Source organism: Tasmannia lanceolata, unplaced genomic scaffold, assembly GCF_043159265.1.
Source record: "Tasmannia lanceolata isolate RefF3 unplaced genomic scaffold, GAP_Taslan_0.1 ptg000037l, whole genome shotgun sequence".
In the NCBI taxonomy this organism is placed as follows: Eukaryota; Viridiplantae; Streptophyta; class Magnoliopsida; order Canellales; family Winteraceae; genus Tasmannia; species Tasmannia lanceolata.
Genome location: NW_027518714.1, coordinates 22,936,853 through 23,001,062, shown reverse-complemented (window position 1 = coordinate 23,001,062; position 64,210 = coordinate 22,936,853). Strand labels below are relative to the sequence as shown.

The 64,210-nt window shown below is 39.4% G+C and overlaps 2 protein-coding genes and 1 long non-coding RNA gene across 11 annotated transcripts; 1 reads left to right on the top strand and 2 right to left on the bottom strand.

Moving 5' to 3' along the window:
- Positions 1 to 4,967: 4,967 nt before the first annotated feature.
- Positions 4,968 to 18,140, top strand: LOC143861761 (uncharacterized). Of its 8 annotated transcripts, none has more exons than XR_013240015.1 (11): positions 4,968 to 5,238; positions 9,130 to 9,168; positions 13,161 to 13,680; positions 13,781 to 13,966; positions 14,048 to 14,140; positions 14,222 to 14,323; positions 14,410 to 14,751; positions 14,834 to 14,908; positions 15,009 to 15,233; positions 15,318 to 15,443; positions 17,879 to 18,014. XR_013240015.1 is itself a non-coding variant. In XM_077372674.1 (11 exons), the coding sequence occupies exons 4-11, from the start codon at positions 13,183 to 13,185 to the stop codon at positions 18,005 to 18,007; spliced, it is 1,650 nt and encodes a 549-aa protein (XP_077228789.1). In that variant the 5' UTR covers positions 4,968 to 5,238; positions 8,526 to 8,702; positions 9,130 to 9,168; positions 13,161 to 13,182; the 3' UTR covers positions 18,008 to 18,140. The 8 variants fall into 8 exon arrangements, 6 of the variants coding, with proteins under 6 accessions (XP_077228789.1, XP_077228788.1, XP_077228791.1 ...); XM_077372674.1 differs by lacking the exon at positions 15,318 to 15,443 and adding an exon at positions 8,526 to 8,702 and having other exon boundaries at positions 17,879 to 18,140; XM_077372673.1 differs by lacking the exon at positions 15,318 to 15,443 and having other exon boundaries at positions 17,879 to 18,140.
- An 8,598-nt stretch (positions 18,141 to 26,738) lies between these two features.
- Positions 26,739 to 27,566, bottom strand: LOC143861765 (uncharacterized). The gene is made up of 2 exons (XR_013240017.1): positions 27,397 to 27,566; positions 26,739 to 26,999 (listed from the first exon to the last, which is right to left on the bottom strand). It is a non-coding gene; the product is annotated as an uncharacterized LOC143861765 (long non-coding RNA).
- Positions 27,567 to 32,524: 4,958 nt separating this feature from the next.
- LOC143861757 (disease resistance protein At4g27190-like) lies at positions 32,525 to 53,258 on the bottom strand. 2 transcript variants are annotated; one of them, XM_077372656.1, is made up of 3 exons: positions 53,111 to 53,258; positions 33,424 to 36,435; positions 32,525 to 32,870 (listed from the first exon to the last, which is right to left on the bottom strand). In XM_077372656.1, the coding sequence occupies exon 2, from the start codon at positions 36,428 to 36,430 to the stop codon at positions 33,464 to 33,466; it is 2,967 nt and encodes a 988-aa protein (XP_077228771.1). In that variant the 5' UTR covers positions 36,431 to 36,435; positions 53,111 to 53,258; the 3' UTR covers positions 32,525 to 32,870; positions 33,424 to 33,463. The 2 variants fall into 2 exon arrangements, with proteins under 2 accessions (XP_077228771.1, XP_077228770.1); XM_077372655.1 differs by having other exon boundaries at positions 33,440 to 36,435.
- Positions 53,259 to 64,210: the final 10,952 nt, after the last annotated feature.

Below are 64,210 nucleotides of genomic sequence, written 5' to 3'. Positions count from 1 at the left end.
TAGGTAGGGGGTTTTGTAGCAGAAGGGGTTTATCAACTCTCTGGAAGGGGTTAGTAACTCTCAAAAGTAGGGTTAACAATTTTCGAATGAGCTTATCAAGTGCTTGAAAATTGGCCGAGGGTACTGGAGTTTTGGAAGGGGGTTTTCAAGTCTCTAGGATTGGGGTTATCTAGTATAAAAATATAGGGTTACTAATTTCTGAATGAGGTGATCAAGTCCCTGAAAATTAGCCAAGGGTACTGGAGTTTTGGAAGGGGGTTTTCAAGTCTCTGGGATTGGGTATCTAGTATCAAAAATGGGGTTACCAATGTCCGAATGGGCTTATCAAGTCCTTGAAAATTGGCCGAGGGTACTGGAGTTTTGGAATGGGGTTTTCAAGTCTCTAGGATTGGGGTTATCAAGTATCAAAATTGGGGTTACCAATTTCCAAATGGGCTTATCAAGTCCTTGAAAATTGGCATAGGGTACTCGAGTTTTGGAAGGGGGTTTTCAAGTACTTGGGATTGGGGTTATCTAGTATCAAAATGGGGTTAGCAATTTATGAATGGGCTTATCAAGTCCCTTAAAATTGGCCGAGGGTACTGGAGTTTTGAAAGGGGGTTTTCAAGTCTCTTGGGTTTGGGTTATCCAGTATCAAAATGGGGTTACCAAATTCCGGATGGGCTTATCAAGTCTCTTATGAACAAGTTTTTACTTCCTGTTTTTTTTCACTCGTTCATTTTCACCATTTTTTTTCTTTCTACCCTATGATTCAACTTCCTCATCCTCCATTGAAAGGGAGAAGGAGAAATGCATAACCCTAAAACAAATGAAAAACAAAACCTAGATTTAGAGGGATAGATGGGAATGAACTCACGTTTCAAGTTTTCGAGCTTTCCCGCCTCCAATGGTGGCTAAATGATGAAGAAGATGACCGGTAAGGTAAAAAAAACAAAGTTGAAAATGAAAAAAGGAAAAAAAAGAGGAAAAGAAAAGAGAAGAGGGAAAAGTGGAAAAGCAAAACGTGTTGCTTAAAAAAAGGGCATTTTCGTCCAGCTTTTAATGACAATACCTCTTTTGTCCCTCATTGATAATTTCTGAAAAGCATGGGTCGTGTTGATAATTCCGCCTAATTTTTGTCCCCTATTGGTAATTGTTCCAAATCATATTTATAACCTATTTATGAAGTTGTAGTTGTACAAGCTAATAAAAAATTATAAAGAATAATTTTGGTTGGAAAGATACCCGAACAAGTGGGTAGCATAAAGCTTCTCATATTATGAAGCCTCTATCTAATTGATCTTCTTGGCGGCCACCACTACAACAATTTACCCATAAATAACGGGGAGATGAAATTACACCCCTAACTATTGATAAATACACCCCTTTCTCTCTTTTAAACGTCTTTCATTAAGGAGGAGTGTATAAGCTTGTGAAACTAAAGTTATTGTCATAGCAATAATTAGTCGTAATTTTTGAAGAACGAAGGTCCCAATCAATGGTCAGATTGGGGTGCAGAAAAACATGAAGCGCTTAAACACATATTAAAGAATGTCTTTAATATCATGCTTGATTAACAGTCTTGAATCATCCAATTATCATGGGACCCAGGTCAATATAGTAAGGATGAGTCCTGGATCACAATCTGATCTCATCGGATGATTATAACCGTTGCTTCTTTATACTTTACCCTCCATTTGATGGCAAAAAATTAAAAGGTTAGAATTATCCAGTGGTCTATTGCTATATTGATGGGTTAAAATTATACTTCACGGTCCTCCCTAAACAGCTGTTAAAGGTTATTACAGTAAACCCGGACGGGTGTGGCTCTTCGGCTAAAGTCACAAGTTTGCTCCCCGGAGACGAGTGTTCGAATCCCACCCGGGCTTACCCGATGCGGGTGGTCTGCGGGTGCCTGTGCAGATCCGTAGGGAATAGTTCTACCCCCGAAGGGGGTGGGGACACCCTTCGTCATAAAAAACAAAAAAAAAAAAAAAAGAAGGTTATTACAGTTCACAAAAGTTCTCATAAGCCAATTTTAAAAGAAAAGATAAGCTGAGTTTGTGCTATTATTAAACATGGTTGTGCCGATATCAGTTGCTTTTGCTTTTTGGTAGACCCGGCAAGAAGTGACCCTGACCCGCCCGTATTTTCCGGGGTCCGGGTCTGACCCGTTTTAACATGACCCGCGGGTCCACCGACCCGTAAAAACTGGGCCAGTCCGGGTGGACCGTGGACCCGTGGGCCCCTGCGGGTGCCTGTAAAATAGAGGTTTTACGCGTTTTAAAATATAGTAGCTGATTTCTTTCTCCGAAAGTTTCTTCGTAATTTCTCGGGCCTCATCAGAAATGATGTCACATCACCTTTATTTTTATTTTATGTTTCCACGTGTCACATCATGCTGCATGATCGATGATTACGAAGATGTCTTCAACTTCTCGACCCTTTTCGAGATATTTTCAAGCTAGGGTTCCATGTGATTTTTTTGGCCTAAGATTCTCATTCCATCCCCTCAATGGTCACATCATATGCTCACGACTCACGAGGCTATCCAAGAATCTCATTGATCTCAGGAATGTTTTTATCCTTCTTTATTAAAAATCTAGCTGTTAAAGGAGACCTTAATGTGGGCTCTAGTTAACGGTAGTGAATGCACCAGTGCGACACCCAAAAAAACACAACAAAAATATCTTTAAAAAAAAAAAAAGGGTGACCCGAGGGTCGACCCGGCCTGTACGGGTGGGGTCTTGGTCCATGATTAGTGACCCGTAAATTTTATGGGTCATTTTTGATACGGCCCGTTTGACCCGGACCCGTACAGGTCAAGTCAAACCCGGCCCGGCCTACCTGTTTGCCAAGTCTATGTGTTGGGGGTATTTTAACCTTTGATACTGACCGTTGATATTTAGAACCATCTGATTCTTTAGCATATTTCTACGTGTTGAATCGAGAGAGGTGGAAAGAGGAATGGGACTGGCAGTTCCAGAGCATTCTTCAGAAGAACTACTTACACATATGAGAGGATTTCCCACAATACTAAAAAGAAGAAGAGAAATGTACGAAAATTTTATTTACATGGTTCTCTAAACTTTTCTTGGTAAAAAAATGTTCTTTCCTTTTATTAGAGGAAAATGATTTGATTATGGTTAAATTGAAGATCCCTCTTAGTTAAAATTGAATAGGCTTAGTTCAAGTTATCTTTTTTCATGTGAAAAACAATAAGAAAATTTTAGAAATATTTTTCCTTTCTAAACTTTTTCAAAAAATTCCGGCAATCCAAAATGAGCCTGACAGTGGATTGCAGGAAATTTCTGAGATAGTTTCAAAAGGAAAAATATTTCTAAAATTTCCTACAAGCCAAAAAATATAAGATGAACAAACCCTATTCAATTGGCACAGGGTCTACCCTCCAATAGCAATGGCCTCTATAACATCACCATCCCTGAAATTATTTCTACCTGCCTAAGAGATCGCACACAATGTCCTGTCACTCTTCGGCATTGTTATTACTGACTGCAGTGCCCATTGTACAAGATCCTATATTTCCCGGCTGCCAAATTGTCTCCACTTGAGACGACACACAGTTCATGACTTGTCACATCGCCTCTCAAGATCATACATGCATGATCTACGTCTCAAGTGATATACACAATGTCACGTCATCGTGACATCACACCAATGAACAAGGAACTATGCCCATAAAAGGGAACCCTACACTCCACATTCGGGGCTTCTGGCTTCTCCCATAAGTAGAGCATAACACACGAACTCCACACCCAGGTGCACGTATCCACCCGAGCTGCTTACCGCTCGCTCACCTATCTCTCTCCCTCTCTTTTGTGTTTAGCTCTTATTCTGGTGCTTCCGTCTGACTTGAGTGTTGAAGGGTCCATCGGAGTTCCTACTCTACGTGGTCCTTAACCTTTAGTCTGTGAGTATAGGCCACAGGTCGAAGCAACCTCGCTTTTGTCGAGATCAAATAGAAGTCAAGACCCAGTGTATCAGGACCATTCATTTGCTTGACCGAATTTGAGCAACATCAGATTGGCCCCCACCGCGGGGCCTCTACATTGTATTTACGGTAAGAAATGGTTGAATACTAGCCTCAAAGATTAACACACTAGGTGCTAGAGGAGTCCATGGACGGTCCACTCGTCCTCCTTCGCTTGCTCCTTTCTTGATGATTTAACATTATCATGGCCTGTACCATGCGAACGCTTGACAAGGGCAACCAAGCTACCTGAAGCGGCGTACACTTGGTATGCCTCTCTCATCACCAGCTCCATCGGCTCTTTTCAAATGTTGGGTGTGTCATTTGTCGATCATTTCATCTCCAGCTCAGAGTTTCAGGTGACCTCATCCTCTCTAGCGACCCTCTGACAGGAAAAGGGCAAACCCTTGAAAAGTTATGTTACTTGAGTGGTCCCTACAAGCAAGTCAATAAGCACATCAACCAGGAAGATCGCACATTAGGAAATGGGACCAGATCTTCTCCTAACCAACGAACGAAATGTAGAAACAATCCGTCTCGATCATAGCATCCACCCGCACCAGAGGCGTGAGGCCTCCAGCCGACCAAAAAGTTACACCCTATTGACCACGACTAGAGAAAGCATCATCACTACAAGAAAAAAGACATTCAGCGACGTTCTTTTAGCGACGTTCACAAAAAACGCCACTAATATTATATATATACCGATGTTTGTAAAACTACCGACGGTGAAGGATTGTTCCCGCGGGGAGTAACTTATCCCGCCCAAAACATGCGTAGTATTTCTTTACCGACGTTTAAGGAACGTCAATAAAAGTAATTATTTACCGATGTTTTATATGTTAAACGTCGGTAATTAATTGGATACATGCTTTCCTTTTTTTATGACGTTCACGACCGTCTCTGATTATTAGAATTACCGGCTTTTTTTCCCAAACGTCGGTGACGTGATAAAAGATAAACTCGCGCCCTAGCTTTTCCCACCCCGCTCTTTCTAAAACATTCTCTCCCTTGTCTCGGCAAGAAATCCTCTAGAAAAACCAATTTTCGCCCTTCTAAATCGAAACCCTTTCGTGCAAAAAAAAGCCTAATCTCCGTGGAGAAAAAACCATAATCTCCATCCTCTCCAAATCATCTTCATAGAATATATGGTCCTAACCCTTGATCTGAAACGGGTAGGGCATATCATATAGCAGCCACAAACAATAAGAGGAAAATTGACAATCATCTCAAAGTAGCTCTCCAGCTCTATCCAATCGCCTGTTAGGGTAAGTACGTTCTCTACATTTTTTTTTTTCAACCTCTCCCTGTTTTTGGGCTTTTTTCATAGATCATTTACTTTCTGCTTATTGGGTTTCTGTGCATTTGTTTTCCCTATTCTTCTTTTTGAAACCCACATCGGCAATCATCTGAAAGGTGCGCTTCGGTTTATCCATTTTGTTAGCACATAACCCATGTAAATTTTTTTTTCATTGATTTTTATTTCCCAGTTTCTGGTATTTGTAGACTCCGGAGAGTTTGCGTTGAAGCCCTAAGAATTTGTATAAAGGATTTACTCCTTTTATCTTCCCATTTTTTCATATTTTATATTTATTTATGATTTGAGTTTGTGTGATAGCAGGAAGTGCATCTGGAGGTTCTTGATTTCTTCCTATTTTATATTTCTCCTTGCCCTAGGGCTTTGCTTTTGTTTGATTTTTTTCCATCTAGGCTTTTATTTATTATTGTTATTGTTCTGTTGTTATTACATGCCTTGGAGTTCCAACAGTGAGTATTTTTTTTAATTCCCCAAATTGTTGTCCAGATCTTGTGAAAGATCCATACTCAATCTGCCCTATTTTGTGTCCCATCAGGTGTTTTTTTCTTTGGTTAAGAAAGCTTTCAAATAGACCTGAAATTCATGCCATTCAATTGCCATGGAAGCTGTCAATGAAGACCACTTTTATTCAAGTTGTAAACACCCTATTTACCCACCTAAACACCCGTTGAGTGTGTGCTCTTTGCCATGTTTCATCAGCCAATCAAATACTCTAATTAGTGAGCCCATGATTAAATAGTTGCTAGTCACATTTTGAATTTGTATTAATGTTTCACCCTCACCCTCATCTCCACCTGGAGACACCAATTTATCATGAATTTTTCATGGTAGCCAGGCATGTTGTAGGACCTATTTTGACTAAATGGATCATATATTTTAGTTGCTCTGTATATTTAGTTATGTGATACAAGTGGAAATATGGTTGATTAGCCTTGCGTGCTCGTGCGGGTTAGCCATGGATGCAGAGCGCTGTGGCAGACCCCAAGAGTGGGCATATGACTGCAGAAGTTTATGTTAATGCATAAGTGGTCGGTTTACTTATTGACTATTGTGTATTTATTTTTGGGTGGTCGGGGGTGGGGGGGGGGGGGGAGGGAGCTTGTAGAATGATGACCAATAGTTAGAGTTGATCACTGACAAAGGCATTCTAAATGCCAAGAGAGGACATATGACTAGAAGTTTATGTTGATGCTGATTGGGTAGGTTTATGTTTTGTCTATGGATTGATGCGTAACTTGTATGCAGATGATAACAGAAAGGAGATGGAAGATGAACCAGCAGACGCTCCCTTGAGTGTACGGTTTTTCCAAAATGCACGGAAAAAAAATCAAGAAGGCTCAAGGCCTCTTTTGCACAATCCTGAAAATTCCAATTCGTTAATAAAAAAAAGTTCGCTTTAGTACACAAAAATGGTCCGTCAGCTCGGTCTTGTAACTTACCATGGGTCCTTTGGAAATCTCTCCTTCCTCATGTTGATCCACACAAGGTCTCCGTTAAATTCCACGTGCCTCCTATATTTGTCGGCCAATTCTTTGTATTTTTTATTTCTCTCTTCTAACTTCTTTCGAACCTGCTCATGCGATTATTTTGATATATTCAGCAATATCACTAGAATCTCCATTGAAACGATCTGAGATAGGGAAAGGAACCAAATCCAATGTGCTGTTTGGATTCAGACCATATACTACTTCAAATGGACTCATACCGATTGATCGATTCTTTGACTTATCGTAGGCGAACTCAGCTCAAGCCAAAACATCACTCAAATTTCTCTGATTTTCACCTACTAATGATCTCAACAAATTTTCCAATGATCTGCTGACAACTTTAGTTTGCCCATCTGTTTGTGGATGATGGAAGCTGCTAAATTGAAACTTAGTGCCCATCTTTTCCAAGGAGTACACCAAAATGACCAATAAATATTGAATCTCGATCAGAAGTAATTGTCTTGGGAATACCGTGTAACTTCATAATCTTGCGAAAACATAGTTCGGCTACATGACTAGCATCCATAGTCTTGCTAAAAGCCACAAAATGAGCCATTTTAGAAAAATGATCAACAATCACAAGAATAGAATCATTACCATACTTGTCCTCGGAAGTCATAACACAAAATTTATGGGATCATCCTCCCATGGAGGATCGGGGTTCAGGTAAAGGCGTGGAATGAACTTGTTTTGCACAGATTGAAATATGAGTACTCCTGTGTAGATTTCTAGCTCTGTAATGCATTTAGGGTTATTGTTTCCTCTATGAATCTTTTTTTAGGATTTTTTTCCTTATTCTTGTTCTGTAAAGATTGCTAATTATTTCTTTGCATCATCTTCAATGCATGCAAAAGTTGTTGGAATAAGAGAGATTTTCTGGAGTTGTGCTGCAATTTTGTGGTTTTTCTACCTATGCAATTACTTATTTCAAGAGATCGGCAATGTCCTCATGAAATCTCATCTCTAAATCGGGACATCTGTTAGAATAAGATTCAGATGGTATTTTCAACAAGAATCTGTTAGTAATTGCAGAGGCTCATTTCATCAAGGATCTATAATTGCAGAGGCTCATTCTCAGAATTCTGGCTTCATTTCAGCTAGGATCTGTAAGTGCATGGCTGCCACTTGGAAGTAAATTGTGATCCTACAGCTGAGTTTCATTTCAATTAACAAGTAGTTGAGTTCTCTCTGTCAACTATTGAACTTGTGTTTGAACTAGTCTATTGGTTCATGATCGAACACCTGTTTGAACATTTGATGGCCACTATGTGTTTGATTGAATGCCTGTGTGAGAATATGTTGGGCCACTCCTATAGAAGAATTCCGAGATGCTAGAATAAACACATCTCTACACATTCTATAAAGTAGAGAGCGGCTGAACCATTTTCTATAGAGATGAAGGGCTCCAAAGAAAGGTTGAAACGGGATTGAATAATGGGATTCAAGGGGTTTATAGAAGATGGGTAATAAATGGGAAGTAACTGGGTAACATATGAGGAGTGTCCAAATGGATTCATATGCAATTTCATCTTTATTTTATTTATTTGTTTTGAGCTACAGAAGTTTTACAAATAATCAATAACTATTTTTTCAATTCCTTTATTTCTTCGATTTTACAGCATTTTCCCAAATTTCTCTGCATTTTATTTTCTTCGCAGCAATTATCTCTACTTTGGTCGATTTACCATCAACAAAATTAACTACAAAGCCGATTTGTCAAAACGACTAAACTGATGTGACCACTGATCAGGCTGATGCGTCAGGGAATGATCTGCATCAAACTCCTCTTCTTGAGTAGAACTCCACCTCAAGTTCACATCAGTTTCACCCTGGGAATAACACCTTCAGGATAAAAACAAAAAGACAACCCCGTTCCAGATTTGTGGCTATCATTCCTTGGAATTCAACCTTCCTTGGTCATTGTAAGGTTAGAAATGCATCTGTCATGAATCTCTTTCAGGACATCATTTTGAACAACACTTGGTTCTTGAGACATAGTCATTAATTTGCAATGCTATTGCAATATAAGATTCTAGATAGCAAGTCAGTCAAAACTCTTTTAACGCTCCTAAGTTATGATCACATCATTCGAGTACTCTGATAAGTTTTGTGATAAGTAGTGGGTTTTTTTTATTTCACAGCCAATGGTTTTGTGATTTTGGGTGTGAATCAGATCTACAAGTAGGATTGAGTTTTTGCAGTTTTTTTTAAATGGCGAGAATATATGTGGTTCCTTTCATCCATAAATGCTTACATTAATACATGGCACACATGTTTGGTTATTAAGAGTCATTGATGTACTGGCTGACTGCATAGCATGGGCCTGGAGTAACAAATCTTCTTAAAAAATTCAGGAAATAAGCAATGGACAAAAGTTGGATGCAACTGCCTAGGTATGGCCCTCAAAAGTGACATTACCTTTTCATAGTTAGATTTAATTTTTCCATTACTTGAAGATACAGATCTCACATTTTTTCAACTATGTTTTAATTAGGAATGAACCAGCGTATACGCTTGGCGTTGTGGAGTTTATTAAATTTGCACTTGCTAATACAGTTTATGGGAATAAGTTCAAATGCCCATGTGTTAATTGTGCCAACATTCAATTGGTTGGTGTTAAAGATTGTTTTGATCATCTGATTATCGATGGGATCATGAAGGGCTACACCAGATGGGTTTTCCATGGGGAAGCTGGGTCATCGGTGGTTGATATGACTAGTAGTGATCGCCAAATGAACGAAGAACCAATGATACAAGACGAAATGCATGATTTGTTAGAAGACATAAGGCCAAGGTTGAACCATAATCAGGACAACTTACCAACAGGTAATGGGGAAAGGCCGAATCAAACAAGTAGAGAGGGGCCTGATGCAAATGCAAAGAAATTTTACAAATTAGTAGAGGATGCCGAGCTAGAACTATACCCAGGGTGCAAGCTCTCAAAATTGTCATTCGTTGTTCAAATTTTTCATATAAAGTGTCTCAATGGATGGAGTAACAAATCTTTCACCATGTTACTTGAGTTGTTGAAAGAGGCATTTCCCACGGGAGCATCGGTGCCAGAGTCATTTTATGAAACGAAGAAGATCATTAGTGATTTAGGCCTCCACTACGATAAAATAGATGCATGCCCCAATGATTGTATGTTGTTTTGGAAAGACGACGCGAAAGAGACTGTATGTCGTATATGTGGGGCTTCCAGGTGGAAGACATATGCATTGCATCCAGACGATGCAATAACTCAGACATCGAGAAAAGACCCAAAAATTCCTGCTAAGATTCTGCGTTACTTCCCCATAACACCGAGATTGCAGAGACTATATATGTCGAAGAAAACGGCTGCTTTCATGACATGGCATGATGATAAACGAACAAATGATGGTATATTCAGGCACCCTGCAGACTCCCCAGCGTGGCAGGATTTAGACAGTAGATATCTAAACTTTTCGTCAGATCCTCGTAATGTTAGACTTGGGTTAGCAAGTGACGGGTTCAATCCCTTTAGGACGATGAGTATTGCTCACAGCACGTGGCCTGTTGTTCTTATTCCATATAACTTGCCACCATGGTTGTGCATGAAACAACCGTACATGATGCTCTCATTGCTTATTCCCGGACCATCTGGACCTGGAAATGACTTAGACGTCTATTTACAACCTTTGATTGAAGAGTTGAAAGAACTATGGGATATTGGTTTTCAGACATTTGATGCTTCGAGGAATGAGACGTTTCAGATGCATGCAGCTGTGTTGTGGACGATTAGTGACTTTCCTGCATATGCTAACCTGTCAGGATGGAGCACCAAAGGCGAACTTGCTTGCCCATGTTGTTGTAAGGACACATGTTCTAAGTGGTTGGACTATGGAAGGAAGCAATCTTACATGGGTCACCGACGATTCTTACCCGCAAAGCATAAATTCCGTTTTGATAAAATGAGTTTTGATGGCACCGAGGAAAGGAGGCCAGCTCCAAGGTCGCTAACAGGGCGTCAGGCCCTAGAACAATTAGAAAATGTTAATGTCATCCTTGGTAAGAAGAAGGATACAAAGGGAAAGAAGGCAAATACCAGTGGGAAGGAGGCCAATATCAATGGGAAGGAGGAGGTTACTGGTGGGAAGAAGAGGAAACGTTGGAAGAAACCAAATGAATCCGCAGAAATGTGTATTTCTGCTGAGAAGACCAACGAAAAGCCTCGTAAGGAACATAATTGGAAGAAAAAAAGTATATTCTTCACTCTCCCTTACTGGGAATCGCTCCTGCTGCGCCATAATCTAGATGTGATGCACATTGAGAAGAATGTATGCGACAATGTAATTGGCACGTTACTGAATATTGAAGGAAAAAGTAAGGACGGTGTGAAAGCGCGGCTAGATTTACGAAAAATGAAATTAAGGAGAACGCTTCACCCAATTACTAAAACAAACAACAAAACATACCTTCCCCCAGCATGCTTCACAATGTCTCCAAAGGAAAATGATATTTTCTGCAGCATATTGAAGTACGTCAAAGTTCCAGATGGCTATTCATCTAACATATCACGACGTGTGAATCTTAAACAACGCAAGATTTCAGGTTTGAAGAGCCATGATTGTCATGTGTTGATGCAACAATTACTACCATTGGCTATACGAAGAACATTGCCTAAGAATGTTAGCTCAGTTTTGATTGAGCTTTGCAGCTTCTTCAGGGAGTTATGTTCAAAAGTGCTTAAAGCGGGTGACCTCATAAAACTGAAAAAAAGGATCGCATTAACTCTTTGCCATATGGAGAAGATCTTTCCGCCGGCCTTCTTTGATATTATGGTTCATTTACCTATTCATTTAGCGGACGAAGCACGATTAGGTGGACCAGTACAGTACCGATGGATGTACCCCATCGAGAGGTATACATGCATTTTTTTATTCATGGTTTATTAGTTTAAGTGTTTTACATATCCGTGTTTGTGAATTTATTTTAAGAAGTGATGGTTTGTAGGTACCTTCTCACATTAAAATCATATGTACGCAATAGAAATTACGTCGAGGGATCTATAGCAGAGGGTTATCTAGCAGAAGAATGTTTGAATTTTTGTTCAAGGTATCTAGAAGGGGTCGAATCAAAGATGAACCGAGATAAAAGGAATGACGAGGACGTTCGGACCGAAATAGAAGAAGGTTTCTCAAATTTTTTAGTTTCAGGACGCCCTATAGGGAAGGTTAGTACTTTAACTCTGGAAGAAAGGGCGATCGAACAGGCACATCGATATGTACTCTTCAATTGCGAGGCTGTCGGCCCATTTCTTAAGTAAGTCTATTCGATTTGTCAACCTGTAATCACTGTTCCCATAGAACATTCTCTTATATTTTTCAATTCAAATGCAGTACACACATTACCGAAGTTAGGAGAAACAATCCCCGTGCTCGGCCAATGGATATAGAACACAATCACAAAAATGGATTTTCAGATTGGTTTAAAGCTCATGTAAGTATCTGATGGACCTTAAGAAGATCTTATATTGATTTTTTATTAAAATTTTATTTAAAAGTTTACTAAATGAGACTATGAATAGGTTGAAACGTTGCGTGAGTCCCGAAGTGAACAAATATCAGAAAAACTGCGATGGTTGAGTGGTCGACCAAATTGCATTGTTAAGAGTTACAAAGGGTATGTTATAAATGGAATTCGGTTCCATACGAAAGATCGCGAACAACAAAGAAAAACCCAGAATAGTGGAGTGGTTGTCACGGCACGAACGTCAAGTTTTGCAAATGCAAGGGATATGAATCCCGATGTGAATGATATCACTTACCACGGTGTCTTGAAGGATGTTATCGAACTTGACTATTTCGGACAACTAAAGGCAGTGCTATTCAAGTGTGACTGGTTTGATGCAACACCGGGAAGAGGAGTAAAAATAGATGAGTTTGGTTTTAGAGTTGTAAATATGGCACGTCGTAGCTATGAAGATGAGCCTTTCGTCTTCGCAGCTCAAGTAGAGCAGGTCTTCTATGTTCAAGAGCACCCGAATAATAAAGACTGGCACGTGATTGTTAAGACAAAGCCTAGGGACGTTTTTGACGTGATTGGGGACCTTCCAGAGGCGTATATACAGTGTGAGGTAGTGGAAGAACAAAATGTGGAGGATGTTCAAAGTTGGGAAAGGACAGATATAATTGGGACTGAGATCGATGAATCGTTGGAACAGTTGATCCGATCTAACCAAGAAGATCAAGTAAATGATACGGAGTTAGACGACAACAGTGAAGATGAGAATACCTTCGAGGATGATGATGATGGAGGCGATAATGTATATTGTAAATTTTGTACTTAATGTATATGTTAGTTTTTCATGTAATGCTTATTTTCTTTAAATCACTGATGTAAACTTTCCTTTTGGGTACTACAGGTGACATAATTTTGTCTGAGCCATGAGAAAAAGAAATAATATGCCGAACACCCATGAGTCGCAGCCTTCCGCTCACAGGCAAGAGCCCCATCATTATCATATGAGAGAGCCACAACCCTCTTCCCAGAGGCAGCCAGACACCTCCGCTCTCCCTCACGACTCCCATGCACCTTGGCCGGCATGGGAGTCACAAGAGACTCTCCCACCTTCATATGTACAGGAGACGGTACTACCCTCGGATACGCAAGAGACGCTCCCTCCTTCGCCGTCTCAGGATCCCTCCGTTCCATCCTCATCGAAGCGTGTTCGAGGCCCGACATATTGCAAATCCGTGTGGGCTTCTGATGAGATGATAAATGTCGGATTTAATGCACTTGGACAGCCGTGTACACAAAACACATGTAAAATGATGAATTTATTTGGCAGCATCGCGAGAATGGCTGATAAATTGCCCATTGATTGTACAGACTGGAGGAAGATGCTACAGCAAAACAAAGAAGATGCATGGGTTATTGCGAAGGTAAGACCATTTGAATTCTTCACAGAAACACACACACACACACACACATATAAATTTAAGATATCATACGGCCGTCGTACTATTCTTACATGTAATGTAGGAAAAATGCGACATTGATGATGAGCGTAAAAAATGGGCTATTGAACGAATCGGTAGGCAGTGGAGGGAATGGAAGAGTGAACTAAAGACCAAATACTTTGATCTGAATCTCCCATGTACTGATCGTAGAGTGATTGAGTCGCAATACATGTCTCTTTGTCGACACTGGAATACGAAAGAATCAAAGGTATGATTTTAAAAATTCATGTCTCATTTTTTCAATTTGAAAAAATATATAAAAATAACTTAACTATCTGTAATGGTGTAGGACCTATGCGCACAAAATAAACTCAATCGATCTAAACTTAAAGTCAAACACAGGGGTGGAACAAAGGCCATTCCAGTATATTGGGAGGAGGAGGTGGGGTTGTGACTGAGTTTTTTAATTTACTTTACTTTTGATTATGACAAGCTATCAATGATATTCTTCATTTGAGGACAGATTAAAAATAATGATGGGAATGCTGTAAGTCGAGGTGACATGTTCATTCGTCTTCACCGCAAGAAAGACGGGACTTATGATGCTGTAGAGCAAAATATTATAGTACGTTTCATAACATTGATGCTTGTTTAAAAAATGTTATAGAACCGTGTAAAAGATTTTATTCTATCACATATTGTTTTTTTCAGGATCAGATAAAAGAGATTGAGTCTCAGCATCCCGATATCAGCCCCGCAGTTGCCCCAAATGACAGCCTCGGCCTTATACTTGGTGTGGAGAGACGTGGTAGGGTACGCATGATGGGTGCCGGGGTTACCCCTACTTCCGTATTTGGCTCTACGCGCAACATTGGGATGTCGCAGGAGAGGGCTGCATCACTTCAAAGGGCGAACGAAGAACTTACAAATGAGGTGGGATGTTTGAGAGAGAAGCAGGCCCAAATGGAACAAACAATGCAACAAAATCAGGCCCATTTGGAACGCCAATTGGCGGCACTCGTAGCACAGTTCCAAGGCGTCCAAAATAGCAATGTACGACATTAATTTTTTATTCAATACATAGTTCTTTTAGTTCACTATTACCTTAATATGTATCTATCTTGTTGTATGCTAGCCACTCGACAATCATACTCAGTCACGATCGCATGCAACCTCCTCAAGCATCCATAGATATATCCATGGCGATCGGGTATAACTGTTATTTAATTTTAGCTTAAATGATATATTGGTTTGTGACTTTCCCGCTTAATTGTATTTTTTTTTTTTATGATCATTTGGATTTTTCTAAGGTTACCTTAATGAGCACTCAAAATGATGGGATTGAAGTGGCTCGTGGTATTCGGTTGAGTGTCGATCCAACACATGAAGTTGACGGGGTGCCATTAGGCCGTAATTTCACTATGGTTCAGATCACGGTTGCATTGGAGCCGAAAGAGCCTCTGATTAGAAAAACTGATCTCTACACTGAGATTGGAGACGCTGTAGGTGGAATAATCGCTTGGCCATCGAACTGGGTAAGTTATTTTATTACGACGACATGTTTATTATAGCTTGATGCTAAATTTATTCACAAGTAGTATATTTATTTGTTATTGTAGGTGGCGTAATCGCTTAGCCATCGAACTGCGCTTTTTTGTTTATGTATAGATGAGGTCATACTTTCTTGGATTAGTGCTTGTGTTTATTAAAGGAGTATTAGTATTCGTGTTCCCTCTTCATTTAAGGTAAAATACACTCTATCCTTTTCTTATATTATGAAGAACACACATGATGTTTCTATATGTTGGAAAATTGAAGTTTAGATTTCAAATTGTTTGCTGGATTTTTTCTAAAACAGAAACTAATGCTTCATTGATTTATTATAGCTTCTTTCAGAGATTTTAATCCATCTCTAAGCATTTCTTCCATGTCTTTATTTAAATGGAATTCTTAATGAGAAATTTAGTACTTGAGTTTGTGTTTCTTCATTTTTTGTATGTTGGGGGTGGTGGCAGAGGTGGGGAATTATAGGACTATGTGTGTTGGGGGAAGTAGGGAGTAGTAGTATGTGTGTGTAGGGGGGGGGGGGGGGGGGGGGGTGTTAGGGACAATCATATCCAAGTTGACCAACTGGGGGGTTAGGCACACTTGGATTGACCGAATAGAACACATTCCCTTCTTTTATTCATCAATGAAATTTCTGGTGTGCCCAGATTCGTAGATAAATTCCAGGTAAAAAAAATGAAGACTGCACAGCTAGTTGAGACTCTAAAATGTTGAACTGTCCATTGGACAAGCAACTAGAGCAAACCTCACCAAAACATTGCAAGTACAGTGGATAACTGGATACCATTTCCACTTGCTTCATCCTCACTCTTTTTTTTTTATAGAGCAAGGCATTTAATAAAATAAATGGCATAAGAATTTTGCATTTTCTGGAACTTGAAGCCGACCCCAACTAGTTTGGGACAAAGGCATGGTTTTAGAGTGTTGGAACTTGAAGCTCCCTGGGGATCGGTGATCGAGGAGACATATGGCGTTCTTCGCTGTTATAAAGCAGTATCGGGGCGAAGGATTAACTTTGCTAAGTCCGTGATATGGGTATACATTTCAGTGAAGTGTAAGGGTATTGGCTTGCAAGTGTGCTTTGCTTAAGGAGGGCTCAATCCCGAATTTGTATTTAGAGCTTTCATTGTGCTCATTGATCGACCTACCAAAAGAGTGTGGGATCTTGTCATTGAAAGGGTGGAGAGGAGGCTCTCTCCTTAGAAGAAAAGTTTTTTTCTGTAGGTGGATGGATCACTTTGATCAAATTCATGTTGCAACTTTGCATCAATTGCTGTTATTAGTAGGTTGCACCAACTTCAGCATTTCTTTTTGTTGAATTACAAAGAGTGGAAGTAGAAAGAACCACCTGGTTGGATGGAGGTTTGTCAACCCAAGAAGGTGGCCTTGGGAATAGAACCTTGTGTGTCATGATCAATGCGCTCATTTGTAAATAGCTCTGGAGGTTTGGATCATAAAGAACTCATCTTTGGAGATCGGTGATCGAGGAGACATATGGTGCTAGCTTTGGTGGTTGGTATTCAATTGATGAGCTCAGAATTTCATGATGTTACAGTGTGGAAGGAGACATGAGCGTAAAATGGTCCGGATTGTGCATTTTCATAGGCAATTTTTCAACCAAGAGATCTGTTACGTGCCTAATTGACCGTAACTCAAACAAACAAAACTACAGATAGAAAGAGAAGGGAAGAGAGGTTGATTCGAGGCAACCGGACCTCCAAGAGATCTGTTACGTGCCTAATTCACCCGTACCTTATTTTTTCTATGGGCATGTTTATGTAAAATTTATGTGTAGTGCATAGTGGAATAATGTGAAAAAACAGTGTATCCTATCAGACTGTTGCTAGGGCTGGTTTGTTATTGTGATGGGCACCCCAACTCTTTCACTTGATTTACTAAGTGTTTACCTGTCCTTATGGCAGACAATTTAAGCCAATGACTGTTTATGGCTCTATGTTAGTTGTTTGGGTTTGAGGGTTTTTCTATATACAGGTAACATGATTATATAATCTTCAAACCCAAGGGGAACATATTCCCATGTATATTAGCTGTGCAACTTTGATATCATCAAACAGTGAAGCATAATAAAAGGGAGTTTTTACATGATGCCCGACCGTCAAGTAGCGTCAAAAAGCTACCGCCCTTGATATTTGATCCAACAGCAGCCCACTTTTTAAGAGGCTGCTGTTGGATCAAATATCAAGGGTGGTACTTTTGAGGTACCACCTTGACGCTACTTGACTGTTTATGTGCAGTTGAAATCAACTCATTTACAGCTTTATAACTCTAGTATTGGATCATTTATAAAGTCTTATCTCTCTTCTATAATTGTTGTTTGAACGTCACTGCCATCAGCACAACCATCCTTTGATATCTTCACTAACACATCTTGTCTTTTAGTATTTAAAGAGCTGTCAAAAGGTTATTACAGTTCCCAACAAGCTCTCACAAGCCAAATAAAAAAGAAAAGACAGGTTGGGTCTGTTGGGGTTCCACGTGAAAGCAAAGATCCCACATCGGATGTATAATGAGATGGTTTCCTATTTATGTATGAACATGAATGCTTTCCCTATATATTTTTCTGTTATCTAATATCATGATTTTTGGTACACAGGAGCGAGACGAACTTGTGGAAATATATGGGGGCATAGGATGTGATATTTATCCGACTGACAAATGTATCCGATTTTTGGTGACTTTTAGCAGCGGTTATGACCGCTGCCATAGACCCTTTTTGTTGTAGTGAAGGAAATGGTTTGTTTGATGACTTTGGATGCCGTTTTTAATGTTGTTTGGATGCCAATATATATGTACATGTTACTTTCTAATGGGTAAATGTTTTGGTTAATTTTACATGGAAATGATTTGTTTGATGACTTTGGATGCCTTATTTTTCTCTTGTTTATATGCCAACAGATTCATGTTATTTTCTAATGGGTATAGGATTTATACAGGTTCTAAGTCCCCCAATTTGCTGCTCTGTTTGCGGAAAAAAAAAAAAAAAACTATTCACCGGCGGTCATAAAACCGTCGGTAAATCTAAAAATAAACGCCTCTATAATGTTCACCGACGGTTATAACCGCCGGTGTATGTCATAAATACCGACAGTACTAATGAGCGTCGGTATAAAGAAACGAGAAAAGTACATCCAAGTGTCATTTACCATCATGTGGCGACGCTCATACCCGCCGGTGTAAGGTACATACACCGACGGTTCCTTCAACCGTCGGTGCATTTTTTTCCGATGGCAATTTTCCTGTCACTTTACCGACGTTTCTAAGCGTCGGTATAAAGTTCTACAGCGACGGTTATTACGGACCGTCGGTAAATGTTCTGTCACTTTACCGACGTTTTGAAGCGTCGGTATAAAGATATACACCGACGGTTATTACGGACCGTCGTGTTTCGGTATCTTTACCGACGTTTCTAAGTGTCGGTATAACGATATACACCGACGGTTATTACGGACCGTCGGTAATATGGTTTAGTCACGGTGAAATTACCGACGCTACCGCAAACCGTCGGTGTTACGTAAAGCGACGTTTTTATGGGTTTTTACCGACGGTCGCGAACGTCGCTGAATCCCCTTTTTCTTGTAGTGCATGTAGGAGATAGACCAAGAGAACCTCATCGAGTGGCCCATCAGACTCCGCTCAATAGGGCTGAGGTGGACAAAAGCAAATATCGCCAGTTCCACAACAGTTATGGACATGACACTGAAAGCTGTAGACAAGTGAAAGATCAGATCAAGGAACACATCTAACTCGGATATCCCAAGAAATACGTGACGACGAATGCCCACGGGTGACCATGACACTAGCACCTCAACGCCACCCAATGCGCCCCCCGTGCTCAACTACATTTCCAAGCATGCTCCCTGTGTGCCTTCGCTCATTTCACCTTTGACAGTGCAGTATTGTGATCATCAACGATGTGTGCCCCCTCTCCCTTTGGCATCCTTGAGGGTCAGCATTAAGGGCAGCGCCGCATAATGTTGCTAAACTAATCAATAAGAAATTGAAGGAATTAGCAAATGTTGTGTTGGTTAATACAAGGTTAACCAAGAGCTTTTAGAATGATGCATTGTTAATTGATTGTGATAGATTGGATAGAATAACTCTTATGAATTTTATATGACTAACCTAACTGAAGTTAACTCAAAGAATGCAATTATAAAGCAATTGACTCTAGTACCCTAAATTAAGAAGAGAAGGTTAGGAGAGTTGGGATTGAATACATATTCAAAATAAAGTAAGTGTATAGTTTTTAAGCTATAGAGAACTTGGGAGTAAGGTTATGTAAGACAGTTACTTATAGATAATGTAGTAACATATGATTATGTGAGTTCAGTTGGTTGAACAATAAAGAGAGATCTCGCGAGATGGTTGGTGTTTTAAACTCCATAAAAGGGATGAGTCTAAATCCAGTAACAAATGATCGTCAATGATGGAAACTCAATTCAATGAGTCCAAGTACATGATATGGAGTGATTGTAAGCACTATAATATTATGTAAATAACATCCCAAGGGAAAGTGCTTGGTACCTGTAATGTGTAATAGAGGAGACTGAGCAAATGGGATCTTAATAGGCTTATAACAAGGTTTTTAGAGTGCTATAGTCATATCAATAATCTTAATGAGCCTACCTATGTGAGTGTGGAAGTGGTGCTTCTACTATGAGACCTCGCTAGTCTCTAGAGCATTCATGAAACCGAGATATTGACACATGGTCAATACACATGTGGGCTTATTAAAATCACCTGAATAGATGAATTTCTTATGTGTAAAATGTATCCAGTTGGCCATATGGAATCGCTAGTTCAAAGGCATGTCTCATATGCCTTTATGGTCAACTTTGATATTTTCTCACTATGTGAATGTTCAAATCGTAAGATACCTTCATCCATTCATTAGAGTTTCAAGTATGATAAAATGGTGGGGGATTGTTAGAGTATTTTCAATATAAAAGTTCTTTTGAAAAGTTTTTACAAATAAAATTGTATTTTATTTGTAAAGTGGGTGCTTTTTGAAAGAGATGAAAAAGTACTTTTGGGAGATCAAAACATAGTCCCACATAAGGGTATAAATGGATATTCAAAAATTTGATTACCATCAGCATCCGAATCCGTTTAAAGCGAATCTTATTCGAATCCGTTTCAAGCAGATATTATCTGAATCCGTTTATGAGATATCCAGCTCTTAGCGGATGCGAATCTGGTAAATGGTATATCCGATCCGTTTAACATCCGAATCCGAGAAGTACATCCTTTTGATTTATTATTAATAATATCATTAATATTTATTTTAAGTAATGACACACTATCTTTTGTTTCTAAAAGAAAAGTGAATCTTCTTTTTAGAAAAAAAAATGAAAACAAAAAGTGTTTTGGGTGGGGGAAATGGAGTAATCTCTCATTTTAAGGGCATTCTTAGAGTTTGACATGGCTTCTTTATGAAGCAACAAATGTCGGCAGTAGGATGAAAGAGACAAATGGATAATGGTGATTGAAAGAAGATGGCATAGCTTCTAGAGAATTCTAAAGCAAAAAGGCCATCTAGGTCATTGATGGTAAATGGACGGCTCGGATCAATTTTCCAACTTAGGATTATATAAAAACCCAAAATGCAATTAAAAGAGGTGACTTCTAAGGTTTATAAAAAGAGAAGCAAGAAAGAGGAAAAAGGAGGAGGCCGAGACACCATCTCCGGCATTCCTTGGCGCCCCCAGCCCCCAACGCACATCAAAATCCACCACCACCCCTCCATCACTGCCAGTCACCTCCATCTCTAACCCAATCACCATTAGCACTTCCACTTCCCCTGTTCAAAATAACCCAAACACATTCCATCATATACAAAAAAAAAAAACCCAAAGACCACTGCCAACACCATCCATCCCCACTGCCTCTCTCTCTGCCTTTGTTTTAAAAGGAAGAAGAGGATCTCATATATTTTAGGGTTTGAGAGTTAATTTTGAGAAGAGAAGGTAGAGGTCTGGTTTTAGGGTTTGGAATATTCATTCGAGGAGTAAGAAGGAGAAGAAAGATAAAGTGCTGCAATAAAATGTTCAAATTTACTGGATAAATGGATACGGATAATATTCGAATTCGAACAATATCCCCTGAAATCGAATTCGGTAATAGATATTAAATATCCGTCGAATTCGAATCTGAATCCAAATTCGGATAGTGTATACTGTAATCAAATTCGAATGTAGCCATATTCGCTTCGAATTCGATCCGTTTACACTCCTAGTCCCACATTAGAAACTAGAAAAGTTTGGGAGGAATATTTAAAGCTTTTCTTACCTCTCTCTCTTGCTTTGTTGCACAATGAGTTTTGGCAAAGGGTGGACCCGGAGGATGGTGCAATGTATCGGACGTGGGTAGTGGACTGTAGAGCGATAGTTGCACTTTTTTGGCACACTTCGCTTGACGCATCGTTGCGAGGAGCGATTGGAGCACTTAATTTTTTCCATATTTGATCCTAGTCGTTGGATAGAGATCAGTGTAATCCGATGGTGATCCCGAGCAGGTGCAATCCGATGGTGATCCCAAGCGGGTGCAATCCGGACCGTAGGATCATGGATGGGGGTCTCCAATAGCTAGTGCTAGATCGAGTTTGATCTGATGTGTCAGATCGTGTGTAACGGATAGTGTCCGATTGGGTGCAATATGGACTGTCGGATCATGACCAATCGTGTACCGACGATCAAAAGCCGATCAGGTGTGATCTGAGCAATGGGTTAATAATCGATCGGGATCTAGCTGCTATGGGTGAGGACAGAGGTTTTACACAAACCAATAGTTACTCCAAGATCTATATGGACTGTAGAATCAAGGATGGGCACGATCTAATGGTCTGATTTCAACCCGCTCTAGAAATGTGCCATGTAGGGGTGTAATTGAAATAGAAAAGACACCAAACACCATAATAGAGCAAAATGCACCCATTTGCAGTAGATTACAAAATTCCCTTATGGAGACTTCCAAATTGAAAATTTCCAAAGCATTTCACTCTATTGAAAGTCTTTCAAATTCGTTCTTTATTCTTTTTAGAAGTTTTCTTCCAGCGTTTTGTTATTCTCGAGAAGTAGACAGTAATATCTTACATACTTGTTATCCAAGGGTGATTCGGGGTTTGTCTCTGTTTAGTGCAAAATATCAACAAATATTTGGTGAAGATTTCTCCGGGCTTCATTGTATATTGGAGGCGAATTCGTGGTTCCCCTTGCACACAATTGGTGGGTGTGAAATCGTCTTGAGGAAAGCGACTACACGCCTTGAAGCATCTCAATTTCCATCTTCCATCATCTCCACCGTCATCTTTTTCTCCAACAACCATCAATACAAGGATCTCTAATATAAGCAAGTCTTGATGCTCAGATTTATAGAATCCTAGGCTTTCCTTGGTAGATTAGAGACCAACCAGAACCCATTAAGCAAAGACATATTTATAATGATCAAACTAGGGTGCCTAACATTTGGTATCCGAGCCGCCACCACGTCCTGTGTTCAAGTCACGGAAGGGGCGACTTGAGGAGATGACCGTCCGCCATGGATGACGGATTCGGAAGCGTGGTGGTATGTTATGGTTCTGAGTGGGGGCCCACTTAGGTATGGGACTGGATAGGACTCAGCCTGGTATGGGACAGGTTTAAAGAGCCTAACGCATGCCATCAGCTCTGGAGCTTTTGGCATATTGGTAAGGTACCTAAGATAATCCATCTCTATGTATCTATCTCATAGGTGAACTTGCAAATACATAAGCCACTCATATTGCATGCATCCAATGCCATTGTTAAAACAAACGAGCTTTACATACATTCAACACAAAACCTAAGACACGAAGTAAGAGAACAAACCAAATCCTGCATTGGCCTTTTTTTTCTAAGAATGAATGCTGTATCAAACAAATCTCTCTCAATCACCCAATCTTTTGTCTTTCCTCCTAGTGAAACACTGCATATGAACCAATGACGACACAGGCAAACTACAACGAAAACCCCTAACAAGAAGCCTTGCAACATATAATTCGTTACAGATCTCAATTACAATTTCCATTGCCCTCTCCTTTAGCTCCTTCGTTGATTTGTTAAGCTTTTGGTATCGGTTCGACAAATATTTCCACTCATCCCAGCTAATTGTATTTTTCTTAATTTAGGTAGTAAAAACAGTAAAGCACCTCTCTCTCTCTCTCTCTCTCTCCCCCATCATGAGGCACTGCCACTATATACTCCTTTTGATCCGGACCGTCCATTTGGTAAATCATGGGTTGGATCTCCAACCGCCCAACAAGCACACGAATTGCATATCCAATACATCTTATCGTTAGTTGTTCATTGTGGACAATAAAAAACACAAATACGTATCAAGAAGGGATTTGCTAGGGACCATCGCAGAAGGCATTTTGAAGACCGGCTGTTGCATGAGAGAGCAGCCACATAGGGTCACTTTTCAAAAGATTTTGTCTTATTATCTGAGATGGCTGCTCTCATGCAATAGCCGGTCTTCAAAAAGGCTTTTGCGATGGTTCCTAGCAAATCCCATATTAGATTTTTTTTCTAAATGACTAATTGTTTAGCCTTGAAAATGTACAGCAGACTTTAATCTATCAAATGGATGTTCCAGATCAATCAAAGATGAGGCCAATTGCACACTTGTAAGTTGGTGATTGTATTATAATGAGTTCGCATCCTGATGAAGCAATATATTCATCGCATGGTTGTTAGATACTGCACGCACACATTTATCTAAGGAAAAATCTGACCAAATAGGAGTACATGAGGACTTCTATAATGATCCACATCATGTATTTGTTAGGCTTTGGCCTCAATTGAACATATATATCAATTGGATGGTTGGAAGTAGGGTTTTGACTTGTAACTTTGGTTGACCATGTCTACTCGACCCAAAAATATCAATCGATCTACCCAGCCCATGTCTACCAAAAAAACATACCATAGGTCGGGTTCGAAATCATGGGTCTTGGCTTGTGTTGGGTTCCAAATTGAAAAACCCGATTAATTTTTGGAATGGAATTAGTTTTCTTCTACTAGTAAAAAATGCACATGCACAGCACGTGCCACTAAGGGAAACCAGAACAACTCTGAACGTTAGGGAAGATAAGGGAAGACCCACGGCGATAAGGAGCTAAAAGATCCACCACTTTAATCCCTGTTTCAAAGAAATATTTTTTTTTATCTGGATAAAAGTAGGAGCAGACCTATGAATAGGAGATGTTGTGCGAGTATCTACAGGACCTAAATTATCAACAGGTTCTCCAAGAACATTGAAAATTCGTCGGAGTGTAGCCCCACCGACTGGAACACTTAGAGGGGCTCCCGTGTCAATCACTTCCATTCCTCTCATTAGACCATCTGTAGCACTCATAGCTACAGCTCTAACTCGATTATTACCTAATAATTGTTATACCTCACAAGTCAAATTAATTTGTTGACCGACAATATCTCGACCCTTAACTACCAAAGCGTTGTAAATATTAGGCATCTTGCCTGGGAAAAAAACTACATCGAGTACTGGACCAATGATTTAGGCAATGCGCCCCAGGTTTTTTTCTTCAAGTGTGGAAACCCCAGGACCAGAATTAGTAGGATTGATTATCATAATAATAATAATAATAATAATAATAATAATAATAATAATAATGAAATATGTCTATACCCGGCTACTTTTCTTGTTATGGTTTTTGAGCTCTTTCCAAAAGATGCTCCATCTCTGCTTCTGGGGTCTGGATTGCTTTCGGATCCTGATTGGGGGGTTGTGCGATTTCCCCCACGACCGTTACGACAGTTAGACCGTTTGAGAGCCTTGCAAGCCTTTAGACCGTTACTGAAACTACTTCAACTTCAATGGATGAACTTCTTGCTTCAACTTCAATGGATGAACTTCTTGCTTGCCTGCCACTCCTCTGAACTTCGCTACCTTACTATAGTTTTCTAAAGTGGAATGAAAGTCGATATTTCACTTGAACTTTCAAGACAGCTACGGCTTACAAAATAAAGGCTTTATTCTATCGTTTTCCCAGGCCGTAATCACCTATGAGATGGCTTTCACAGGGCTTCTTGCTACAGAGAAATTGACGTAGACAGCCAGCCTATTTAGGTAATGCTAAAGATAGCTCCCAGTAATGCACATCCCTTTGATTGCTTCCTAGGGTGTAAATAAAATAGCCAGAAAGGTTCCCTCACTCAAATCAAAGAATCCAAGCCTGCATGAGATCTCCATGAAAAAATGAACTTCTGTAGGCACCGCTCTTTGTTTTAGATTGGATAGTTTTTTTCCTACTAGTAAAAAATGCACACGCACCGCACGTGCCACTAAGGGATTTTACAATTTGTTTATGAGAGAACATTTCCTACACACTTGTGTAGGTAAGTTACCTACACACTACCTTAAAATACAGTGGGGGCCCACATTGTTTGGGTGATCCAAACAATTCATTTCAATGGTCCTCACATAGATAGGGTGTCCACAAAAAATCAGATCCATAGGATCATCCCAACCCTACGATTTGTGGAGGTAAAATGGACGTGTATAAACCTTCACAAATTAGTCCATTTTTTGCCTCCATAGTTTGAATGGTTAGGATGATCCTATGGATCTGATTTTTTGTGGACACCCTATCTATGTGAGGACCATTCAAATGAATTGTTTGGATCACCCAAACAATGTGGGCCCCCACTGTATTTTAAGGTAGTGAGTAGGTAACTTACCTACACAAGTGTGTAGGAAATGTTCTCTCTTTGTTTATTTCAAGACTACACAAGTGCCACTAAGGTATTTTACAATTTGTTTATTTCAAGAACTCCATGTGAAATATCTCAAAAAAGACGATATAACATAGGCAATCCTCCTCTACTGTCTCTATATAACATTTTCTCTCTATCTCTCCCTCTCCTAGTTAACTTGCATCCAAATAGAGTAAAGATCATGGTTTTCCAAAGGTTTACATGACATCCAAAATCTTGCCTTCTATCATATAGACTTTACTTCCCTAAAGAATGCTTAGGCATCCAAACATAGGTAGCAAGGGTTCCACCAAGTGGCATCGACCCCCTCCCAAAGTCCCCGCAAATTAGGTAGAAATTAGAAACAAAAAGACTTAGATCCTCTAAGTTTGGTAAAGCAGCAGTCTCTTCTTGTCTTATAAGCCTTGATCATTGATGACTCTCCGACGGCCATTTCCATTCTTGTATATCATTCGCCAATGTGTGTGTTCTCAACCATGTCTCTACCATCCTTGAGATATTTAATTGGCTTTCTAACTCTCAATCTCGGTCTCGATTGATCATTTCATTTTCTAATTTTTGTTACAACAAATTAGAAAATGAAATGCCCAACTGGCACCAAGATTGAGAGTTTAAAAAAAAAAATCAAATCTCCTCAACTAACAAAGCACAGATTATCTTCTCTGAAAACAGAAGGACAAATAAAAGGACTAAGATTGAATAGGAAAAAAAAAAAAAAAACCATCAACACACAAACTTATATGTCAAATACAGGAAATTCAACATATCCATCAAGCCACAAGAGCAGTAAACAAAACAAAGAGCACAACATCGAGAGCTACAAATACAAACCCAGTTCGTAAAACCCCTTTCAGTAAAAGAATGGTTGGATTTCCGAATCAGTTCAGCACATCAGCATCAATACCACTAATAAGAGATAGGCTAATTTGGATGGCTACGATACAGTACACGTGTGAGAGCTTCCTGCAAACACCAGAAATGGTGGTGGGTGAGAGAGAGACTTTGGAATAGAGTAATCTAATCGTATATAGGTTGTGATAGTCAAGTGGGGCCCACATTATTGAGTGGTCCAAGTGATTAGTCTGTTGGGCCCAGCGTATATAGGTTGTGCTGCCACAAAAATCTTCTCCATAGATAAGATGATCATGACCCTCCATTATAAATAGGGATTTGGTAGGGACGATCGTAGAAAGCATTTTGAAGAGAGGGTGTTGCATGAAAGAATAAGAAAAAATGTGTTGACAAGTGGAGCCTAGCCTTGTGCGATTGTCCCTACCAAATCCCTTATAAATAACATTATAACATACATCTATTGACTTGAACCGAAAAAATAAAAATAAAAACCTGTGGGGCGAAATACCGTAATTGGGATTTGGGATGGGCTTCAGCTTTATAAAGCGTGGAAGAAAGGTTGGAGTTGTTGTTTGATGGCATCGTTTTCCCACTCCAATGCTTCCCACCATTCTCTCTCGCCATAAATTGTCTTTAGATTGAGTGCCTTTTTTATCCCTACGGGAAGCCTCTTTATATTCGGACACCTTTCAAGATATATCACTTCAAGTGCAGGAAAAGCCAAGGAGACCCCTTTGCTACCCAATTGAGGTAGGTTTTGAAGCCATAACTGTCTCAACTTAGGGAGCAGTAATGGTAGAGCATCAACGTCGTCATCATCATGTTGGAGTTGGTCGACCTTCTCCTCTTCATTTACAATTATGTCCTCCAATTCACGGCAATACCTAACATGCAGCACTCGTAAATTATGGCTATAATTTACGAGTTTAAACTCTTCTTTCCAAGATATTAAGAGACTACATTCGTAGGAAATGTTGTTCAAAGTACATACAGATGGACAACAATGTGGTTCAAGTACACAGGAGATGTTCTTCTATCTCTTCAGTGGAATTTGTTGTGGTGGCACTAGCAACAACCACAAACTCATGACAGTGGCGACGGTACCAATGGAAGATAATCAGGCAAGACAACAACATCAGACTCCTGCCTGCCAGTTGCAGTAGGAGGTCGCTAGGTTTTTTTTTCTTGCCAGACAGATAGGTATAAAACATATTGCACCATAAATATGGGTAGGACAAGGACAAAGAGTTGTACAATAGAAATGACACGTGATAGGGGGAGTGGGTTACAGACAACCCGTATCTGAAAATTAACACTCTCTAATACCATATATAAAATGTGGTCAACAACAACATTAAGTATTAGAGCGCCGAATCTACACACATATACACATGTAATATGCATATATTTGCATTCCCATATTTGATAATGGCACTCCTTTCTTCAATTTTCACTTTTATAATTAAGATGTTAACGGCTGTTACAATTCCGAAGAAGCAATAAACACTCAATTAGAAAATTGTTTATCAAAGATATGAATGATATTATTAAAATATGGGAGTGCAGATACACACACATTATCAAGTCACTAGTATTTGACTAGTGACATGGGCTAAAGAAGCTAAAAGCTAATACTTGTGAAATGAGTTTTGAGGCAGATGGGGTTGTCCTTATCACCAAAGTAATTCTTTATTTTATTTATGGGTTTCTAAATGAGTCTTATATAAGGTTTCAAGTCAAGCATTTTCTTTCAGTTAAGTCACTTTGAATTAGAATAAAAGATGGCCCACTCTACTCCCACGATCCTATTCATGTCAATGTTCATGACCCTATTCATGTCACTATTCACAGGGTTTTGTAGGAAACCTTAAGTGTGGGTATTTTTGTCAAAAGTAGGGAGTATTCAATTTATAATTTTAAATCTCTCTCTCTCTCTCTCTCTCTCTCTCTCTTTGATTTTGCTATGGATGTTATATTTATATACAATTTTTTCATCTTTTGCAATAGGAAAGGAATTATTATTATTTTATTTTTTTTTTTGAGAAAGAAAGGAATTAGGGTTCTGCTGCCTATTTCCCGTCTGGGATTTTCTTGAAGAAAATTGCAAGATACCAAAGATTTGTTCAACATTTTCATTGATTTGATCTATGGTCATAATAAACTTGGACTAGATCTATTTTTGGAAATGATATCAGCACTTCAATCTCTCCTTGCTTGTCTTTTAGTATTTAATGGGCTTGTGAGAGTTTTTGGAAACTGTAATAACCTGTTAACAGCACTTTAAATACTAAAAGACAAGCTAGTAGAGCGTGATATCAAAACATTCGAGTGTTGATATCATTTCCCTCTATTTTTTCTCTTGTCATTTTTGTTCTTTTGGATTGGTTACCATAGAAGGTCAGTTGCTGAAATTTTCTGCGATAATTTAAGGGCAGTGATAAATCGACCCCCAAATATCTTAAATTAACACATAGGGGGTCGATTTAAGATCAGGTTAGAGAGAGAGAGAGAGGAGAGAGAAAGACACACAGGGGTTCGATTTAAGATATGTGGGGGTCGATTTATCACTCTCCTAATTTAACTGATTAGTTATTTCTTTTGAATGATCAAAATTTTGGCATATCATGTTGAAGTTTGTAAACGAGATACATGTTGAGTCTTAGATTTTTATTTCTGTTGTAAGTTGCATCATAAATTGGTATTAGAGCAACAAGAATCAACATTGGATATCCGTTTCTACCAAGAGTTAGATTTCCTTCCATATTGGTCATGCATTATTTGCTATCAGAGCGTCAATCGTAAATTTGTGCTACATTATTTAGGTAATTACTAATTAGGCAAGGTCATTAATATAGGTCTATCATCAGTAAACAAGATTTCTCATTTCTCTATATATATGTGTGTATTTGTATGTATTATATATATATATATATATATATATATATATATATATATATGAGTAAACAGTTCCTGCGCTCGAGCTCAGATAGCTCATTTGCGCTCGAGTGCAGGAAACATGGTGGGCCCATATTTTTTGGGTGATCCTAAGCATTCATTTGAAAGGCCACATCATATATGGGGTGTGTACCAAAAATCAGGTCCATTGGATCATCTTAGGGTGTAAATTTGTGGGTGAGAAAATAGATAAGTGTAAATATAATTAGATGAGTGTAAATAGAGAGCAGTTTGATCAGCAAAAGAAGTGAGTGTGGATATCATTTTCTACCCTTCCTCTTATTTTCAGACTTTTCTTTGAATGACATTGGCGCGGCCATTATGCATCACTGATTTTCAAATATTACGTACTAACTGGTAGATAGGACGTATGTATGTATGTATGTATAATGTATGGAAGTCTTTACTTGGTGGATTTGAATGTTGGCTTTGCATGAGTAGGTCATGGATTTCAGTTTTCGTGTTTGGTTGTACAAGTCTTTGTATTTCTTTCATTGAATTTTAGCAATACAATATGCACATTATTGGTCCTTTCTGTATCAACCATAGTGATGATCTCCACAACCATTGCATGTTGACCATATTCCAAACTATGGTTCTGGATAAACATGTTTCAGAGTATAATGATTAAACAAATAAACTACGTATGTTTTCTCATTACCAACAGCTTCTGAGGAAACACTTTCTTCCGCCGAGGAAGATATAGGTCTTATTCTTATTCAAGCTGCCAAAGAGCTAATACCTTCTTTCCCACAATGGTATGTGTTAAATGCTCTATTAGATTGCGTTGGAGTTTACGATACTTTTCGTGTTAATTTTCTCGAAGAGAGATCAACATTTGTTTTCTTGTGCAGTGGAATTGAAAAAGTTCAGGAGGTGATGGGGTTGTCATAGCTTTCGTGTCAAGGCAACTTCAATTTTAAGTTTGCTTGGAGAGACAGGAAATGTCCAAGATTCCCTTCCATACAATTTAAAAAAATATCCTGATTCTAGATCATTCTCAGTAAAATATGCTAGCTATGCTTTGATCCATTGTCAGAGAACATTGATGGCAGAGGTGGAATCATTGTGGAAGGGTCGGCTGTCATGGTTGGGCATCTTTCTTCCAGGAGGACATGGACTGCCACTTTGGGTATTTATTGGAAATCATCAACATCACAGCTTGTGACAATAGGATCTGAAACAGAAATTTTGTATGGCTATATATATATATATATATATATATATAGAGAGAGAGAGAGAGAGAGAGGAAACTGTTGGGGAGCTTAAGCGCACCAAAGCTTAAGCTCCCCAATCACATGGGTCCCACATTTTCTGTGGTGATCCAAACTATTCATTTGCAAGGCCTTATGATAGATAGGGGGTGTACCAAAAATCAGCTCCATAGGATCATCCTAACCCCTCCATTTGTGGAGGACAAAAAATGGGCAGATTTGTGTCTGTCTATTTTGTCCTTCACAATTGGAGGGGTTAGGATGATCCTATGGAGCTGATTTTTGGTACACCCCCTATCTATGTAAGGGGCTTTCAAATAAATGCTTTGGATCATCCTAACAAAGTGGGCCCCCATGTGATTGGGCGCTTAAGCTCACCATAAGTTTGGTGAGCTTAAGCGCACCAACAGTTTCCTCATATATATATATATATATATATATATATATATATATATATATATATATATATATATATATATATATATATATATATCCGAAAAGTGTTGCTACTCAGTCTTGTAGCTAAGCTTATCTACTCGGTCAGGTTAAATACAGTGGGGGCCCACATTGTTTGCGTGATCCAAACAATTCATTTGAAAGTCCCTTACCTAGATAGGGTGTCCACAAAAAATCAGACCCATAGGATGATCCTAACCCATCCAACAGTGGAGGGAAAAATGGGAAGATTTGTGGACAAACTGTCTGTCCATTTCTTATGTGCAGCGAAGAATGGTTGAAGTTGTTTGATGGCATCATTTTCCCACTCCAGTTCTTCCGACCATTCTCTTTCTCACCTTGAACATACCTTAGATTGGGTCTCCTTTGGATCCCCAAGGAAAGCCTCTTTAGATTCGGGCACCTATAAACGTCAATCATTTCAAGTGAACGAAAAGCCAAGGAGATCTCTTTGCAAGTACTCCCCACTTTAGTTAAGTGTACACGTTCTAAAAATCTCAACTTTCTCAACTTCATCTACAATTATCACTTCTGATTCTCCACATCTTGAAGATGAACACAACAGTCCAATTTCGGGGCTCTGTTTGGATGCTTAAGCATTCTTTACGGAAGTAATGTTTATGGAAGGCAGCTGGAATTTTGATTCAATTAAAACCCCGGTAAAGCCATATAATGCCATGTGCTTTATTATGTTTGGATGCAAGTTAACCAGGAGAGAGAGAGAGAGAGGGGTTTACATAGAAATCTCTTCTTTTTTGAGATATTTCATATGTAAATCCAAGTGATGTCATGTCGATGCAATTTTACACATGTTGGTAGTCTCTAGGGATTTGGATGCTACATTGGGATTTGTATACGATTCGCCCAATGTTTGTTCTCAACCATGTCTCTCAATCTCGGTCTCGATTGATCGTTTCATTTTCTAATTTTTGTTACAACAAATTAGAAAATGAAATGCCCAACACTGGCACCGAGATTGAGAGTTTAAAAAAATAAATCAAATCTCCTCAATTAACAAAGCACAGATTATATTCTCTGAAAACAGAATAGTTGAGGAATACAGAATGACTAATGAAAGGACTGAGATTCAGAAAGAAAAAAAAAACCATCAACACACAAACTTATACATTAAATACAGGAAATTCAACATATCCATCAAGCCACAAAAGCAGGAAAAAAAAAAAGCCTAGAATCTAAGAAGCCCATCTGAACACATTTCTTCAAGCAGAAAACAAAGAGCCCAATATCGACAGCAACAAACCCAGTTCGAAAAACCCCTTTCACCACATTAGCAACATTACCACTAATAAGAGACAGGCTTTGGATGGCTACGACGCAGCCCACTTATGAGAGCTTCCTGCAAACACCAGAAATGATGATGATGAGAGAGAGAGAGAGAGAGAGAGAGAGAGAGAGTTTGCAATAGGGTGATCTAAGCTCAGCGAGGCCTAATGCGATAGTCAAGTGGACCCACATTATTAGGTTGTCTAAGTGATTAGTCAGTCTGTTGGGCCTAGCGTATATAGCTTGTGGCACAAAAATGATCATGACCCTCCGTTTGTGTGATAGTTTAAAATAGAAGGCACACATACACAAATAGAGGGTTAGGATCATCCTATAAGGAGATCACCCAATAAAGTGGGCCCACTGTACTTTTTTGTTTTGTTTGGACACGCATCTGCGAGTTGGACCCATAAATTAATGATTTGGATCGTCCATCCTTTATAAATAGGGATTTGGTAGGGACGATCGTAGAAAGCATTTTGAAGAGAGGGTGTTGCATGAAAGAATAAGAAAAAATCTGTTGACAAGTGGAGCCTAGCCTTGTGCGATTGTCCCTACCAAATCCCTTATAAATAACATTATAACATACATCTATTGACTTGAACCGAAATAATAAAAATAAAAACCTGTGGGGCGAAATACCGTAATTGGGATTTGGGATGGGCTTCAGCTATATAAAGAGTGGAAGAAAGGTTGGAGTTGTTGTTTGATGGCATCGTTTTCCCACTCCAATGCTTCCCACCATTCTCTCTTGCCACGAATCTTCCTTAGATTGGGTGCCTTTTTTATCCCCACGGGAAACCTCTTTATATTCGGACAGCTATCAACTTCTATCTCTTCAAGTGCAGGAAAAGCCAAGGAGACCCCTTTGCAAATACTACCCAATTGAGGTAGGAATCGAAGATTTAACCGTCTCAACTTAGGGAGCAGTAATGGTAGAGCATCATCGTCGTCGTCATCATGTTGGAGTTGGTCGACCTTCTCCTCTTCATTTACAATTATCTCCTTCAATTTACCGCAATAAGAAACAGACAGCTCTTGTAAATTAGGGAGTTGTTGAAGATTAATTCGGCGCCAAGAAAAAAGCTTCCTCAACTTCTCACAACCCCACAATTGCAATATCGTAAGGCTAGAGAGGGTTCCAGGTGGCATCGACCCCTTCCAAAGGCTCCGCAAATTAGGTAGAGAATCAAGACCTAGACGCTTTAAGTTTGGTAAAGCAGTAGTCTCTTCTTGTAGCCCGTTCCAATCCATTGCAGTCACCATTTCTTCGCAGCTTTCGATTATACACATTTTCAACTCATTCATGTTTTCCACGCCGATTTCCAAGAGGTCGCTAACTCCACCATGACCGATTAACTTTAATGCATCGGCACGACTTAGTACTTCAACGATCGCATTCGCATGGGTTGTGACCTTACCAATACCAACAAGTACCAAACCTCGATCTACTTTACCGAGCCGGTACTCTACCTTGTTGGAACCAACCACAATTTGAAATGTTTTAATATGTTTCTCCTTCCACGAAAGGCTGCCTTGGACAAATTGTTCAAGGCACTCCACATTTGGCAAGTAGCAGAATCCGAGATGAGTTAGTTCCCTCAAGCTGCATATCTCCTCTGTCATACAATTTGCAAAGCTCTCATCCCACCCATCATATGGATCTACCTCGATACGCAAGTCTTCTAATAGAGAGAGCCTCGATATTCTTACTCTGAGTTCGTGACAAGACACATGCAGAAGCCTAAGTTTAGTTAGCTCCTCAATCTCAATAGGTAAACAATCAATCTTTGTTCTGCCCCCAAGAGGATTCGTCCAGTCTCCAAGAGCAAGCACATCAAGTTCCTTTAATGCCCCAACTTGAGACGTGAGTGTCTTCAAATTCTGACAACCATTTAGAAATAGAGCTCGAAGGCTGACCAAATTGCAAATGGATTCTGGTAGCGACTCTATGCTGGTGCCACTTAGGTCCAAAACTCGAAGGCTTGCCATGTGATCAAAGAATGATGCAGGAATTTTTGCTAATGTTCTGTTCCGTTGAAGCAACAATGTCAAGAGCTTGAGGCAATATGGTGACGGGGGAAGACTTTTTAATTCATTACGCATCAAGGAGATCCTCTCCATGTTTTCCCATTCCTTTTCCTTTGGGGGTTCGCTTATCCTAACACCAGCTCTCACTAAGAATCTACACCCTTCTCCAGTTGGAGAAGTGATTCGTAATGCTAGATCCCTTATAACATCATGCATCTTGACAGAGTCTGTCTCGGCACTTTCAAAAAGAGATGCATCTATGAGATGTTTTACTATAGCATGTCCCTTATCATATGCACCTGCACCATTGATAAAACCTTCCCCCCTCCAATACTCAATTAATTCATCTATTGGTATCTCATGGTCTTCCGGATACAGTGCCCCGTACAAAAAGCAATTCTTTGTATTGTCATTGTTTAACCTGTCGAAACTGAATTTCAAGCGCTTAAACACTTGTTCTTCCATATCTTCGATCTCACATGTAGTTGGCGAGCGTAACTCATTCAATGCATTTTTCCACACATGGACATTATCCTCCTTCCTCAAGCTCCCTCCCACCACGATGATTGAAAGTGGCAGACCATCGCACTCCTTAATCACATCCTTTGCTAAGGATTGTATGCTTGGATTTTCAACAACGTCCCCCACTTTGTTTTGGAAAAGTTTCCATGCTTCCTCTTCAGATAAGATATCTACCTTTATCTCCACATCAGTATCCATCGACTTACAAACTTGTAGGCGTCTAGTCGTCAGCACTATTTTGGATCTGTTCTCTAGGTTTATGTGAGGGATTCCAACATTGTCCAACTCTATTTTCTCCCACATGTCATCCAAAAGAAGAATGAACTTCTTTCTTTCCAATTTCTGATATATTCTTGTTGCCATATTGTCATTTGATTCATCACTTCCTAAATTCAATGACAATCGTTTTGCAATTTCATTCTGCACATTTCGCAAGCTCCAATCTTTTGAGACGGTTACCCATATGACAATTTCAAACAACTGGGTTATTTCTGCTGAGTTGTTCAGACTTTTCATCACCGTCGTCTTTCCAACTCCACCCATTCCCCAAATTCCAATCTTTTTTTTTTTAATGTCTTTGATGCATCCCAATATTTTTTGTAGAGTGCGATCAGTTGATGTGTTCCGTTCTATTGTTGGTGCAGGTACGGGTTCAGCTATCTTTGTCGGTGCGTCAATAACCACCCCACCGACCCAAGAGGCAGATTTCTCCAAGAGATCTATGATCGAATTAGTGGACTCAACAACACGTTTGCCAAGCTTCAGCCGCAATGAAACATCGGGACACCATCCCATCAAACATGTTTTCTCCTCATGGTATTCTTTCTCTATCACATTCACCTTATCTTGTAGCCTTTCCACCTCTTTAAGCCAATTTTCACATTCATTTGTAGCAGTCCCTTTGCTTCCAGGCCTACTTATCTCCCCTTTGATGTCATCCCTTCTACTATACAGAACGTTTGCTTTTACATTGAGATTTTGAAAATTCTTTTCAAGATTTTTGATGTAACTAATGCGTCGAATAATAGGATCACCTAACCACTTCGCAATTTCAAATACCGGTGCCGCAAGGGACTGCATATTGACTGCAAAATAAGAAAAGAATGAGAGGCAAATAAAAGTGTGTATTCAATCTTATGAATAGACAGATCATATATAATCCACCTCAAAGGAATCCAAATAGAAAGATAAATTCTTTTAGGGAAATGATTTTAGCACTCCGCTGTTTTGATATGTCGCAAGAGTACCTTGTCCTTTTATTTTTAATTGGCATTGTCAGAGATTTTTGGGAACTGTAAATAACCTTTTGACAGCCCTTTGAACACTAAAAGACAAGAATCTTGCTCGACATATCAAAACATTGGACTGCTAAAATCATTTCCCTTCTTTTAATTTATAATATTTTATTCATTAAAAATGACTAATTCAATCTTCGCATATGGGCAAAAACAACACTCATTTGCTCGTGATAAAAGATAAAAGGTATACAATAAAAATCCCTGCTCCTAAAAGACAGAGAATTGGGAAGACATGAATATTTCTATTAGTGAATGTATGTTGAGGGTTAATGGATGATTTCCATCCAAATCAGATCATAATTTACTGTGATTGAATTGAACGTAGAAACTTCATACAAAATATTCTATATCTCGATTGGGAAGAAAAGTTACGTAGATAATTTCATAAGGCAAAAAACAAAAGGACGACTCAAGTGGATTACTAATGTAGAACGTATCATAGATGATTACCTTGGGCACCTGGAATAGAAAAAATGGGCCAAAAGGACAAGTGATATTTGGCTACGGTTGGCTACAGTTATAGGAATCGGTATTAATGTACATTGTTGAAAAAAGGATCATCATACCTACAGGAAAGCCAATCAACTAAAGTTCATAGGCTATTCCGAAGCATCTCAAGAAGAGGCCATTTAGAGGGTCAAATTTCAGTTTGATATCAAAATCTACTATTTATAATGTGTTTTTATCTTGCTCATTTTTAGCCGTCTATCGTATTGAGAGTTCTACTAGATTATAATTCTCCTAATTAAGGGTAATGAGTTTTAATAAGTATAATATTTTTTACTATTTTATAAAATTTAATGTTTTTAATAAGTACAGCTTATAGGAAAGCGAGTTTTGTTTGGAGTCTTTAGGACCATTTAAGACTCAATGTGAGACTTTTGATTATTATCTATAGAAGTTTATTCTCTAGATCTCCTATGGATTCAAGGATTTGATCAAAGGTACATCTTCTCCCTCCTTTCTATAGTTTCATTCATGCGTCAGGGTGTGACCATAGATTACCCCCTTTCCGATGGCTGATAACAACGGAATGGGCTAAAACAATTCGCCAGGAATGACGATATGATAGTGATGGCATTCGAGGCTTTTCACTGGAACAATTCAAAGATCAATGCAGGAGATGCAAGTAGTGATTTCTTAATTGATAGACACCTTAGAGTGCAATCAGATCTGTGAGAACGAACCAGACATGATCGGTGAAGGAGCTTGCGGTCAACATGTTTGTGATTCACTATACATACTAAATCATGGACCTCCACACAGTGTAAGTGAATCCAGCAATAAAGAGGTTGAAGAGCGAGACATGATAAAAAAAACCAATCAAAAATGATCTTCTAGACTTCAATTGTCAATTTCAATCAAAGGCTTCCCGATTGGCTTATTGAGGTAGTTATATTTTTGTATTATATGGAGGTTTGCGAAGGCAAAGAGGTGAAGTTAGTGGCATAAAAGCTTAAAAGTGGGACTTCGGCCTAGTGTAAACAATTCCAACTTTTACAGACATGGCAGATGAAGGAACCGATTCAAATTTGGCAAAGAATGAAGCGGTTGCTGCGAGCATGATTCGTGTAAATAGATTATGATCAAGTGTTATTCCAACAATATTAGAATTGTCATCAAGGATGCCTATTTGAGAAGGATTATGTGAAAGTGTTTCAATGCTTATCCCCATGTAATGATTTGACAGAGACAGAATCATAGCAAGTAGCAAGATTCACAAGTGGATTGCCCATGGCCATCCATGATAGAATATGGACACAACTCGTTTAGACCCTTATCGAAGTGTCAAGTTAGAACCTAGAGTAGATGCGAAACTAGATCAGCTTCGAGTAGGAACTCGGCAGTAGGGGGGTCGACTACTATTGAATCACCATGGGACATGATTCACAGCCAATGGAGGGGTCTTATTTGAGGGTGATCCTGACCACCCCTATCCATGAGCCGAGTTTTCGACAGTGAATAAGATAAAATGATCACTATTAGGAATGGGAACCAGAACTCATATTCTCCATCCCATCCGCTCCAAAATGATCACTACTAGGGATGGGATCAGAAAACCTGTATTCTCCACCCCATCTGCTCAAGTGTTATTGATAGCTTTACCGACTTCAATGGCATATATTTATGCGGGTCCTACTAAAAAAAGAATTGGGTTATTCGGTAAATACATTCAACCATGGCCAGCCTAAACAAAAATTCAATCAATGTCCCCAGTGTCAAGTATCTAACTTTGTAACTAGTTTAGAAGGGGCAGGAAACGGGAATCTCAAAATTGAAGGGAAAGAATAAGAAGTCCCCCAAGAAGGTAGTGAAGAAATGTTGGCCTATGAAGATCAAATGTTGTCCCTTGTCGTGAGGAGATTAATGTAGTTTCCTAATCAAGAGGCATATCCAGAGTGACACAACATCTTTTAAAAGAAGTATACAATGAATCAGAGATTTTGCAATTTGATTATTGATGAGAGCAATAGCGAGAATATTATCTCTATAGAAATGGTGTACGAACTATAATTGAAGATGGAAGACACCCTTCCATACAAAATATGTTGGATCAAAAAGGTCAATTAAAATTGTTTGTTGAGAGGCATCAAATTTCATTTTCTATTGTAATTTTTTTTTAAAGATAGAGTTGTGTGTGATTTGGTCGATAGGAAAGCCTATCAATTACTTGATTGGCCCTAGTTGTATGATGTTGAGTACCCATAAGGGCAGAGACAATGTTTATATCTTTTTCAAAGATCAGAAAAATAATCATTGCCTCTATGAGAAGGAAGAATCAACCTTGAACTTTAATAGTGGTGGGGCGGTCCCTCCTAGCTCTGATAGATTTGTGAAAGAGTCTACAAAAATATGAGAGATATATGCCTTGATAGTGAAGGGTGATGTTGTGACTTGTGAGGCCTATCAGTAATCCAAAAGGCTAAATAAATTGATACAAGAGTTGAACGAAATTATTCCCAATGAACTCCCAAATGGAATTCCTCTATGTGATATTCAACACAATATTGACCTTATTCTGGGCACTAGTTTGCCTAATCGTTCGTAGTCATATGAGTCCAAAGAAGAACAAATTATTACAAGGTTAAGTAGAAGAATTGGTTCATAAGGGACTAGTTAGGGAAAGTATGAGCTTGTGTGTCGTGCCAACATAGACGACAATAGGAAATATGGAAATTAGAGCATCTGTTTGATAGTAGGGCCATTAATAAAATTATTTTCTGAAGAATAGATTTCCTATATCACTGCCGAATGATATGTTGGATATGCTAGAATGGTTGACAATGTTTTCCAGATTAGATTTAAGAAGAGGGTATCACCGGATTAGGATCAGATCAAGTGACGAATGGATAAAAGCCTTTATGACCAAGGAGGGTCTATTATATGAGGGTCCAGTAATGTCATTTGGGCTCACAAACGCACCAAGCACCTTCAGAGGCAAATGAACCAAGTTTTTTTTTTTTTTGATGAGTACTAATGAACCAAGTTCTCAAGCCTTATCTTGGTCAATTCGATGTGGTCTATTTTGAAATTATACTAATATACAATTGTAGTGAAGAAGAGCATGTTGGTAGCATAAGAAAGGTACTTCTTGCCCTCAAAGGAAACAAGTTAGGTAAGAACTGTAATTTTATGAAATAGCCTTCTATTGTTTTCTATCTGGTTGGCTCTAAAGGGACCCATATAGATGAGAAGGTAAGAGCTATTATGGAATGACCTACACCTAAAACCACTAATGAAGATAAGGAGCCTTCTCTCACCGGTTTGTGAAATTTTCAACACTATCATAGCGCCCATCACATAATGCATGAAGAAATATTCTACTGACACTACAAGAAAAAGGGCCTACAGCGATGACTTTTTCCCGTTGCTCATTAACCGTTGCTACAACATAACTAGGGGTGCAACTCGGGTCAGGTCGGGTTCGGGTTGAGTCTCAACCCGAACCCGACCTGACCCGAGTCTCAACCCGAAAGTGTCAATCCGACCCAACCCGAATTAAAAATTTCTGAACCCGACCCGAGTTGTAGAAGAAAAATAGAAATAAAAAAAATCAAAAAAATAAAACTAGAAAAGAAGGTATCTGGGTGCTTCTTCCACCTGAAAATCGTGGGTGATAGCAAAATCGTGCCCATCAAATGATTATTGGCCTAATGAGTTGAGGTGGAACATCATCTTCTCAGGGAAGATGGGCTTGATGAGATGCTCCTTGAAATTAGCAGTTTCATTGTGTGGAAAATGATGGTGAAAATGAGCGTTGTGGTGAGGAAGGTGACTGTGTTGTGGTGAGGTACCAACAACAAAGCATGTGGGATGAATGGGTTAGTGTTACCGAGTTCAAGCAAAAAGGAAGAAGGAAAATGGCTGAGGCGGTTTACAATATAAGTGTAAAATAGTTGGTATAGTAAGAAATGTAAAAGTAATACAATAATGGAAGAAAAGAGGTCTGATGGTGATGGGCCTGACGTACTGAGTACTACTGACTGATAGCTGTCGAGACAAATTTAAAAAGTAACTTTTGAAAGAAAAAAGATGGCCCCATTTCATTTTATCTCATTTTCAAAAAATTTAACCTTCTAAGCAAGAAAGCTTCAGGTTTCGGGTCGGGTCGGGTTTTCCGATCTTCAACCCGAACCCAACTTGAAATCAAATCGGGTTGCCTTTTTCAAACCCAAACCCAACCCGAGTTTTGACCAGAGGGAGTAAAATGAGTTTTGGGACAAAACGAGAGATATGTAGGATAAGGATGTCGATTTGAATGATGTTTCTACGGTTGAGAATTTTTTTAATGGATATTTTAGGGAATTCGGGTGGAAGATTGGTGAAAAAATAATGCAGGGTGAGATTAATGGAGGTTTTGGGTTCTTGAGAAGGTAGTTTATGGTAAAAAACTAAAAAAAATACATGAAAGAGATAGATACAAGGGTTGGAATCTCACAAACTAAAAATCCAAGACATCGCACCAAGGGATTCCTACGCATCGCACCATAGGGAACATCAAGGCATCGTGCCTTTGCAAGGAGTAGTGATGCATGACGACCGAACATTTAAATGATATTTGGCTTTGATACCAAAATTAACTCAGGGCGGATCTGTGTGAGGAGGATGAAGGAATAATTGAAATAGGGGGATCTAAATTCCGCAAAAAGTCTAACAACAGATCGGAAAAAGGGTTTGTTATTGGTGAAGCCTGATCTCAGTCTAATCTGGAAAGTACTGTACACTCTACCTCGACTGCGGCAGTCCCGTACTTTCATGAATTAGGGTTTTTTCTCTTTATTGTAACGCGTCTTAGAACGCTATATAAAAGGGATGTGTTATCAGGAGACGCCTAAGAGAGGTGTGAGGGTTTTTGTAATCTTTTCTTCATAATAGTGGAATCGTTGGCTTGTCGCTCTGCCGTGGACGTAGCCCATACCAAACTGGTTGGATGAACCACGTAAATCTGTGTGTTCTGTGTGTGATATTTCGTTTTATCTTTGCATCGTTATTCTGCTGCGTTATTAATTCCTAACAGGGTCGTACAGGAACAATTCGATCGTTGAATTGACTTGATTCTTGAATATGTAGTAGGGGATATTATGGGAATGAATATAACCAATTTTGGTGCAAATCCGATTGTAAATCTGGGTGAAAATACAGAATCTGTAATTTTTGTAAATCGACGGCGCAGATCTAATTACGGGATCAGATCCAAACGTTGGATTACTCCGGGTTGGATACTCTAGCTTTGCTAAATCTTCTTGGAATTTTACGATTAGATCTAGAGTTTTAGAGTTTAGAATGCAAGTTTGGTATTTTCAGGAGAATCGGTTTATCCGTAGTTTTAGAGGTACTTGTTAGGGGAACCAGAATTATTTGCAATTTTAGAAGGGTACAGATGAAAGTTTTGAAAGAATGCTATGGAAGTTTGTAAAGAAGGCATGCTATTGATTAGCAGAAAGGGGTATTTTATGCTTTTACTTTGGCTTATTTTGCTTAATTTTTGAATTGGTCTTTGAAAGAATGCTATGGAAGTTTGTAAAGAAGGCATGCTATTGATTAGCAGAAAGGGGTATTTTATGCTTTTACTTTGGCTTATTTTGCTTAATTTTTGAATTGGTCTCGGGTATGCCCGTGCCAATGCAACTTAATATTTTGTATTGCAGGCTGGGACTCCTGGTCCCAAATGCTATCTGAGTATTAATGAAATATGTCAACTTCCAAAAAAATAAATAAATCAAGGCATTACACTAAGGGGTTCCTAGGCATCGCACCATAGGGATGATCAAGGCATCGCACCTTTGCAAGGAGTAGACATGACATCCACAAAAGAGAAGAAACATTCAAATCTTTTTCATTCATCATAACATAACATAGCATTCTTTTCAAAAGTGTCCTAAGGCTTACAATATATAAGAAGAAAGAAGAGAACTAGAAAGTTCAAAAACCCTAAAAGAAAAACTTTTTGGACCAAAATACCCTATCGCTTGCTTCCTACTTAAAAATCCCGTAATACACAAGTGGGGCCTATTTAAAACATACATAAGTCAAAGAATTTAAGTTATTTTGATGTAAAAAGACTCTAATACCCATATTATAACATAAAGGACTTAAAAGACACCTAAAACACACTTAAAAATTAAAATATAGCCCTACGATGGTCCCCATTATTCTCTCCTACTTTAAAAGCTTCGACCACGTCGAATAAAATGATTGGCATGATGAGTAAAAGTTCTTCAATTGGAATCCTCGCACGTGTCGCATCGGTTGTCCTTTCCAATGAACTAAGTACTTCCAACACACAAGTTGCTTTGGGCAATCATGTCGATGGTTTGAAGTAGTGTAATAACCATGTGCGCTTTCGATTTGTTCCTAATGACGTGTCAGCTTAGGGAAAGTGAAACTTGGTTCTTCTGCCTCCATAAGTCTGTAGGCTTCTACTTCTGTATCCTCGAGCAAGTAGTAAAAATTTGGCAAGGGTCCAAACATTACGATCAAAGACTATTTTGGTGTAATCTGAAGCTCCTTTTGACTATGTCGAGCGACTTTCCTCTTTCAGGGGTGTTGTATGATAGTTGTTGCTCTCTTGATTCTCTTATAATGTTCACGAACTAACTTCTGTCGGAACCAACTTTGTACGACGATTATGGCTCTTCTCCGTTCTAATTCCGTGTTCTCCAAAGAAGGTATCAACAAAGGTTGTTCCGACACGATCTCCTGACTCTGTGGAATCTGTGAAGTTTCTATGGCTAGAGGACGAGCATGACAACCTTGGTAAATATGACCCACGCAATCCAAGTGGGATAGCAAACCATCAAATTTGGCGTTCAAGCTTTCCAAAAATTCAACTATTCGATCTTCAATGCATCTAGATGACATGTTTCCACCTTGAGCACTGATACAAAATTGATGCAGGACGAACGAACGTTGAAATGATAGTTAGCTAGAGGACGAGCATGACAACCTTGGTAAATATGACCCACGCAATCCAAGAGGGATAGCAACCCGTCAAATTTGGCGTTCAAGCCTTCCAACAGTTCAACTATTTGATCTTCAGTGCATCTAGATGACATGTTTCCACCTTGAGCATTGATACCAAATTGATGCAGGACGATCGAACGCTGAAATGATAGTTGGCCTTGATACCAAAATTGACGCAGGACGGATCTGTGGGAGAATGATGAAGGAATAATTGCAATTAGGGGGATCTAATTTTCTGCAAAAAGTCTAACAACAGATCGGAAAAAAGGTCGTACGGAACAATCCGACTGTTGGATTGACTTGATTCTTGGATATGTGGCAAGGGATATTATGGGAATGAATATATCAAATTTTAGCTCAAATGCGACCGTCCGACCATAAATCTATGTGAAAATATAGAATCTGTAATTTTCGTAAATCGACGGTCCAGATCTAGTTTCGAGATCAGATCCAAACGTTAGATTACTCCGAGTTTTTGGATATGTGAGAACAACCTATAAGAAGTAACAAACCCCAAAGTTTGGCCTTGATCAGACTGTTGGATGGCCCGATTGGGGTTTATCTACGTAAATTGATTAACAAACGGCTGATTTAGGGGGGGGGGGGGGAGGGGAGAAACATGAACGAGAGATAGAAAGGAAGATCAGAATCTCACCAACCAAAAGCTAAGGCATCACACCAAGGGGTTCCTAGGCATCGCACCATACGGAAGATCAAGGCATCACACCTTTGCAAGGAGTAGACATCACATCCACAAAAGAGAAGAAACTTTCAAATCTTTTTCATTCATCGTAAATTTTTTTTTGAAAAGGGCAGAATATTATATATATGAAAACAGAACTGAGATGGTCCTGAAGGAACAAAGATAAAACAAGGATAAAAAATTACAATAAATCAAGGAGGAAGATAACTCTAAACCTGTCCTAAAGACCCCTTTCTTGGCTAGAGAATCTGCTTCAGCATTGATTGATCTCCTAACATGGCCGTACACAATGGAAGAGCCCTGAGCCAGGTCCTCAATTTCCTCAAAAAAAAGGCAAAAATCTCCAGGGGGTAATCGCCTCACCCGAAAACCATCGAATTACATTTAAGGAATCCCCTTCGATTCATTCATCATAAATAACATAGCATTCTTTTCAAAAGTGCCCCAATGCTTACAATATATAAGAAGAAAGAAGAGAACTAGAAAGTTCTAAACCCTAAATGAAAACCTAACAATATTGGACCAAAATACCCTCTCTTGCTTCCTACTTAAAAATCCCGTAATACACATGTGGGGCCAATTTAAACATACATAACTCAAACAACTTAAGTTATTTTGATGTAAAAAGACTCTAATACCACTACCAAACATAAAGGACCTAAAAGACACCTAAAACACACTTAAAAATTAAAATATGGCCCGACGACGGTCCCCATCAAGTAGACATCACATCCACAAAAGAGAAGAAACTTCAAATATTTTCATTCAGCCTAACATAACATAACGTTCTTCGAAAGGGCCCTAAGGCTTACAATATATAAGAAGAAAGAAGAGCACTAGAAAGTTTTAAAACCCTGAAGAAAAAACCAACACTTTTAGAGAAAAATACCCTCTTGCTTGCTTCCCACTTAAAAATCCCGTAATACACATGTGGGGCCTATTTAAAACATAAATAACTCAAAGAACTTAAGTTATTTTGATGTAAAAAGACTTTAATACCCCTACTAGAACTTAAAGGACTTAAAAGACACCTAAAATACACAAAAATTAAAATATGGCACTACGATGGGCCCCATCACCTTCCCAAGTCCAAAAGCAAGAAGTGAAGTTTCCAAGAGCTGTTAAACCCCCCTTATCACTCCACTACAACACCATCCCTAGTAGATTCACATACCACTAGCATGCAACATCACATCACACAACACCGTACCATTATTTTGCACTGCATTGTAGAAAACTACCCCAACATTGACATCTCTAGCAGACAAAAGGAAGCTTCTAAATAACCTATCCATAACCCTAGTAGAGAGATAGACCCTCAGAGTCGTATGGCGAGATCGAAGCATCTATTCCATCCCCGTCCTTGAACATTCTTGATCTTTCAAGCTTTTAAATGTTTACCGTTGATGAGGGATTTCTGCACGACGACTCAGCAAGGAGTCAATTGCGATGAGACCAGGCTAGGACCTGCCAAGGACTCCGATTGCGCCCGTTCGCACACACAAAATCCTATGATTCTAGCTTTGTCCTCCACATACTCGTATTCTTGGACAAAGAGGGACACATGTAGATAAATCCTTTTGTGCATTCGCGACGGCACACATTCTAGCACTCTGATGATGAGCCAGAGCTTTCCAAGAAGATACACCTCGATTTCCAAAGCATCCTCGAAACTTAACCCCATAAAGTCTAAAAATATAATTCTCGAAAACCTCCACAAACCACCAAACAATATCAAACCAAGGCGTCCAAGTGGCTACCTACTAGCCGGTCAGATGCCTCTCCTAGGACCAATCACAATTCACCTGCTAAGACCTCATGAAACAACTAAGATTGTTTGTACAGCCTCCGCCCAATGGACGATGAAATTAAGCTGAACCACTCCGACAATGGGTGGCACCGACAGAACCTCACTTTTCTAGACTGCCGGCGGCAATTAGTTTACCATCGTTGTTAGTAAAGCTAACCCCCACGCTAGAAAAAAGGGATGTCCGACCGGTAGCCCCCAAAATTATGAACTTTACCCCTCTCACTCGGCTATAAATAAGGACATACCCCTAGGGAAAGGAGAGGAGAGAGAGGACCTTTGGGAGTGGAAAAAATCCAGAGAGACCGAAGAGAGAAAAAGGAGGACCAAGTTAGGAAATCTAGAAGAGAGAAAAACTGAGAGAGTTAGGAAATCTAGAAGAGCGAATAATCGTCGCCTACCGCGCCCTCCTGCAATCACACACAACCTCACTATATACCCACAATGGAACCCCCACTACTCACAACCTTAACTCCGTCCAACCCTAGTAGAGACCCTAAGGAGATCAAGGCAATCAACATTGGAAGATTTGCGCCCCCATCTATGTCCTGGCAAGGACCTCTTGCACCGTTGTATTCTCTCATGTGTGCAACTCAATCAACTAGCTTCTTGCATGTATACATTTTCCACTTTAACTCGTATTTCCTTATGTTGTTCAAGGAGCTCTGGTTAGATTTAGTGCCCTAAAAGCCAGTACATTTTGTATATGCTATGTTTTATGTATTAATAAATATCATGACATTTAATGGGTATTATATTCGAATGTGTGTGATGTGCTTACATTTTGACACATATTCGTCCCTCTGTAGTAAAGTAGGAATACCATGCTCAAGGATTCACAGATCTTTGGGTGTAGGGAGATATGGTATCCCGATTCTTTGCAGACCTTAAAAGTTCCTGGTTGGGATCAAGATTGGACATCTCTTCCTGTATACAACCAACACCGGTACTGCGTTGTATTCTCTCATGAGTGCAACTCAATCAACTAGCTTCTTGCATGTATACATTTTCCACTTTAACTCGTATTTCCTTATGTTGTTCAAGGAGCTCTGGTTAGATTTAGTGCCCTAAAAGCCAGTACATTTTGTATATGCTATGTTTTATGTATTAATAAATATCATGAGATTTAATGTGTATTATATTCGAATGTGTGTGATGTGCTTACATTTTGACACATATTCGTCCCTCTGTAGTAAAGTAGGAATACCATGCTCAAGGATTCACAGATCTTTGGGTGTAGGGAGATATGGTATCCCGATTCTTTGCAGACCTTAAAAGTTCCTGGTTGGGATCAAGATTGGACATCTCTTCCTGTATACAACCAACACCGGTATTGCCTACAAGCACATGTTGTGAGGTGGCTTATCTCAGTCACTTGGGTAGTGGACCCTAAGCAAGAAGTGTGGGTGCAATGATTGGATCACGCATTGAACAAGATCATATTAGAATAGCCTGTGGACAGGATTTAGTAAGGTTGTTCTACCCAGACAGAACCTTTTACATGTCCTTTGACCGGAGGGGTCATATTAGTCTGTGGGCCCATTCTAGGGTTTTAGTCTACCTTACAGCGATTCTTATTTGGAATAGGTAGTACTGGATCACGCACTGAACAAGATCATATTAGAATAGCCTGTGGATAGGAGTTAGTAAGATTGTTCTACCCAGACAGGACCATTTACATGTCCTTTGACCGGAGGGGTCATATTAGACTGTGGGCCCATTCTAGGGTTTTAGTCTATCTTACAGTGATTCTTATTTGGAACGGGTAGTACTGGATCTTAGGACAAACCCTTGAGTTCAATAGGGATACCCAACATGGAATTCTCCACGCCAAAATTATGGGGGATGACATCTACAGTCTCGGTCAGCACAGTAGGCCTATAAAATAGCTTGGCCAGACAAATTTGATAAATGATTTATCAAATTATTTTCGAAAAACACTTGTATGCTTTTGAAATTATTTTGCAAACATTTTCGGGCCCAAACTGCTTAACTAGAAGGTATACTGTGAGTGGGAGCAGGGGGTAGTAGATGTCCACACTCCGTAGGACCCCAACTAAGTAGATGTAGATCGGAGAAAGGACTTACACGTTAGATGTGGTTAGGAGTATGGTGATCTGACGATTCTTCAAGGTTATGTCTCGACGGAGGCCACTAATCTGATGCGATTGTAGTTTGACTATGGAGTGAGATCGCGGTGGCGGCCATCTTTGGGTTCTGCAGGATCGACCGTCGGATTCCTGCAACGATCGCTCTCATAACTCGTATGGCCCGTTTACATCCTTCTAGGATCAAGGTACCACATTTACTAGATTGCAGGGTGGATCGGATCCGTTGTATTGGACACCAGGGAACAAATATACATGGTCTTTTGGGACAGCAAAGGACATAAAAGTAATAACGAATTAGTTAAGTGTTAACTAAAGGGTATTAGGGGAAATTCAAGTTATTAAAATAGAGCTGAAATCCCATTGGATCAGAGGTATTGAGGAGAAGTATTGATGTGATGTAATAAATAAAAAGAGTTCTATTTATTTTAAATAAATGAAACATGAAAATTCTTAAATGGGAGAATTTTTAGGGGATGAGGTGGTCTTACACGACCAACCCATTCACATTAAAAATTCGTCCACTTCCTTTTAGCTTATAAAATTCAAATAAAGTAAACAAAAGAGCTTTTATTTAAATTTGAAAATTTGATGTTAATTAGTGCAAAATGTTTTTGGCAGATTATTTAGGGGAGTGGTCCCCACTCAAATTCGTCCACCACCTTTTGTATTTTATTTTTGAAATTCAAATTAAAAGTTAGATACAATCTAGATTGAGAAAGAGTAGGGAAGTTAGAAAGATAAAGAGAGATGGAGATTAGATAGGAATTTGTTTTTGATTTAAACTAAAACAAAGTGGAGATTTTGTAGGACAAAATTCATTCAACTCACATGGAGAATTCGTCCAACATATCTCTCCACTTTAGGTTCATTGAATCTAGACATTTTTTAAACCAATTTGTAAAAGTGATAAAAATGAATGAAGTTTTTGTAGGGATTTTAAAAACCAAAAGTCTAGATTCTATATATACATATAGTGCGCGAATTTTTCATCATTACCCCTGAGAAAATTCGTGCAACTCATTTCTCTCACTACTCCCTTGATTTCTCCCATCTCTTTCATCCTCTACTTCAGGATCTTGAGTAAAACTAAAAGAACACCAAAAAGCTCCATTGTTTTTCATTTTTCCCTTCGTTTCTGATCTATATCAGAAATCTTTAAAGAACAAAAGTTGTTCGTCATCCCTTTGTGTAGGGGTGCAACTCAGGTCGGGTTGGGTCTTGTTGAGGCCGACCCGAACTTGACCTGAGGAACATGTACTCAACCCGAGTTCCAACACGATGAGGTTCAACCCGACCCGACCCAACCCGAGGAACCCTTTTCTCCAACCCGAACCCGACCCGACCCGAGTTCAACCCTAGTTTTTTAGCTTCCTAAAACAATGATAAAAAATGTCGGGTTTCACTCGGTTCGGGTTGAGTTCGAGTCGGGTTCAGGTTTCACTAGGATCAGGTTTCACTTGGGACGGGTTGCCCAACCCCTCAACCCGAACCCGACTCAAACTCAACCCAACCCGACCCAACTTTTTTCTGGGTTGAACCCAACCCCACTTGCACCCTTACCTTTGTGCGATCAAAAGGAATCCATTGGTCCAACTTGTTAAGTAGCGGTGTTAAGAATGATCGTAGCCGTTCGGGGAGTAGATCAAGCAGAGGATCACACCATATCCAGCAATAAGTAAAGGTATTATCTCTTCTCTAGGCATTTATTTAAATCACCATCAGATCATCTAGACCCTAGGATCCTAGGTTAACGGGCAAGATTGATAAAAAAAATTAATCTATGTGATTTTATGTTTCGCTGCGCATAGCAATCTTGCCTGGGGTGAAAACCCCTCTAACAGCACTGGATCTACCATTAATCAAAAAGAGAATGTTAGATCGGATTCGCACCGTAGGGTTTCTAGCCCATTCACACAAAAAGTCCTCCTGTAAGGTTCAACCACTTTTGGTCAGTTCCACTCGGAACTCCAAGTTGCCCACGAAGGCATTCACCCTCAATACCGCTAGAGCATTGAGGTATTTGGAAGAACGGTTCTTCGAAAAAACCTGGTAGAAGCAGAAGCCGATTTTTCAACTAATAAAAGTTAATCCCAAAATATAGCATCAATTCAACTTTTGGGGATTGTGATGAGAAGGAAAGGAAAAGGAGCACCCCATCTTACGAGCAAGGACACTCAATTAGGAATCGGGCCACCTAGAGCAATGGGTGAGCCGGATCCCAGGAAAAGTGAGCCCCGGATCCAGCCAGATCCATCCTTATAAGATGAGGCCTGTGCAGACCACCCTCTGAAACAACTCCTTGCTTCACTTTCTCCATTAGTGGGAATAAAAGGAGCGGATTTCAGTACTTTTTTAGCATCCATTTTTCCTTCAAGAGTCATTGGAATCTTGCTCTCATTTTTCCCGTAAAGACCGATCACCGATCTAGCGGAGCCGGTGCAAACCCCTAGGGGATGCAACTTGGGTCGGGTTTTACCCGACCCGCATTGACCCAATCTGAAAATACCTTGGGTCGGGTTCTTAAATCATGGGTCTTGAATAGGGTCAGGTTTCAAGTTGAAAAACCCGACTCAATTTCGGATAGGGTAGGGTTTCAGGTTGAAAAACCAACCTAAAACCCGACCCAACTCGAAATAGATAAATTGAGTAATGCACATATTAGTAAATATCATTGTATTTAACATCAACACTATTATTTTTGTATGTTTAAATGAATTGTTTATGTGGTTATATGAAATTTACTCTTTGGTTTGTTGTACAATTACAAGTGGAGTTTCAAACATTGTCAAAAATTATAGAACTACCATCCTCTGCAAACCGGATGCATGTTTGCATTTTCTTGCTAGTCAGTCCTTGCTTAATAAGCATGAACCAGTGTTTTGTATAAAAAAAGATTAAATGCAAGCATCTAAGCACTCATACACCTATATATACCTTTATGTAATCCCATGCCACTAAGTTTGTTTCTCTCTGCATTTAATCTCAGTGAGTTGAAGTTAGATAATATAAAACAATGCGCCAACGTGAAGAAACCCGACCCGACCTGCGAATTGTAATGGGTAGGGCAGGGTTTGGGAATCGTGGGTTTTCCGGAAAAACAAACCCAACCCGACCCGAGTTGCAGCCCTGCTAACCTCTTCCGGCCCCTTGCTCAGAATCATGATGCAGATCAAAAAAGTGTCATATCGGGACCTAGGACCTGTTATTTCCTAGGTGGCGACTATGAAAAGAAAGAGACATGCCTCCCATTCTCATGGGACTCGGCACGCCTCTTGAAGGTATGTCTGTTATATTAAGGCCACATACTTTCCCATGCAAAATAGCATATACTCAGAAGGGGAAATGTCCGTCTTTTCCCCTCGGGTCAGCCAACAGGAAAGAACGAAACAAAAGAAAAAGTAGAGCCATATACCAAAACGACAAAAAAGAAACTAAGGTCGCACAGGGAGGTGGATAGAGATTGACACGCCCGTGTCTCCTTCCCTCTCCGCAGCGGTTCCTTCCCTCATCTGGGCTGGGGTGCAACAGTCGACACTTGTTCTTAAGGTGGACTACGGTTTAGATTGACTCCTGATCAATGTAGGTTCCAATGTTATTGTTAGAATATTGTATCCGATTGCAACTCTATGGTCCATTGACTACAGATAGCAACCTTTGGCCATATCAAAAACACGTTCAATCATGATCTAGTAATTATTTGATTATTGGATCGCTATCGATCTCCTATGGTGGTTCTGGTTGATCCTAATCATTGGTAAACGTATGATCGTGATCTTGTGGTCCATGTCACACCCGCTCGAGTTCCGGCCAATGACTGTCATATGGGCGACAGATAACCGATGAGAACCATTTAGTGACCGATGACACTCATCTGGGAAACCAATGAACGATGAAACTTATCTGGGTACGATCCTGTGGTCCATATTGCAGCCATCTACGAAGGATCAAATCCGAACACCATATATGATCGTATGATTACTTTAATCGATCAGGATCAACTCTGATTATTATCAATGGCCCAGATCTACTCGGAATAATTTTCAATAATCTACCTCAAATGAATCCAAACAAAATCACTAATTTTATATTTATCTAAGTTTTCTATAGGTGATAAAAAGACTAAATTCAATCTCATTATATGGGAAAAACCACCCAGGTGTTCTTGGGTTAGAACAATAGACAAATATACAATAAGAATCCATTACTCTTGAAAGGATCAAGATTGGAGTGTCATGAGATGATTGTGAGAACACACAAACACTTCATTACATGAAAAGGATAAGTAAGTGAGATACAAATCTGAAATACAGAAATAAGAATTCAAACAACATACAATATGAACTCAAACAACATACAATATGAACTCAAACAACATACCCGATTGTCCTGGTAAACAGATGCAATGAGAGAGAGAGAGAGATGAATGATCTTAAGGTTGCTTCTTCAAATGATCTTTATAAAAGAAATGAAGGGAGATAGATGCCTTCAAAAAGAGTAAAGTTTCTGGGTGTACGAAGACCAGAAGATAGCTTTGAATGAGTGGATGAGCTTGTCTCCTCAAAGATAAGGCTGGAGGGTTAAAAAGGTAAATTCAGAGCATCACTTGATAATTGATATTTTCGATCAGCTGACAGCAATAATTGAGGAGGGAGAGTCTCCTGAAGTCAAGGATTTATTTAAGTGACCTAAGTAAATATGGGTCTTATTTTGAATAACGAAGGTCCCAGACTCCCAGTGGTCAGCTGTGGGACCCAAAAAACATCAACCCCTTAAACACACATTAAAGAATGTCTTTTATTTCTAGAATCATCCAATTATGGTGGGACCCAGGTCAATTTACAAGACATGATTAAAATCTGATCTTATTAGATGATTAAAATTAATGATGGGTTAAAATTATCAAATGAAGGTAGTCCAAATGTTATTTCTTGAAATAAATCATATTTATAACCTATATAACAAGACTACAAGCTAATAAAAAATTATAACGAATAATTTTGGTTGGAAAGATACCCCAACAAGTGGTTAGCCTAATGCTCCTCATATTATGAATCCTGACTATTGATAAATACACCCCTTTCTCTCCTTTAAAATTCTTTCATTGAGAAGGGGTGTATAAGCTTGTGTAACCATGGTTTTAAATTTCGACCGAAATCCGAATTGACCCACCGAAATCAACATTATCCGAAATGGTATTTTATTTCGTCGAAATTTCCGAATTTCGGGTGAAATTTCGTTTTTTCCGAAATTTAACCCAAAATACCTGTTTTTTTAGATCAATTTAATATTCACCGAAATTTTGGCCAAAATTTAATATTGAATAAAATAGTCATTTATTTGTTGTACCGAATTTTGACCGAAATTTCAAAATTTCATGGGTCCGAAACCGGTATCGAAACCGAAATTTCAAACCATGTGTGTAACTAAGTTTTTGTTATTGGAATCAATAGACGGGTGTCTCCATCAAAGTAAGGGGGATGCAAACATGATACCTTTTTATGACTATAACTAGGGATTTGTTGGCGTCAATCGCCATAGGCATTTTTCGTGTATCTTTTTCAAGTTCATACTTAGTTGCCGACCTTTAGTGAAAAGGATTCCAATCTATTCTCCATTTAAAAATACTTTATAAAAGAAATGGAAGGGAGATATTTGCATTCAAAAAGAGTAAAATTCTGAGAAAAAATACGGAATGGGTGCCGATGTTTAGTGAAAATAAGGATGAAGGGCACTTTTGAAAACAAGAACAAAAAAAGGGCTAAACTTCAAAATCGGGTTGTCAAAAGACCCCGATACCCTTCTGACATCGACAGAGTCCTCCTTTTTCATTACTGTCTCTTAAATTGGCCCGATTCACAAGGCTTCTATTGGTTCATTTAAATGTGTATTTGAACCGAGAGAACCTTGGGTTCGTTTCTATCTTGGCCGTCGGAAATAACTAGAGACGGATGGACGGTAGACGTTATCTTTTCTCACTTATCTTTTGGCTTAGAACGGGAGACGTTATATTTTCTCACTTATCTTTTGGCTTAGAATCTTTTCCCTCCGGCGATAATGGGTACGCCGGCGGAAATAATAAGATACGCTAGCGCACATAATGGGTACGCCGATGGAAATAATGGGTACGCGATAGAAATAATGGTTACAGAGAGGAAAATAATGGGTATGAAGGTGGAAATAATGGGTACGCCAATGGAAATAATTGTTATAGTGAGGGTATGCCGATGGAAATAATAGTTACAGAGAGGGGAATAATGGGTACGCCGGCGGAAATAATGGGTACGCCGATTGAAATAATGGTTACAGAGAGGGCAATACTGGGTACGCCGGAGGAAATAATGGGTACGCCGATGAAAATAATGGTTACAGAGAGGGGAATAATGAGCCGGCAAAAATAATGGGTACGCCGACGGAAATAATGGTTACAGAGAGGGGAATAATGGGTACGGCGGTGGAAAAAATGGGCACGCCGGTGGAAATAATGGTTACAGAGAGGAGAATAATGGATACGATGAGAATAATGGGTATGCCGGCGGAAATAATGGGTACGCCGATGGAAATAATGGTTACAGAGAGGGGAATAAGAAATGAGTACGCCGGCGGAAATAATGGGTACACCGGCGGAAATAATGAGATGGGTACGCAGAGAGAGGGGAATAATGGGTACATCGGCCGAAATAATGGGTACGTTGGCCGAATTAATGGGTACGCCGATGAAAATAATGGTTACAGAGAGGGGAATAATGCGTACGGAAAGAGGTATTATTAGAAGACGCCACCGTTTCATATTGATTTCCACGTGTCGTGGATCCGACTATCTATTCATATTGGCGACGGCCAAGATGTAAAAGAACCCAAGGACTCTGGGTTCACAGAGAGATTTCAATCCAAACCAAACCGATTATGTATAGAGCCGCTAGCATTCCAAAAAGCTTTTCAACACTTGTCAGGCATCCATCCGTCTCTAGGTATTTCTGACGGCCAAGATAGAAACGAACCAAGGTTTTGTCAGTTCAAATACCAGACGAACCAAAAGAACCTCGTGAAATACGCTAGTAATAAAAAAGGACACTGAATGATGTTTCTGTTGATGTCAGAAGGGTATCAGGGTCTTTTGACAACCCGGTTTTGAAGTTTAGCCCTTGGTTCTTGTTTTAAAAGGTGCCCGTCAACCGTATTTTCACTAAACATCGGCATTCATTCCGTACTTTTCTCTAAAGTTTTTTAGTGTACGAAGACCAAAAAGTAGCATTGAATGAGTGGATGAGCTTGGCCGGTTAGTCCCCTCAAAGATAAGGCGGGAGGGGTACAAAGGTAAATTTAGTATTAGTCGTAATTTTTAAAGAACGAAGGTTCGGGTGCAGAAAAAAAAACTGCTTAAACACATATTAAAAATGTCTTTATTATCATGCTTGATTAACAGTCTAGAATCATCCAATAACGGTGGGACCCAGGTCAATATAGTATGCATGAGCCCTGGATCACAATCTGATCTCATCGAATGGTTATAACCGTTGCTTCTTTATACTTTACCCTTTAATGGACAAAAATGATGGGTTAAAATTATCCAGTGGATGGACAATTTTGATATGTGGTCCATCAATTGTGTTGGGGGTAAAATCGGGCACACAGCCGCGTAGCACCACATGGCCACCCTCACATAGATGGGATGAACCGCTCGGCAAGTTGCTACGCCAAGTGCCACAGAGGGTCGAGCGGTCAACTGTAAATAGTTCCCTCGGAGGTGAAAGTCTTCACCTGAGTAGCAATTGCACAGGGTCTACCCATAGGCATGGCCTCTATAACGTCACCATTCCTGAAATTATTTCCACCTGCCTAAGAGATTGTGCAATGTCTTATCGCTCTTCAACGTTGCTATTACCGACTGCGGTACGAGATCCAGTGCCCACCGTAGAAGATCGTATATCTCCAGGCTGCCAAACGTCACCACCTGAGACGACACACAATGCATGACTTGTCACATCGCCTCTCAGGATCATACACGCATGACCTGCGTCTCAAGTGATCTACACAGTGTCATGTCACCATGATATCACACCAATGAACATGGAACTATGCCCATAAAAGGGAACTAGGGGTGCAACTCGGGTCGGGTTCAACCCGAATTTGGGTTGGGTCGGGTTAAGCTTTTTCGCAAATCGGGTTGGTTGGGTTGGGAAAAATCAACCCGAATTGGAAATCGGGTTGGGTTGGGGTGTCGGGCGACCCGACCCGACCCGAAACCCGGATTTAGGTTCCATCTGAAGAAGTTTGTATGTGTTTTTCTTTTTCAACATTGAAATAATTTAATAAAGAGAAATAAAAGGGGGTGGAAATATCATTTCCCTAATTTTGCATGCATGTAAATTGTAAAAGTTACCTAAATTTATAGCAATAGTTTGGAAATTAATTAACTATGAGGCTTCATTTTAACTGTTTTATCTTTCAAAAAAAACATTGAAATAGTCACAGTTGACAATGGACGGTTTAGATAATCCTATTGTGCGGGCCATACCGTACTTTAATAAAGTGAGTGTGATCATCAAAATATAGTAGTGCGGATAACATTTCCCTTTGTTAATTGTTCGCCCTTGTTTGTTTTGGATTTTGAGAACCGATTGTGAGTCAAAAACTGATTATTGGTGACTCACTATTTGTTCTCAAAATCCAAAATAACCGGGCTTGAGTTGAGGTGGTCAACTATTGATACCATATCAAATCGGGTCAACCCGACCCAACCCAACCTGAATTGGAAATCGGGTTGGGTCGGGTTGAGGAAATTGCAATTCAGGTTGGGTTGGAAAAATGGCTTTCTCGGGTTGTGTCGGGTTGGCCTCAATCCGACCCAACTCGACTCGAGTTGCACCCCTAAAGGGAACCCTCCACTCCACATTCTGGATTTGTGGCCTCTCCCATAAGCAAATTATAACACATGAACTCCACACCCAGATGCACGTATATACCCGGGCCGCTTAGCACCCGCTCACCTATCTCTCTCCCTCTCTTTTGTGTTTAGCTCTTATTCGGGTGCTTATGTCCGACTTGAGTGTCAAACGGTTCCCCTGGAGTTCCTACTATGGGTGGTCCTTAACCTTTACTCCTTTAGTTTGTAAGTGCAGGCCACAGGTTGGAGCAACCTCCCTTCCATCCAGATCAGATAGAAGTCGGGACCCAGTGTATCAGGACCATTTGTATGCTCGACAGAATTTGAGTAGCATCAGAGTCGTCCCCACCGTAGGGCCTCTATATTGTACTTACAGTGTGAAAGGGTTGGATACTAGCCTTAAAGATTAACACACTGGGTGCTAGAGGAGTCTGTGGACGGTCCACTCATCCCCCTTCGTTTGCTCCTTTCTTGACGATTTAACATTATCATGGCCTCTACCATGCAAACGCATGACAAGGGAAACCAAGCTACCCGAAGTGGCGTACACTTGGTATGCCTCTCTCATCCCGACTCCGTCAGCTCTTTTCAACAGTTGGGTGTGTTATTCGTCGATCATTTCATCGCTAGCTCAGAGTTTGTCGATCGTTTCATCTCTAGCTCAGAGTTTGACCTTATCCTCTCTAGCGACCCTCTGACAGCAAAAGGACAAACCCTTGAAAAGCTATGTTACTTGATACAACGCCAGATCCCTGAATGTAAAGGATCTAACCCCGGAAACTGCGTTGCACGCCTTTGAAGGACTAGAGTCAATGTCCTTACTTCGACAATTCCTGACTAAAAAATCAGTCAACGACATGAGCAGTCTCTGCAAGCAAGTCGATAAGCACATCGACTAGGAAGATCGCACAGGAGGAGATGGGACCAGATCTTCTCCTAACCAACCAAGGAAATGTAAAAACAATCCATCTTGATCATAGCATCCACCTGCGCCAGAGGCGTGAGGCCTCCGGCCGACCAAAAATTTACACGCTATTGACCACCACCAGAGAAAGCATTATGTAGGAGATGGACCACGAAAACCACGTCGAGTGGCCATCTGGCTCCGCTTAATAGGGCAAAGGGTGGACAAAAGCAAATATCATTAGTTCCACAACGGCTATGAACACGACACTGAAAGCTGTAGACAGGTGAAAGATCAGATCAAGGAACAAATCCAACTCGGATATCGTAAGAAATGGGTGAAGACGCATGCCCGCGGGTGACCACGACACTAGCACCTTAACGCCACACAATGCAGCCCCCGTGCTCGACTACATTTCCAAGCCTGCTCCCTGTGTACCTTCGCTCATTTCACCTTTGACAGCGCAGCCTTGTGGTCATCCATGATGTGCCCCCTCTCCCTCTGGCATCCCCGAGGGCCCGCATGAAGGGCGGCGACGCATAATGTAGCAAAACTAATCAATAAGATATTGAAGGAATTACCAAATGTTGTGCTGGTTAATTCATGGTTAATCAAGAGCATTTAGAATGAAGCATTGTTAATTGATTGTGATAGATTGGATAGAATAACTCTGATGAATTTTATATGACTAAAATAACTTAAGTTATCTTAAAGAATAAAATTATAAAGCAATTGACTCTGGTACCCTAACTTAAGAAGAGGAAGTTAGGAGAGTAGGGTATTGAATACATGTTCTTAGATATGCAAATTAAAGTAAGCGTATAGTTTTTAAGCTATAGAACATAATGTCCGATTTGAGATCAAAACAATTATTGGACTTAGGGTGCAATCTTTATTGAAGCCACAGAAAAATACAGAGGAGACAATAAATGAAATTAAAATAAGCAAAAGGGAAAGGAAGAGATGAAATATAGTTCTGATTTTAAAGTTTATCTAGTATAGGGAACTAGATAATCTCTTGAAACTTCCACCTTAATTAATCTAAGCATAGAGTCTTATCTTCAAAAACTAAAGAAGATAGAAAATCTCAAGATTCTATTGTGGAATGGAAATAATAATTGTTAAATTGACTCTATTATGAGAAGTTTTTTGATTTATCACATGGGTGGAAAGTGGGTGTTTAAGAAAAGATAAAAATGTGGCAAGCAATGGTCTTATTTAAAGGAAGATTAGTTGCTAAAAGATTAGCAAAGGGAAGCCAAACTCAATCACTAGACAATAAGGCTTCAATTCTTAGTATTAAAAACCTAATAGCTAATAGTTGTTGTATCTATCTATAAGGTCCATATTTATTAAGAGGAAAAGGAGTGTGCGGTAGATTGCACCTAAGCTTGGTGCGGTCGAGGGCCTAAACACATGGGTCCCACACTTTTTGTGGTGATCAAAACCATTCATTTGCAAGGCCCCATCATGGATAGGGTGTGTACAAAAAATCAGCTTCATTGGATCATCCTAACCCCTCCAAAAGTGGAGGGCAAAAATGGGCAGATTTGTGGCAAACGGTGTCTGTCCATTTTGCCCTCCACTTTTGGATGGGTTAGGATGATCTTATGAAGTTGATTTTTTGTACACACCCTATTTATGATGGGGTCTTACAAATGAATGCTTTGGGCCATCCTAACAATGTGAGCCCACATGAGTTTTTGGCGCACAATCTTATTCCTCATTTATTAAATTGATGGTAATATAGTATCAATCATCTTAAGGTTGCTTCTTCCAAATGATTTTTATGCAAGAAACGGACGGGAGATGCCTTAAAAAAGAGTAAAGTTTTTTAGTGTACGAAGAACAGAAGCTAGCTCTGAGTGAGTGGATGAGCTTGGCCGGTCTCCTCTAAGATAAGGCTGAAGGGGTACAAAGGTAAATTGAGAACATCACTTGATATTGTCGACCAGCTCACAACAATAATTGATCAGGAGACAGAGTATCCTGAAGCCTAACTATTGATAAATAGTTTGGTATGGATGGGCCCTGGATCAATATCAGATCTTATCATATGATTATAACCCTTGCTTCTCTATACTTCACGGTCGGTCCATTTAATGATTGGTTCAAATTATCAAATGAAATATTATTTCTGGAAATAAATCAGATTTGTAAGTTGTAACCTATTTATTATAAGTTGTACCCGAAAACTATTAATGAATACACCCCTTTCTCTCCTTTAAACGTCTTTCATTGAGAAGGACTAAGGAGTGGTATAAGCTTGTGAAACTAAGTTATTGTTATTGGAATAAAGAGACGGTGTATCCATCAAAGTAAGGGGGATGAAAATATGATACCTTTTGATGAGGGTGGGTGTGTGGGAGATTGATGGATATGAGAGGGACTGAGTGACGAGAGGATGAGAAAATCTTAAAAAACAAGGAAACAAAAACACTCCAGTCAAAATGGGATTCACCTTTTCTGGTTTTTTAGCCACTCCTCACCATCCAGGCCTCACTCAATTGTGCCCTTTCAAGTCTCTCCTTCTCCCACCCGCCCTACCCCTCTGCAAGAGCTACACATGGCCTAAATGTTGGGACAGTGTCTTGTTTCCTACTCCACGTGGGGTTATCTTTGCGATAGTTTTTTTTTTTTTGAAATAGAATCTTTGCGATAGTTATTACGAGTGGAGCATGGTATACGTAGTTGGACAAGGAGAGGAAAAAATATAATAAGCTAGGGGTCTACTAGTTAAACTCGTACTACGTTTTGGGCTTTGAGAAATTTTATATGGCTCTGGTGTACAAAATATAGAAGGTAAAAAGGGAAATATGGTTTCTTTTAAGCGTTCTGCTCGTAATATCTTTCATTGAACCGATTTCACACCTCACGAATGAATTTCTCTGTGATTTTGATAATCCAAGAGTTGTTGTAACGAAAGATCAATAATTGAATGAGTGGATGAGCTTGGCCGGACTCCTCAAAGATAAGGCTGGGGAGGGTAAAAATGTAAATTTTGAACATCACTTTATATCGTCGATCTGATGAGGCAGCAGCTCACAGCAGTAATTGACTAATTGAGGAGAGAGTCCCCTGATGTCAAGGATTTTTTAAGTGACCGAAATATTGGTCGTATTTTGAAGATGGACCAATAACCAATGGGGGACAAAAATTAGGCGGAATTATCAACATGGCCCATGCTTTTCAGAAATTATCAACGAGGGACAAAAGATGTCTTGTCATTAAAAGCTGGACGAAAATGCCATTTTCTTAAGCAACACATTTTGCTTTTCCACTTTTCCCTCTTCTCTTCTTTCCCTCTTTTTTTTTACTTTTTCATTTTCATCTTTATTTTTTTTACCATCTTCTTCATCATTTAGCCACCATTGGAGGCGGGAAAGCTCGAAAACTTGAAATGTGAGCTCATTCCCATCTATCTCTCTATATCTAGGTTTTATTTTTCGTTTGTTTTAGGGTTTTGCATTTCTCTTTCTCCCTTTCAATGGAGGATGAGGAAGATGAATCGTAGGGTAGAAAGAGAAAAATGGTGAATATGAAAGAGTGAAAAAAAAAAAGCAAGTAAAAAACGTGTTCATAAGGGACTTGATAAGCCCATTCGGAATTTGGTAACCCTATTTTGATACAGGATAACCCCAACCCCAAAGACTTGAAAACCCCTTTCCAAAACTCCAATACCCTCGATCAATTCTAAGGGACTTGATAAGCCCATTCGGAATTTGGTAACCCCATTTTGATACAGGATAACCCCAACCCCAAAGACTTGAAAACCCCCTTCCAAAACTCCAATACCCTCGATCAATTCTAAGAGACTTGATAAGCTCATTCGTAAATTGGTAACCCCATTTAATACTAGATAACCCCAATCCAAAATACTTGAAAACCCCCTTCCAAAACTCTAGTACCCTCGGACAATTTTTAGGACTTGATAAGCCCATTCGGAAATTGGTAACCCCATTTTGATACTTGATAACCCCAATCCCAGAGACTTAAAAACTCAATTCGAAAACTCCAGTGCCCTGGGCCAATTCTCAAGGACTTGATAAGCCCATTCGGAAATTAGTAACCCCATTTTTTTATACTAGATAACCCAAATCCCAGAGACTTGAAAACCCCCTTCTAAACCTCTAGTACCCTTGGCCAATTTTGAGGGACTTGATCACCCCATTCAAAAATTGGTTACCCCATTTTATACTAGATAACCCCAATCATAGAGACTTGAAAACCCCCTTCCAAAAGTCTAGTACTCTCGGTCAATTTTCAAGCACTTGATAAGCCCATTCGAAAATTGGTAACCCTACTTTTGAGAGTTACTAACCCCCTTCCAGTGAGTTGATAAACCCCTTCAACTACAAAAACTCCCTGCCTATAGCAACTATTCTAATGGCATTACAATTATGCTCATGATAGAAATAACAAAAGAAATGGATGTTGGTTTCATTAAATGTGCTTCTTGTATTACATCCCAATTTGTATATTACAAAAAAAAAAAAAAAATTAAGTAAATCAAAAAATATGTAGCCATCCATTCATGTATTACATTAACTTTTTCTCATACAATCAGTTGTCTTCCAAAAAAGTGAGTGAAGCCATCCATGCATTATCTCCAGAACACACCCTAAAATACAAACCGCTTAAACCCTAAACAAGATAAATCAGAAACAGAGGAATGAAAAATAGTGCAAAACTCTAAAAAAACAGAAAAGAAAAACAAAACCTAGATACAAAGAAATAGATGGTAAGAACTCAACATTCAAGTTTTCAAGATTTGCCAACAACAATGGTGACTGAACAAGGAGGAAAATGACTAGTAGGGTAAAAAATAAAAAATGTGATAATGGAAAAGTAAAAGAAGAGGGAAGAAGGAAAAAACAAGGTCAAAACATGTTGTAAATGCCAAAGGGCATTTTCGTCCAGCTTTTTCCGACAATACCTCTTTTGTCTCTCGTTGATAATTTTTGAAAAGCATGGGTCCTGTTGATAATTTCACCTAATGTTTGTCCCCCATTGGTAATTGTTCCTTAAAAACAAAAGTCCCAATGGTCAGATTGGGGTACACAAAAAAATCAACCCCTTAAACACACGTTAAGAAATGTCTTTCTTATCTTGCTTTGTTAACGGTCTAGAATCATCCAATCATGGTGGGGCCCAAGTCAATATACTAGATTTGGGAGTTGGGATAGATGGGCCCTGGATCACAATCTGATCTTATTGGATGATTATAACCCTTGCTTCTTAATACTTCGCGATCCATCTGATTGATAAAGATTGATGGGTTAAATTTATCTAATGGGGGATAATTTTGATACGTGCTCCATCAATATTGTTGGGGGTAAAATCAAACGGCCAACAGCGTAGCGCCACGTGGCCGGCCACCCACACACAGACGGGACAAAGCACTCAGCCAGTTTGCCTGGTTGAATCTCAAGAGACCATGTCTCAGCCTAGAGTGAATGCAAGTCCACTCCTAGATTTAATCCTGACAACTAATTAACACCACTGTATTTCTAGTATAACTCAATTAGTTAGATAACTAGAACAATAATAATACCCTTAAGGTACTTAAACATTTAAATAGTGCTCACAGTGATCATGTCTAGGATTACTGATATAACTACTTAATCTTCCTACTATATTTTATCTCATGCAATTCATATTTAAATCAAACTGCCTAAGTTATTTACAC

Bases quoted from the DNA above. Each gene is read 5' to 3' on its own strand.
- LOC143861761 (XM_077372675.1), top strand. From the start codon at position 13,183: ATGAGAAAAAGAAATAATATGCCGAACACCCATGAGTCGCAGCCTTCC. The intron at 13,967-14,047 runs GTATGATTTTAA...GTAATGGTGTAG, and splicing joins GGAATACGAAAGAATCAAAG to GACCTATGCGCACAAAATAA. The intron at 14,752-14,833 runs GTACGACATTAA...GTTGTATGCTAG, and splicing joins AAGGCGTCCAAAATAGCAAT to CCACTCGACAATCATACTCA.
- LOC143861757 (XM_077372656.1), bottom strand. From the start codon at position 36,430: ATGCAGTCCCTTGCGGCACCGGTATTTGAAATTGCGAAGTGGTTAGGT.